Source organism: Coffea arabica, chromosome 6c (assembly GCF_036785885.1).
Source record: "Coffea arabica cultivar ET-39 chromosome 6c, Coffea Arabica ET-39 HiFi, whole genome shotgun sequence".
Lineage (NCBI taxonomy): Eukaryota > Viridiplantae > Streptophyta > Magnoliopsida > Gentianales > Rubiaceae > Coffea > Coffea arabica.
In genome coordinates, this window is record NC_092320.1 from 23,559,247 (window position 1) to 23,631,335 (window position 72,089).

A 72,089-nucleotide genomic window follows, 5' to 3' on the forward strand; every position below is an offset into this window, starting at 1 on the left:
TTTGAAAACTCTTAGAAACAGTTAGTTTAGCATACTGTTATGGTGTGATTGAAGTCTGTTACAAATTAGTTATTGAGAAGTTAGTGTGTTTGAAAATTTATCACAACTGTTTGAAAAGTGTTAGTTACAGTGTGTTTGAAGAGTTGTACAAATAGTTCTTAGGACAGTTACATTGCATTTGAAAAATAATCGATTGGTGTTTGATGACTGCTAATTGCATTGTGTCTGAAGAATGAAGCAAAATACCTTATAATTTGTTAGACGACAACAAATGAATGTCATATGAAATGCATGTTATTTGTCTTTTGTAGGAGGCCTTGACGTTGAGGTGAAGCACAAGTCTACACGTGCAACAAAGAAGAGCACTGTTCTGCGGTCAGCAGAGTTCATTCTACCAGCACCTGTGACAGTTAGCCTATACGAAAAAAATGTGGCTGCATATGCATGGGATCCGGACCAAAATCCCAAGTAAGATTCTTGACAAAACTATTAATTCGATCTTGTGATCCATTCACTACAATAAGTACGCGTGTGGTTCATAAGAAGATGGCATAGAAAAACAGATTGAATATGGATGAGATTGGAGTTCATATACATTAGTCAGATTTTCGTGTTTTGGAGTAGGAGTAATAATTATTAGTAAATCGTTTAATTGTGTCCTGGATGTGATAGGGACATACTTGTTCAAATGTATCAATTTTCGCTGACTCGGCTTGACTTGAAGACAATGGAAAATGGCATGCATGTGTCTAATCGGGTCAGTAGTTCATTACTTTTAGTCAAAAAGTTTGATTATGTATCTATTGATTGGAATAGTCATACGTAAACTCACCCAAGCAACACTCAATTATATGTTTTGATCACCATTTGCCATTGATTAGGTGATTGATATGTTTGCCCGTCTCATGAATTGGGGTGGAAGAACTGCCAAAATTAGGAAGCTTGAACGCTACATCGTAGAACCTGTTGCAGTTGTGAGTTTGAAATTTGGACTGCATCCTACAGTTGTGTTAAAGATGCTCATCATCATATCTGAATTGGTATTACGATCCAACGCACCATTATTAATGTCTTCTATGCACCTTTCACTCGGCTATGTTATTGGTTGCAGGAAGGAATTTTAAAAATGGGAAAATTCGACAAGCTCTCTGATGCCAGCTTATCTGCTAAGCTTCTAAAGCTCTTCAAGGTTCGCAATAACAATACGGGGGTTGATCCTGCAAATTGTGATTGGGTATGCAATTATCAGTTTTAATCCAAAACTTCTTATGTGACTGTTAAACATTCAAAATATAGTCATACTCGGTTATGTAGAATGACCTGTCTGACCTTTTTCATACCTCATTTGGCGCAGATACTTGTGCCAGTATGCATAGAGGGGTCTTGGTTTGTCTACAGCTTTGGTGTCTCAGAGAAAGAAGTGCACGTGCTAGACCCTGATAGCAGTCAAGCAAAGAGCAAAGACATTAGTGTACTGAATCGACTGGTATGTTGGACAAATTGCTAAATGCATTACACGACATGACAGTGACACATTAGTGGATTGTAATCAGTTTTACATAATCTTTGGTGATATAGAAACGTTCACTGGGTTTGGTCGTGGCGGCAAAGTTTGGCAAGGAAATTGACTTCTCCAGTTTCGGATTTTCTGTTGCCGATGTCCCTCATCACTCACCCAACAAAGTGTAAATAGTTTGACTTCTCCCGTCATTATTGTTAGAGCGTGTACTAAGTTTTTTGTCCAACATATATACCATAACTGACTAATGAGAAGACAACGTGACCAGGTGTGACAGTGGTGTTTTCGTTATGACATTCCTAGAGCATTGGAGCGGAAGGTTGGCTGTTCGGCTTACAGAGGTATTACAATTGATATCCCTTTTCTCCCTACAATCCATCTGAAATTGATTTAATGCTTGTTACCTCGGCACTCAACTATGCTAATTCCTACCTCTTGTGCTGATAGGAAAATGTTGGCAAGTATCGAGTGCTGTACACAGCTCGATTGTGTAACTCAGCGGAGAACTCAAAGTTTCCGGACAGCTTCGCAAACCTGCAAGTACCTAAACGGGCGCAGTTGAATGTTGGTAATGCCTGATTTATAAGTATTCATGACTGGGAGAGAAGGAAATTCACAAAATTGCATTTGACGTGCTTTTGTATATTATTACATGTGTATTACAGCTTTTGGATTGCTGTAACTAATTTTATTATGGAGTCTACTCAGAAGGACCTTTCTTTTGAGACAGTAGTTTTGTTTTTCTGGAGACATTAGCATCAATACTGATTAGCAATTTGTATTGTGGTGCTGTTTATTTATCATTTGTGGCCATAAATTCTGAATTTAATTCAGATTTTCTATTGACACTAGAATAATGTCAGTAATAACATTAACGGAGCATTAATTGGTTCAATTGTGTCGTGAATCTATGGTTCAAAGATGCTCGTCGTGACTCTGTGCCAACTATACTAGAACCTACATTGAACAATGTGTAACTATAGAACAAGCGCCCAATTAGTTTGTTGCAAAATTAGTTATTGAAAAGTTACAGTTTGAAAATTAATACAAAACTTCATATATAACTGCTGGTAGTTACAAAGTGTTTGTAGGTTGTTAGTCAAGAATTATTGGGAAGTTACAGTGTTTTGTATGACTGTAACAAAATAGTTATTTGGGAAGTTACAGTTTGAAAATTAATACAAAACTTCATATTTGAAAACTGTTAGTTACGATGTGTTTGTACGTTGTTACAAAATAGTTTTGGGAAAGTTATAGTGTGTTCGTAGAATGTTACAGAATAGTTAGTTGGGAAGTTGCAGTTTGAAAATTAATATAAAACTCCATATTTGAAAACTGTTAATTACAAAGTGTTTGTAGGTTGTTACAAAATAGTTTTTTAAAAGTTACAGTGTGCTCGCTAACTATTACAAAATAGTTAGTTGGAAAGTTGCAGTTTGAAAATTAATACAAAAGTCCATATTTGAAGTCTGTTGGTTACGAAGTGTTTGTAAATTGTTACAAAATAGTTATTGGGAAGTTACAGTATGTTCGAAAACCGTTACAAAACAGTTACTCGCAAGGGAATAGTTTGAAAATTTTTACAAAACTCGCAAGGGGATAGTTTGAAAATTTTTACAAAAGTCCATATTTGAAAATTGTTAGTTACGAAGTATTTGTAGTTACATGGTGTTACAAAATAGTTATTGGGAAGTTGAATGTTATTAAAGACTATTACAAAATGCTTCAATGGGAAGTTAGAGTGTGAAAATTAATACAAACTCCATGTTTGATGATTGCATGCTACAGTGTGCTTATAGGTTGTTACAAAATAGTTATTGTGACAAATGACGAATGGCATGAAAATAAAATAGTTTATTTGAACGGTCATACTGATGACCGTCGCCCCAAATCCTTACAAAATAGTTATTGTAACAAATGACGAATGGCAAATAAAATAGCACTCGAAAATGCATGCATGTGTCGAATCGGGTCAGTAGTTTATTACATTTATTCAAAAAGTTTGATTATCAATTTATTTATTGGATTAGTGATACGTAAACCCAATTGTAACAGTCAATTACATGTTTTGGGTTTTGTGTATGTTTTCAAAAAACATGTTACTTATTCTATACTTACTAATTCTCCAGAATTTAGTTACTAGCTTATATCGTTTCTTGCCACATATTAACTCCCACCTATGTGTTGGTCCGTGTTAGCTCATGATCGACACACAACCATTAATTCAACAGAAGGTTAAAACACTAAAGCTTATGTGACCCAAAAGGAGTTTTAGATCGTTCAAATGTCTTCATCGAGCAATTTTGGTGGCGGATCTACTGAGTTAAGGTACCAATATCGGTACTGCCACTGCGGAAAAAGGGCTGGGCTGAAGATCGTGGAGTCACAGAAACCAACGAAGGGGTTGCTGTACTTCTATTGTGAAGGAAAAACTTGTGCTTTTTTCGCTTGGTGTCATCCAATAGGGAGGAATCATGAGCAAGTTCAGGCTAACTACTGCCCTCCCTCACCGAATCGACAAGCAATAAGTAGAGAAAGCTCCTTCGACAGTCCCGGAACAGTGCAAAATGAACCAAACTCTTTCCCGTATCATGTGCATCGAATCGAACAAGATATTCGACAAATGAAAACCTTCATGATGATATCGGTAGCGGTCGCCTTTCTGTTGCTCCTAATAGCAATTTTTCGCTGACAGCACTTTCAATATTTCGCCCCATATGATATAAACTTCGCCTGTAGTTTGTCGGAGATGTATCCTTCATAGGCAAAGTTACACTGACATCCTTGTACTGTTGACTTTCCATTTTGGCAGGTGATCTAGAAGATAGAGTAAACAGTAGATGCAGTCGTATAGTTGTATGAAACTGGTGAAGTCACACTATTAGTTTTTTGTGGAGTTATATGATTGCTCTTTTATCTGAAATCACCTGTGTTGTTCAATTGTTTTGTGTTAATGACTCCAACTAATTGAAACTATTAATTGTATAATGATGCACAAATGGTTACCTTAATTGTAAATTGTTACAATTCGTACGTTCTTACTTACAGCTTTGTTCGTCCTAAGTTACAACATTCAGTGAATTAGTTGTAAAATTGAAAATCTTTAATAAAGCATCAGGAGCAGAAGGAGGTGCTTATTCAGGTACTATCACATTGTGGGTCATTGAATGACCAAGGCCATTCAGTTTTACACATCTGACTCTGGGCCAAAAAACTGACATTCATTGTGAGATTTTGTGCACAATATTTTGCGTATTACTGTGTATGCACAGTGTCAAAATTAAGGTCACTAATGTGTAACTCAGTATTCACATCGGTACCCTTAATGTTGCAATACAGGTCTTACCATGATAAAAATTGCCCAATTGGTATTTTATTTTCTGATGCTGATTAGTGACACGACGTAACACTTATTATTTTATGTATCGATACTAAAAATATAGTTCAACAAATTTTGTCCATACGATTGACAAACTGTTCATATATTGTTACAATTCGTAAGTTATTATTTACCTCTTTGTTCGTTCTGAGTTACAACATACATAAAATTTCTGGTCGAATTTGAAATCTCCTATAGAGCATTGGAGCAGAAGGAGGTACGAACCGCTCATAGAGGTAGTAAATTTGGGTCATACACTGACCAAGGTCATAGAGTGTTACACATCTGACTCTTGGCCAAGAAACTGTTGCATAATTTGGGCTGTCATACCTCCCTGTGACAGTGTAACTGTGCATGCACACAGTGAAATGTACATGAATCTAAGGTGTAACTCTGTATCCACGTGACTCTTAAAAGTTGGTGGACAGGACCAAAACATGATAAAAGCTGCAAACATGTGTTGAAGTCTGTAAACGATTGGCAACAGCACGTAACACGTATATTCACTGTCGGTACAACAAATCTGGCCTGGAAACGTAACAAAACTTATCCGACATGGTTCAGGCACTGCATGTGGGTCTACAGTCTCTTCTCCCGTGATGTACTAGTTGCCCTCATATGCGTTCGTGAAGATCTCACTATTTTAATGAGATGTTCGAGAAAGTCTCGCTACGCAATGTTTTGGGGTTCGAAACGATCATCGTAACTATTCTCAATACATACTTAATAAAGTGTCTAAGAAATTTAATGTGTCAGTGGGAGGAATTATCGTTTCTGCCACGGGTAATAGCACAAACAAGAGAAGAGGAAAGGTTCATCGAATATTAACTAGTTGTATTATCACTAGTTGTAATATCGGGGAATATCTAGTTGGAATATTATTCAGTTTTAAATAGAGCAGACGAAAAGCTGCTGATTGCAAATTCATTAGTTATAATAAATTGTAACATACACCTAACCGGTTGTAACGCAATCCGTACATAGTGAAACGTACACGTCACTGATGTGTAACTGTTTATCCACATGACCCTTGATATTGGTGTATAGGTCATTTCATGAGCCAGGTGCATAATTTGTTTTAATGTGTGAACAGATTTGACACAATTCAATGGCATGCATCGAACTCTACAGCTTCCACTGCCACGACAAAATTGTTTGGTCTGGAATGCGTTGTCCAGTGATATTTTACTACATTGTGAGGGTCCTGCGGACTATAAAAGGGCGCGGTTGCAGTAGTATATCCCTCAACAACAAAGATTTTTCCGTCCACCTTTCACTACTACACAAACATTTTTCATTTTCAATAACTTCACACTTCCCATTTCATTCTACTGAAGGGTGGCAATGAACCCGTGCATGAAATTTATTATTAGTATTCTTCAACCCTCCTCTAACCTCAATTGCAGTGTCATCAATAGAGGGTTCACACAGAAATCAAGCTCTTGGGTGCCAAATAGCAGCCAGTAGGTTGCATGATGTTCGAGAAGATCTCGCTAATTTAATGAGATGTTCGAGAAGGCCTCGCTACATCAATTGTTTTGGGGTTCGAATCGACCATCTCTATGTTCTCAATAGACACTTACTAAAGTGTCTAAGAAATTATATGTGTTAGAGGGCCGGACTTATTGTTTGTGCCAAGGGCAATTGCGCACACGAGAGAAGAGGAAAGGTTCATCGGATATTAACTAGTTGTAGTATCACTAGTTGTAATATCAGGGAATTTCTAGTTGTAATATCAGTAGTTTTAACTAGATAAGACGAAAAACTGCCGTTTCCATATTCATTAGTTGTAATGAATTGTAACATATACATAACTGGTTGTAACTCAACATGTACATGGAGTAATCAAAATTTGTTGCATTTTAAATATTAGTTACCCTACTTTCAAATTACTTGTCCCAACGAAGTATCATGTTCTTCTGCGAAACTGTTACTTATTATGTGGTCATGTGGAACCAAGCCAAGCCGCCAATTGTAAGTTCGTTTCTGTACTGAAGGAGTAATACCTATTGAAGTGCCTGTAATACTATCTGTAATACTTATCGTTAATACAATTGTAAACAAATTGTCTAAATTTTAACATATAGGCAAATGACAAGGTGCCTGTACAAGAACATCAATAAGCGGTAACAGCTTATTAACGTCCTGTAATTTATGTAAATACTGGTGGTAACTTCTTGTTACACTTGAAAAGTAAGGTGACTGACGAATAATTGGGTATTCACCTGACCCAATTGTTGTTGGAGTACAGGTCATGATCGAATCAAATTAAACAATTATTTCATCCACACACTATACATTTGACTAAATGTTGAGTCTATTGTCTCGTTAATAGGTGGTTGCCATGCCTTCATGTACTCACCCAGGAGTACTATCCCGTGGAGAACAACATGAAATGACATAGGAAGCAGTTGGTCAAGTTGTCAGAAGAAACCATTTACTATGCATGGTCTTAAATAGGTGCTCTGTTAAAAATTTCTACCTCTTTTTTTCTCCCACCTAATTCTTTATCAGTAGATCCTTCCTTTCATCCAACCAAAAAGCAGTAGGTATTAGCATAGTCATGCAATCCACAAACGAAGGATCTCATACAAGCTCACCATCAAATGTTCGGCAAAAAAGACGGAAAGTATCGTTAGATCCAACAAATGCCATAAGCAAGTATGAAACACCAGATGGGAGGATTTTATATGGTACCAAACGCGAGTTCAGGAACGCTCCACTTAACACCAACAACTCTCTGGGACTAGCTGGTCACATTTTTAAAAATACGGTCAACGATCATCTACCGTCTGGCTATTTCGTTATGGACCATGAACCCATATGGGAGCCTGTTCGTGAGCGAAGAATGGAATTAGAGGTATTTTGTCGCTGGCATGGCATCCGCATCCCGAGAACAAGGTCAGCGGATCTTGTTATAGGACCACAAGCCAATGATGCAAGCGTATTACATAGACTACAGCGAGAAGTTATGCAGATGGAGCGTAGGCTTCACAGGTTCCATGAGATCCAGGCCGCAAAAAGACATGGTATGGTTCAACACATTTTAGCAGATCCCATGCTTATATCGGACCCGGACCTATCTGACTTTACTGAATCAAGCGACGATGACTTTCAAAGGTACATACCCCACTGTTTAATGCATGACGGCGTTCCCAGGTGTTGTATGGGATACAACTGATAACAAGGGATGTAGTCCAATGTTCATCAGGGTAGCGATAAAACTATACTCATTATAATCTCTACTCCCACAAATTGCTTACCATATTTGGATATTAGTGATGCCTGTTAAACAGTCGTAACTAGTTGTAACGCAACAGTAACATATCCCTTACTGGTTGTAACCCATTGTGTACTGTTCGTTCTTCCTTTTTGTGACATTGTAAAACTTCGTTTTAACGTTACAAATTAATTCTCCAAGGAATCATTTTCTTATGCGCACCTATTACCAACATGTGGTCGTGACCTGGCTTGACCATAATTCAATTAACCTAAAAACTTGTACCTAATCCTTGTAATACCAATTGATGTGCCTGTGATACATCATGTCAATGGGGCGCTAAATTCGTCAATCGATACAAAACAAATGGCCTAAATGATAATATTTTAATAAAAATAGCCCAATAATAATTCGAATTTAGAATCGTAACAAAATCAAGACAATTTATACTTTAGACTGTGTTATCTTATACATCGTACCTTTGGCGGTGCGATCTATGCCAATAAATATGTTATTAAGGTATGCAATTGAATGTAGTAGAATGGTATACATATCACGACAGCCATTCAACTGTTATGGTCGATTTAGTGAAAAATATCCGATCACAAAAAACACGTTCAATTCTATTGTAAAATTGTTACTTCAATTTTCTACCAACTTTATAATTTCCTAACAATTTTATATAACCCAATACAAACTATTGATGATTACTACCACTAGATGTGATTACAATTGTAATCCACTTGTCTAAATTTGAAAAGAGTGAAATATCAATGGTGCCTGTACAACCTCGTCAATAAGTTGTAACACCCTATTAACTGCTTGTAACACGTACATATGCAGTATTCCTAAGTTGGGACAACCACTTAATGTCTCGTTCAAAAAATATAGTTACACATCATTCATCAATCTCATTCTCGGGGGAGGCGACGTCAACGCGAAGTTGCAATCCCTGGGTGTTATTTCTTCCCTGAAATGCGTAACGATGGTGAATCAGCAATATTATTAATGAAACATACGATTAATGATATACGATATCCAAGTCTCCAATTAACAACAGTACATAAATATGTGCTGTAACGATAAAAGTTTATCACCTGGGGTGAAGGTGCAAATACATGATATGCATCAACATCACAGTGTGTTAAAAGTGCTGCACGCTCCTCCTACATTACATAGTATAAGTAATCGACTGTCAACAAATCATTACCAATGCCTATATTGCTCACTTATAAAGTTAAATTGGACTAGACATTATAATGAAAATGATATATCAGACCATTAAGACATCTCTGACAGAGTTATACTTGAAAAAAATAGAAAATCTGGGATGCATCCATTCTGTAGGGACACTTGTAGGAGGCCCCTGATTAGCCAAACGGTGAACCTTCGAATAATAAAAAATAATATGTTATTAAAGCGAGCATACGTTAACTACATAATTTGCATGATTTGACAGCTTTCGGGTGCCCACCATTACAATACTATAAAAAAAGGGTTAATATCAGAAACCTCCCTTGAGGTTTCTTCTAATCACACCTAGAACCCCTCATGTTTTCGAAATCACACATAGCACCCCTGGAATGACAACTTTGGTATCATTGTCCGCCCCTCATTATTTTTGTTCCACTTTTACCCTCCTTGTGAACTCTATTTATGTAGAGTTAATTTCGGAAACCTCCCTTGAGGTTTTCCCTAAATTATGTAAAACTATTATGTAATTATGTAATATTTTTTGTACAAAGTGTAATTCTAATTGAACTATTTGTAAAATTTATCAACACAAATACGATTATTACATATTGGACTCATATGTACAATAACAACTTATCAGACTTCTATTGTAACGATGTACAAGAAATTTACATAAAATTACAAAATGTTCAAAAAATGTTACACGATTTAGGGATGGTTGATCTAACAATTGTTCCTATCCCACTCCCTAATATTAAATAGCTATAGAGTTTCCAGTGATGTTGACTTTTGGCAATGGACATAGTGCCATTGCCAAAATTGCAATTTCTAAGTGAATAATAACATAATCTAAAAGTAGTTTAAAGATGATGGGAATTCACGAGTATATAGCATTAGCAATCCATTTTTACTTGATAATAGGGTATCGCAATATTAATAACTTACAAACTCCATTCGACTAGGATGCACAAAAAACTATTTATACGACCTCATTTTCATAAAAATGGAAGAGCAAGTTGATTTACAACTACAATCACATATTGAAACTATTGCTGCCATTATGACAATCCATAGTCACATTTTTTTTTATCACCGTTCAGATCAATGTAACATTTTTTAAACAATGTGTAACTTTATGTGAATTATTTGTAAAACTTAATAACAGAAATGCAATCTATTATAAAGATGTACAAGAAGCTTACATAAAATTACAAAATGTTCAAAACATGTTACACTGCTTAAGAACGATTTTGTAGTGTTACCTTTGCGTGGAGGGATGTGAGTTACATAAATAGAGTTCACAAGGAGGGTAAAAGTGGAACAAAAATAATGAGGGGCGGACAATGATACCAAAGTTGTCATTCCAGGGGTGCTAAGTGTGATTTCGAAAACATGAGGGGTTCTAGGTGTGATTAGAAGAAACCTCAAGGGAGGTTTCTGATATTAACCCTAAAAAAAAGGTAGCTCTACTACACGAATAAGAAGGTCTTTATTTTAACTACTGAATATATACATACCGTTTCACTTTCATCGATATTCGGAGCAATAGCGTTTGGAGGGTCATTCACTGTCTGGCTCATTGAATGCGTCTACGAGTTTCGTATGGACCAAATCATTGTATAAGACAAACAAAATAGGTATATCAGGAGGGATGACAGCCGTAACAACATTATCACACAATGTAAGATCAATGTAACTATTTATGCTGTTAGAAACATCCAAATAAAAGCAACAGTCATGTCCGTTTTATACTAACCGAAACAGAGTCAGTAGATGAACGACATCCCATAAACATGTATTCCTCATATGAAATCGATGTCGGCTCCGATTCTGAGGCCTACAGTATTGACACGGCAATAATATTATTTCATAATGAATGATACCTAAACTTTAGTTAATAGCATAACGATAACTTAGTTTTAGCATAAATGTTCCCCGAGTACCAAAATTTGATCCATACCGTAGTCTGTGTAGTCCTTGATAATCTAGATTTTCTTTTTACTCTGTCAAATTTATCGATCCAACTTCGCATCACTCTACTTTTCTTCCCACCACCTCGTTTTTTAATGCCTCTTGCGACTACTGCCTCCCCCATTTCATTCACAATTTCAATTTTATCCCGTTCCTCCATATTCAGATTTTTTTGATTTTGCAAAGGTTGTTCTTCACTTTCTGAGAGGAGGAGCTCAACTCTCTTTGCCAAATCGGATATGACAGTGATTGCTACTTTGCTGGTGTCCTCCGACATTGCTGCTCGAGTTGCGACCTTAATCATGGCTGGAGCGAGCTCCCGATAACGAGTTGAAATCATTATTTTAGGATCAGCCACAACTTCCCGTCTTCGCCGATCAAAACAGTCTCCAGCCCGAGCTCTTTTTGTCCATCGCCTCTTAATGTATTCAGGAGGAATTATTTTTATGCCCACAGTATCAAACACCTTCAACGCGTGCCCACATAAAATGCCTTCATTCTCGTATTTTTTGCAACTACAACGTACACTTAGATCATTTCGATTGAATACCACTATTCTTTCAGGTCCTCCATCATACCTCATGACCGCAAACTCCACAATCATCGCTGCATCTTGCTGTCTCAATATAACCATAGCTGTTGACTCGCCATATTCATTTTGGAATGCAACAAATACGGTTGGTGAATACGTCTCTGATGCATGCACAAGCATAGGTGTTTGCCTTAACCCGACCATGGGGAGCTTTTGCCTCATTTCATATTCTGCGATCAGTTCATTATGTCTCTTTTCATCAACCACCCGATTGAAATGTCTAAAGAACTGCACAAGGTCATGATCCAGTTTCAAATGATTTTTAATTGCTGCATTTAGGCTTTCGCTAAGTTGGGTGCTTCGCATTCCCGCGGTCCATCTTTCTTTCATCATGCACCTTGCCCATTTATCACGAATTCTATACAACCCGGAGAGCCATTCATTATTTTCAAGATTGTGTTTCTTCACCATCGCCTCCCACACCCTATTGAATTGTTCCACTTCTTCAAACTCATACATGCATGCACCAAACATGTATGGAAGATCACTATTTTCCTTGTAGTGATTGCCAAGATGTTTCATAAAATTACGCCTTATGTGAAACGTACATAGACCGTGAAATGTTTCAGGCATAACAACTGAAAGAGCGGCTGCCATGGCATGATCTTGGTCGGTTAGTATGGTACTTGGACGCTTTCCGCACATTGCTTCTAGAAATGTACCAAACACCCATTTGAAAGAATCTATAGTCTCATCATACATAAGGGCAGCACCGAATATCACAATTTGCCTATGTTGGTTAAAACCCACAAACACTCCAAGTGGCCGGTATTCTTTATTTGTTTTGTAGGTTGTGTCGAATGTGACTACGTCTCCAAAAAATTTGTAGTCAATTAACATTCCTGCATCAGCCCAAAAGATATTCGTTATCTGCTCTTCACAGTCCAGCTGTACGGCATGAAAAAACGATGGATTCTCGAGTGTTTGCTCTTGAAAATAATTCAGCATGCTACCTGCTTCTCCATATTTCAAACTCCTTTCCCGTCGAGTACGAAGATATCGTTTCAGGTCTTCCCGAGTATATCCCACATTTCCCATCCCACCTGCCTCCTTTCCCATAAGCTCATGACTCTGTTTCAATGAAAGCCCAGCGTCCTCGCTTATTTCAGCTTGGAATCCTTGAGTCTCGCTCACTTTTCTTTGTGATGGCATCATGTGCGCACATTGAGCAATGTGCAACTCATGGTTATGCTCTAAGACAAGGTCATGCACACGGTACTTCATTGTTCCTCTAAACAACACGATAACCATTTTAGCTCCACACCCTGTTTTCGTCGGCGCTCGTGTCCTCTTTGGCATCACATCACCTTCGTACTTGCGCTTTACACCTTCCTTGCAGCAACTATATCTCCTAGACGTGGTCACGCCGTCTTTGTCTTTATTCAAATAGTCTTTACGTACACTAAAACCCATTTTAAAGGCATATTTGTTGTAAAACTGGTACGCATCCTCTTCGCTGTTGAACTCCATTCCTAACTCAGGGGTCCCATCTTCTGTCAATTTGCTGCAATCCATTACTTCTGATCCTACCAATTATGCATCAAACACCCTAATTTGCAACACTTCATGAATAGTATGTACATAAACGACAACATATATGTATATTACCATTCATAATGTCTTATGAATCATACATTACTCGTATACCAAATTCTATTATTACGCTATCAATATGATCAATGATTCACATCACCTTACTTTTATTCTAAGACAATCTGTGTACAAATACAACTCCATGTACACTAACTTATACGGATTGTAATGTATTGGTCACACGATGTAAGTCTATTTTAACTGTATGTACATCCACGCTGGTCATTATATTTTGATTCTAGATTCTTTAGCTCACTGGATCTTATGTCATTCGTTAATGACAACCGCATAAAATACACTAAATAGTCTTTGTGTTTATTTAAATAGTCTTTGCGTACACTAAATCCCATTTTAAAGGCATATTTGTTGTAAAACTTGTACGCATCCTCTTCCATGTTGAACTCCATTCCTAACTCATGAGTCCCATCTTCTGCCAATTTCTCTACAATTCATTACTTCTGCTCCTACCAATTATGCATCCAACACCATAAGTTACAATAGTTCATGAATAGTATGTATGTAAACGACAACATAAGTGTGTATTACCGTTTATAATATGTTATGTTACACACATTACTCGTATACCAAATTCTATTATTACTCCCATCGATATGATTAATGATTCACATCACTTTACTTTTACACTAATACAATGGCATTATCTATGTACAAATATAACTCCATGTACACTAAGTTATACGGACTGTAATGTGTTTTTCACTCCATGTAAGTCTATTTTAACTATATGTACATCCACTCTGGTGATTATATTTAGGTTCTAGGTACTTTGTTTCATTGGACGTTATGTAATTCGTTACTGACAATCGCCTAAGCCAATTCCTGTGCATTTTCTACTATTTCTATATTTTCAGGGCCAAACAAGCATTTTTTACTCATTCTAATACATTTCTTACATCATGTAATTTACTTACAAAACCAGGTACATCTATTTATTATTCACATATATCTTTTCCTCTGCTTTTCCTAGGTCAAACCCCAGACCTCCATTTTATACACACTGCATACTCAACAGAGGGGCAAACTAAGATTGCGTGATGACCATGGACCAACTAGTGGATGCACAAAGATTGTAATAGGGTGGTTATAACCTGTAACTTATCTACAGCAGCATGTACATTCATTCACTTGTTAAATAGTTCATCACTGCAAAACTGCACGCTCTCACACACACATACAGTACACATTGACTATTCTTCTATTATCTTCATATTATGTCTTTACTGAATCTAACATTCAGAAAAGTTGCTGGTATAAGATTCACAAAGTTGTTGATATGGTTGAATCACGTTACCTTGGCCCGTTGAGAGCTTTTTGTTTCACCCAATGCCCTTATGCACAGTTGCTTCTGCTATTAAGTTGCACAAAAAATGGTGGGCAACGTCAAATAATGAATTTCCTCTTTAATTCGCTTCTACCTTGCCGGCTGTCTTGCCCGTATTGCTCATACAATTTCTGAAGACATCGTTGGCCTTCTTTTACAGCATTCTAGCTGTTTGCCTTCTTCCTTCTTCTTCTGATGCCATAACCCAACTCTCTCCACCTAATTTCACGTCAGCCAAGCAACAATGACATACCCAGCTTGCTTTCTTCTCTCGGTTTTGGTTTGTGCGGCTAATTGAAATTTTGAACTTCGTTTTCAAAATTTCAATTCTTCCGTTTAGAGGAAACGGAGTCCGTCAATCTTATTTTTTTTCCTTTCGTCAAACGGTGACATTTTTTTCCTTCAAAACAACCAGTTGACGTGGTTTATTTCTGGCCTTACCTTTCTTTCTGTGAGGGGACCGTTCAGGAGCGGTCCTTCTGAGGACCGCTCCTGCCCCGTATCCCTCGTCAACCCTGCTCAACCTACTTGATCTGTTATTTTCCAATTAAACAAATTTCCCCTAGTTTTATTAGCTGATTCTTTAGCTAATTTCAGTGTGATGTAGGGTAAACGGTAACTATGGAGAATAGCAACAATCATTATTGTCTCTCAATCACACCTTCAAGCTTAGTACTTTTATCAATTATTGGGTTTATTACCTTGATCTTGATCCGGGCTTTATACATTATACATCGGAGCAGCCAACCTCGTAGTGCCTCGTCACAGCAAAAGCCCCTCAGCACCCTCATTGTTCTGGGTTCGGGTATGCATATCCTTTATTATTTGATCTATTTTTGAGTTTTGGATTGTGGGTTTTGTTGATTTTTCCATTTTTATTAATGGGTTTGTTTATATATTTTTTTCTTGCAATGAATTTGTAACGGTAGGTGGTCATACAGCAGAGATGATTAATTTGTTGAACGTGCTTCAGAAAAATAGTTTTACGCCTAGGTATTATATTGCTGCTGCGACTGATAACATGAGCCTTCAAAAGGCACAAGTTCTTGAAAACTCTTGGCTCAATGAGGTATTTTGTTCCGTTTTGTGCTGTTGAGCTCTTGATTACTGAATTTATCTTTATTAGTAGGACTGTATTCTGTGGATACTCAAGCACAACTAATCTAGGATGTGAATCGTCGTATTGATCTATATTAGATTGAACTATTTATTAGCTTAGAGAATTATTCTTCTATTGTTATTGACAAAAGATAATCGGATGAATCATTAATTTTACATCAGTGATCCAGTAAAGCTTATGAAAAGGAACGGATTGGACATATAAACATCTGTTTGGATCATTCATGTGATAAGTGACAGCCTCTTTTCAGTATTTAACAGTTAGTCATCAGAATCAACCTCCTTACTCCAAAATCCAAGTATAAAGGTTTGGTTTCCACAAGAATTGCAACTATAAATGCAGGTTGCTTTGTTTTAAAATGATTTTCTTATAGCCTTGAAAACTCTGTTTGTCTCAAAGGTCCAAATGCACTATCTTTGTTCCTGTTTCTTAGCAGTTGGGTCAAATCTATCTACATCCAGCTTTTGATATACAACACTTTCTAATGTGCTTAGTTTAGATTCGGTAGTTAATAAGAGAAAATTACATGTTTTTGTTAATTCTTGTGTCTTCATGGGATGAAACATCCAACATATGTTCTTCATTTAATGAACACATTAAGTTTGTACCTGAGAGTTGGGCTCCTTTTGATGGGTCATTTTAGTTTGTTTATGTGCTATGGAGATTTCTTCCCCTACTTAGGCTGTCTAGTAGAAGAAGAACCAACGAAGGCATTCTTAACTGCTTTCTCTTGTTTTAGGGAGGAGATGAAGAGGTTGGATCTGCTAAATTCATGCAGATATACCGAAGCCGAGAGGTCGGTCAATCATATATAACCTCTGTTGGAACCACCTTAATTGCTTTGGCTCATGCATTGTGGCTAATGATAAAGATCAGACCTCATGTGGTATTTCATATACCTTATACACGACACTCTCTCTATAAACTACTGGTGAAGTCCTGGCTTTTTCTCCTCTTACCCTTTTGCTTTGTTGGTTCTGTTATTTGTACTCTCTGCAGATTTTGTGCAATGGACCTGGAACTTGTATACCTCTTTGCGCAATTGCTTTCATCTTCAAGGTTTTATGTCCTTCATCTGCAAGTGTGCCATACCTCAATGTTCTTTTCCAACTTCTTAATAGATCATTAGGTTCCTCTTGTTAATTTACTAGTACAACAATACAGTTATAGTTCAGTAGTTTCCTCTTGTTAATTTACTAATATGATGGCGCAGAGTTGCAAACTCAGAAGGTGGTTAAGGATTTAAGTCTCTCTATCTCTACATTTTCCACTTAACTTTGACTGCTTTGATTGTTGATGGAGTCTGCTTTAATTATGTTCTATGTTACTTTCAGATTCTTGGAATTAGATGGTCATATATATTCTATGTTGAAAGCATTGCAAGAGTGAGGAGGCTTTCTTTAAGCGCACTGCTTCTTTACAAACTACGCATGGCTGATCAGTTATTTGTGCAGTGGCCACAACTAAAATCAAAATATCATCGAGCTCATTATGTTGGGCGTCTTATGTAACTCATTCATTTTTGCAGCTGTTCAAAGGTACTTCAATGTATAAATTTCAAGTTATTGTCATATATGTGTGGTTTATAGTAGCCCTTCTGAGAGGTGTCTCTTTAATTTTATGAAACCATGGTTGTCTTTGGGTGCAATCTATGAAAATTAGTCAGCATTGGCTAATTATTTAGAAATGTTTTCACACCACAAAGGAATAGCATGTTAACATTAGCGTAGAAATTAAGTTCTATCTCAAAGCACATTTTACTATGTGATTATTGCATGGAGAGGCTTGTCTACAATGTTTGATTAGATACTATCCAGATTCTAACTCACCACCCAACAGAAAGAATGACAAACTGCACAGTTTTATATTTGATGGTTCTGACGTTGTAGCATCGAAACATAATGTATATAGACTGGAAAATTGTTAAACTAGTCCTGAATGATGCTTTATAAAACTAGCCGTGTAATTATATATGCTATACTCTGCAGGTTAGTCAGAGCGAAACTGCCTTTTTGACTAATTTCATTTCCATTTTTGGTAGAACATGACTAGCGTCTTGATTCAATCTTCTTAACTTATTTTAGGACTTAATGCATGAACAAAGCCAAGTTTTCCTGGTCACAAGCGCAATAAATTGATGAAAAAGTTGCATAAGATGGTCCATTATCAGTTATAATTAATCTAATGCGATTATTTTGCCTCTTTTTAAATTTTTCTGGGTTCAGGAGTTTTTTTTTTTTTTTGGGGGGGGGGTTAATTTGAAGTTTAAGTTCAAACTTTTTCTGATTTGAAGAGATATCCTGAATGGCTCCCTCCTTTCCTTTTTGTTTACACTATATCCTTTTCCATCTTGTTATTTAATTTCTTTTCTGGGCCACACTTGTTCTGGAATTCATCAGCAAATTGATAAGAATGCTCATCACTCGTGGTCTAATGCATTTCTTTTTTCTGAAATTCAGTTTCATGAAACTTGGGCTATGACTTGCACGCCAATCATCTGGGAGGATGACTTGACTTACCGTGTATTTGATGGAGATGGTTCTATGATAAAATGTACAATTTGCAGGGAGAAAAAAATTAGCTCAGTGTTAGCTGTTCTTTGTACTCAATGGTGAATATTACTTAATGTGGCAGGGGAAGTTGACAGCAACTTCCTTGGGGTTCCATCAACGGACAGCAAGTACACTGACGTATACTTTTTAGCCCTTAGTTCTTCTTTCTACAACTGCTTTATATACCAAAGCATCTTAATTTGGTATAACATTGTAAGAGATGAAGGAAAAGGCAATGTGAGCATGGAAAATAGAAATAGGTTGTAGACATGTATACCACTCTGGGCAAAACTGGTGATTTTTCGAGAAGAAGGGGGCTCTTTGTGCTGATTATAGTGCGGTAAAAATTTTATTTGACACAGCTATTGACACTTCTCTCATCAGTTATTTGTTGAATTTGATGCTCAGGAGTTTTTAAAGGATTTATAATAGAACTTTGACACGCAGCATATATCATTTTCAGTATTGAAAGGGTGGCAGAGAATGTTGATTAATATCTGTGGTGCTGTAAAATATTTATAGAACTGAAAACAGTAAATCTTGTAGTGGTGGAGCTGAAAACTTAGTCATCAAGGTGCTAGTTAAATTCAAGACATTGGGATGTCCTGTGCTTCTTCCTACATTTACTCTTCAGGAGAATGTTAAATGCTTAAGGTAAAGAGTATGCTATAAGGAGATGACAAAATATGGTAGGATAAGTGAATTAGGGATTCATGGCCATTTTGAAAATTTGACTAGAATTTTGATTCATTACTCCAACTTAATTGGTTAAGATCTATTGATTATTCAAAAGGGGTTCTTTGATAAATGTTTGGGACTATCACTTGGACGTACCTGTAATTTTTCCAAACCCTAAGGAAGTAGACATCAGGAACTCAAATTGCATAAGGTACTTGGGAACTTTTAAACATGTATGTAAATAATCTAATTAGAATTCCTCAGATGCAAATGGGATACTTGATACACGGTCTGCTATTCTAATTTCTAAAGATTTTGACTATGATTTGGTCAAATTATAAGTCCATATGATAATTTTGCCAAATTTTAGGGGAGGTAAATGTCATTTAACTCAATTATTAACTATGGCAACCAGTTCAAGAGTTATTTAACCAATTATTACATGGGAACATGTAAGAGTTATTTACAGAGTTTTTAAGAATTGAAACTTATTAGTAATTATGGATATGAAATATATTATATAAAAATGTAGAAGTTATAGATAAAAATGGCACTGTTTTCTTTTCCCATCTATTGGATATATTGTTAAAGGTAAAGTTAGGAGGAGGTCCTAAAAGTGACAAATTATTAAGTGCTAACTTTGCTATAATATGGATATATGCCTTGCTCTCTTTTGGTGTAGATTTTGTAAATGTCAATTTTGGAAAGTAATTACATACAATAATCAGCTATCTAAAAAAGTTACCCTTTGATAGATTTTGGATTTTGCAAATGAGAACGTTACAAAAAAAAAATGGTAATAGCACTCCACTTTTTGTTAATGATACTCTCATTATCATTTTTATCATATAATTATTATTTATTAGAATATATGATTAAAAAAGTGTCATTAATAAAAAATGAAGTGCAATTGTCATTTAAAAAAAATTGATTATTCAAAATCAGAATTTAACATTTGATCAACTGAGAAAGCGAATCCTTATACTATATAAGATTGAGTTTTTGGTCAAAGAGTAGGTTGAATTTCAACCGCATGGGTGGGGGCTTTTTGGGAATGTTAAATATTGTGTATTAGCCTAACAGCTTTAGGTGCAACTTCACAAAGCATGTATTTGGATATGTTTACTGAAATGACCCCATTTTAATACATTTAAAGTTCTCATTGATGAGCCATCTGAGTATTGATGGAATATGTGATGAGTGTGCAACCATTTTTGCCTGTTGTACACCTCATATATGCTTGTGTGTTGATGTAATTACCGAAATACCCCTTAGGCCCAATTATTCCTCTAAACGGACAAGTAAACGTTGCTTCTATGTGGGAGGGGGTGTCGTTGAAATCGTCCGGTACCTGAAACGTTCCAATGGTTGCCTAACCGGTATGGCTGTTAATGGTTTGGTCGGAACCCACTTCCTCATCTTTTAATCTGCATTTATGCCCCACGAACGTAGGTCCGTTACCCCCTTTCAGCTTCAGTTTCCCGTCGCCTCCCTTTACAGTGACCTGCTATGACGTTTCCTCTTCTTGGATTCAATTGCTTAGGTCCGACTTCTGTTAGCTAGATGAGCCACTGGTGTATGAACTCTACTCTGAAATTACCAATCATTTGTCTGTTCTTTTTAGACTTTGGATTGATCGCAAATTCTAGCATGATTGGTATTCAGCCTTTTTCTTTTCTGTGTAAGAGTTTTAATTAATTTGTCGAATGTGATTTGCATTTTTTTGGTTTTCAATTGGTGAAGAAAGAGTAAAGATGCCCATTTTTGTTTCGAATTTAAGCTGCATTTCTGCTGCTTGGTACTTGGGAATAATTGTTTTAGGAATTTAGGAAAATGGAAACTTTTGCAGAACTTTGAATAAGCATAATCCCATTTCAATTTTCGAAGCCTCGTATGGTGCCTCAAAGGTATGATCACAGACTCATAGCAATGTTGGAGGGTATAGTGATTGTGAGTTTGAACTCTAATTTATTCATGATTCTGGGAACTTTTTTCATAATTTTGATTGCCATTAGGAGTTCATGAAAGGTGTGGTTGGTGCAAGGTCATCTTCTGCATTCTTTAGGTTATTTTGCTTTTTGGTAGTATCGAATTTATGGGGTTCAACAGCTGAAGTTTAACAATTGATAAACTTCAGGTTTTCCTTTTTCCTTTGTAGTTCAAGAGTTAATCAGTTATTAGACAGTGAAGTTCTTAGTTCACCACTTTTGCAGTTCAGGGTTTTTTCTATGTTTGCTATGAAGAAATTATTTTATCTCAAGTCATGTTGCAGCGGAAATGGAACTATTTGCTTTGACATTTTTCACTGATCAAACATTTTCTGCATCAAAGTGGTTTGGTAGCTCCTTTTCAGCCTCTTTTCTGCTCAGGAAAGAAAATTTATTAAGGGAAGGGTGGTATTCATTGCATATTAACTGGCTTTCTGTTCGGTGACAGTTGCTCTTCATTTCATCTGGTCTTTGGTAGTAATTTTTAGCACCTTTTCTTGCTTTTTTTGCTTTCTAATGCAAATTTTAATTTTTACAACCGTGGTTTCCATTCATTTTATTTAAATATTGTTGTAAATGTCTTAATGGTGGTGAATGGATTCTTTGTAGGTAATTTTTCCTGAAGTAATAGATGTTGACATGGATGACGACTATGAGGATATTATGCTTTTGGATACAGAAGTGGACACAAAGAGGAAGGGCAAGGTAACTATAAACTTTTGTTCGCAAAATGTTGCTTGGTACAATATTAATTGGATTTGTGAGTCAGCTGACTCCAATATGGTACTTCTTGTTTGTAGACATGACTCTAATATGGTAATTTTGAGAGTTTGATGGCGGTTTTTCCATGACTTGCATTTTAAATTTGAATTCATTATATGGTTGGTATTCCTGTTAGAACTTGGTTGTATTTTATATATCTGCAGATGTCATAGCGAGGGGGGTTGTTTTGGCCAATAATGGGCCAAGCATTAGTTCATGGTAAATTGGTGAAGGTATTATTAATGTTGTTGTACTTATCATAAATATTTGTCCGTACACCCTTTGGGAACTTGCTGCATCTAATTATTTGTTTTCAGGAACTTCCTGATTCTAATATTGGAAGACTCTTATGTTGTTTGTCTTATAATCATACCTGCTTCTAATTATTTATCGCAACCTACTATTCTCGCAATGTATTATTATTTGTCTAACCAAAAAACTTTCTTCAACCACAGGCACCAAACACCCGCGCGATGCGCGGGCACTCCTCCCCTAGTAAAAATAAATAGTTAACAGTATATGGTTAGCCTTCACCTCCTTTAGGGCTGGGCTACTGCAGCTTAGGTTGCCTAACTCTATAGTCATTGGACTGAGCCTTAATTCATCAGAGATCACACGAATTTAGGCCTCAATTTTGGACTCGTTTGCAATGTCAATCGAGTTTGGACTACACCAAGCTCAACCATTATTGCTCGGTTCAGAAATTATGATCTATTTTTTATTTTCTTTGTAAAATAAGATACTAGGGCCTTGCAACAACAAAGGAAAAATCAATGGTCATTTTAGGAGATCATTTCCTCAATTTATATCCCATAATAATAATGGTGCTTTCAAATGATTAAAATTCTAACTTTTTTTTTCGGAGACGACAACTATAGTATATTCTAATCTATCCTACACTATGAGAGGGGTTGGACCTAAGAAGGTCCAGGGGTAATTCAGAGGGGATTGAACCACCACCGGACCAAATAGGTGCATCACCACCGGATTAAAATTGTAACTTGGGTTATAACATTTTGCTCTCATGAGCTTGCGGGTAGTCGCACTTTGTCAGTTTGTCCTCTTGAATAAAACCAAAAAAAAAACACTTTGCACCCTTACCCTAGTAAATAATAGGTCCTCAAAACATGTGAAAATTTTTCTTTTAGTTTTGCTCTTAGTATTACTCACACTTTGTTCCTTTCAGCCAAAACAAATGTACACTTTGCTTTAATAATTAGCAACTCTATATGTAATATATTGAACTAATAAGAAAGTTATAATATAATTTTAATATTTACAACTAACATACTTTATGCTAAAACATTATTAATGAAAAGTATCATATATATAGTTCTTCAAAATAAACTTTCTATAATATTTCTTTATAATGTAACTTTTGTATTTTTTAAGAAAGAATTAAAACCATTTATAGTTAAAAATGTGCTATAAATAATCCCATATGCCATAATATCTTTTGCAATATTTAAAATTAACCTCAAAATCTTTAACCTTAAAGAATAAAAAATGAGTTATGTAAGAATTTAATAAATTTGATATTAACAAAACATGTTGACAAAACATTATCAACAAAAAACTGAAAATCACTTGTGAAAAACTAAGCATCAGAAGATAATGTTTAATATAAGTTTAAATATAAAAATTAACAATTAGGTGTTAATTAACCTACAAACTGTAAATATGTTTTTAAATTACAATATTTGCTCCAAGCGTAACAAAAGGTATGTGTAACAAAACATTATCAACAAAAAACTGAAAATCACTTGTGAAAAACTAATCATCAAAAGATAATGTTTAATATAAGTTTAAATATAAAAATTAACAATTACGTGTTAATTAACCTACAAGCTATAAATATGTTTTTAAATTACAATATTTGCTCCAAGCGTAACAAAAGGTATATGTATTTTGTTGATATCAAATTTATTAAATTATTACATAACTTTTTTTTTCAAGGTTAAAGATTTGAAAGTTTATTTTACATATTTCAAAAGATACTATGGCACATAAAATTATATATAGTACATTTTTCTCTGTGGAAGTTTTTAATTCTATCTTGAAGAAAACTTTAAAAAATACATTGTAGGAAAATGTTAATAGTAAAGTGATTATATAGAAAGTTTATTTTAAAGAACTACATATCGATACACACACACATACATACTTATATACACCTATATATATATATATATATATTTTTCTATGTGTGTCTCTGGTATTAAACTCGATTAAGTATAAATTTATATTTTATATAATTTAAATAAGAGTCAAAATAAACATTTCGTAGTAATAAAAATAAAAAAACATATACATATATGTATATATATGTGAAGCTCGATGAGATCAATTAAGCTCGACAAGCTTTCAAGCTTTAGATGCTAAATTCGAGCTTGACTCGTCAAGTAGGTCGAATTGTTTTGATTCGAATTCAAACTTAGTCAACACAAGTTTTATTTCGAATTTTGACTAAGTAAGCTCGAGCTACTCGATTAATTTCGACTCATTTGCACCCGTAACCCACCATCTTATAAGTTTTAGTTGTTAACCTTGGTATTGATATTAAATATGATAGTTATCAACCTCGGTGTTGATAGATCAAAAATGACTATTGATGAAGAAAATTCAAATTTAAAGCAGTTGATAAATTAAAAGACAACAAAGTGATTTTTTTTAAACTCTTATCCTCCCTCTGTTGACTAGTAATTTAATGCAAGACTACCAACATAAGAAATTTTATGTAAATCAATTCACCAATTGCAATGGTGGCAAGGAAGTTAATACTATAAGTGAAAGGATAATTGATCGAACGCATGAAAAGGAAAAGGGAAAATCTCCAATTTAGTCCTCGAACTATTTCACTAAAGCCGATTTGGTCCCTTAATATTTTATCGCATGCATTAAGTCCTTTAACTAAAATTCTTGTGCCAATTGAGGACCTATACGGTGTCACCACCCAAAACATATGTTTCTGTATCCAAACCAACAGCGAGGCAGGGGCTTTTTTGAAAGTAAAAAATACGATTTTTCTACTGGAAGCAAGATTTTCTGCGGGAGTTTGAGGACTAAATCCAGCCACAACTACCATTGCACTTGATGACCCAAGCTTGCAATCAACTGATCCACCACCAGTACTGAAACCGAGCTCCCCAGTCACAACCACTTCTATGCTCAAAGATCCAATCTTGAAATCAAAATGGTATCACCATGCATGGGTGGCAAGTGGATGCACGAGTGTGCTAGTTTCTCTAGCCAAGTCGGTCACTGGTGCAGCTGATTCGGGCATATGGCTACAGCCCATTTTAGCAGGGCTAGTCGGCTACGTGCTGGCAGACCACTACGACCATGAAAACACCCCGGTTTTTGGTAGTCAAATTGAAGCATTTCAAGGCCATCACAAATGGCCGTGGATCATCACAAGGCGCCAATTTGCTAACAACTTGCATACTCTAGCTCGAGCTGTTAGTTTCACAGTTCTCCCTATAGACCTTATCTTCAATGATCCTGTGCTGCATGGTTTTGTTGGTGTCTGCTTAGGTTGCATCATGTTTAGCCAGCAGTTCCATGCCTGGGCTCACAGTACAAAGAGCAAGCTTCACCCATTGGTGGTGGCACTGCAAGATGCTGGAGTGCTGGTATCTAGATCAATGCACGGAGCTCATCACCGTCCTCTATATGACAGCAATTACTGCATCGTAAGTGGCGTTTGGAATGAGCTTTTGGATACATACAAGGTTTTTGAAGCCCTTGAAATGATCTTGTTCTTCAAGCTGGGAGTAAGACCACGGTCCTGGAGTGAACCTAGTTCCAGCTGGACAGAAGAGACAGATACCTCATCTCTAATTGCAGAGTCATAATTCAATTTTTTTTATTACTTATTCTTTTCTGCATGCTTTGGATGAAAGCATTCTCACAGCAAAATGGCTGCTGTTGATGGATCCTTCTCCACTGTAAAGTAATTATTGATTAACCAGAAAAAATTAATCAAACACAATTCAATTCTCTTGAAACACCATCCCCCTCCCACCCCCCTTCGCGGGGCCTTCTTTCGAGGAAAAAAAAAACTTTTCCAGCTGCATCAAATACCTTGCAATGGTATCTTGCTTTCTGTAGAAAATTGTACTTTTTACTTCCAAAAAAGCCCCTACCTCGCCGTTGGTTTGGGTACAGAAACGTATGTTTTGGGTGGCGACACCGTATAGGTCCTCGATTGGCACAAAAATTTTAGTTAAAGGACTTAATGCGATAAAATATTAAGGGACCAAATCGGCTTTAGTGAAATAGTTTGAGGACTAAATTGGAGATTTTCCCAAAGGAAAAAGAAAAGAAATCTAGACAGTCCATTGACATAACGTGATAACCTTCTCGTTTCTATTTGCATTGAAGGAAAGGAAGGGAAACAAATGAAAAGGCTACAAAAGGTTACCAATAGAAAAGAAGAGGAAATGCCACCAGAGGAAAGTGGTTTCCACTATTTTTCTTTTTTGGTTAAGTATAGAAAGAAAAGTAAGAATAAATTAGATTTGTTGTTTGGTTTAGGGAAGGAAAAGAAAGGAAAGAAAAGCATCAGCAGGAAAGTGGTGGGAATTAAGAAGGGAGAAGGGGCAGGGGAAATTTGAACAGAGGAACTCTAATTATTGGGATCTCAATTTTAATTACTAAATAAAGGCCTCCTCAATAAGCATTAGTTACTAGATAGAACTTAAAAAAACGAAAATTTAAATTATTTCATTTAATTTGGTTCCTTCGCTATCCGTTTCTGGTCATAAAAATAACCATTTTCATTTCCTTTCCTTGCTCAAAATTCAGTCCAGACAAGAAATATTAAAGCTCTCCAATTCTTCTCATTTCCTTTCCCTCACATTCCTTCAATTCCCTAATATTCATTATATACAATTATATCTAATTGTAAGTTTGAGCTGAACTGAATTTGGCCCAAAATTCCACTATATGTGTGAGTTAGGCATGAGTCTCATAATCTGAAACCCGAAAATCTTATTTGTTTAGGACAATCCTAGAAATGGAGAATTGGAGAAATGTGAATACAATGAAGTTGTGTATAATATATTGGATTAATCTTATATATACTGTCAGTGTATACACTATCACAATTAGATATCTGACACATGTATACAATTTGAATTTGAAATTTAAAATTTGTTCATGTGTCATGTATCCAACTGTGATAGCGTATACATTAATAGTGTATATAAAAATTATTCTAATATATTAGTTGGAGAAGTTTAAATGGCATAGGTTCATAATTAATTTATAGCTATGTGGATAAGATTGATATGTTTTCTTCTTTTTTTTTAAATCATTGCATTCGAACTATTTTATCCTTTTTAATATGAGTACTAAAGAAAATATTTAGAAATCCAACAAAATTGAGTGCAAAATAGGTTCAAATTCAAACCAACAAATATTAAAAAAAATTAAGATAAAATAAGAGCAAAATTGAAAAAGAACAAAATGCCAACAAAAATACGTACAACCGTCATTATCCTACTAAGAAACTCGGTGAAGTCATGGTCGTATAAATCCAACTGGGTCCATCTACCATTAACTCCCATACGGACAAGATTTTCATGCCAACTGTGCCCTTCCATCTGCCTATAATCACAACAGTGCCCTTCCATCTACCAATAATCACAACAGTGCCACTGATGCTTACTTCTTACTTCCTCTGCATGCAGACAGCCGCTCTGTCCTCTCCCGAAAAACTCTCCCCTTCCTCGTTGCTGTCACCATCAATCGCTCCCAAATTTCAGTGCATGATTGTGTGTGAGGTCTTCCGTCGTCTTTTCGATCATTTTCAGGTACAATGCTTTGGTCTTCTTCGCAAAATTTCAACTTTTTACTGTTGCTAGTAATTCATTAGAGCTCTGTTGTTGGAGTGGGTGAGGAAAGATGGGATTTTTTTGGATTGTTTTTTTTGGCCGTGTGAGTGAAATATGAAATTTTTTGAACTAGCGAATTCTTTTGTTGTTTTCTTTAGTTTGGAATGAGTAATCATAGTTCTGCATTGCTGAATTGTTTGATGTTGCGTTTATGGGGAAAATTCTAAAATGGTGATGGAAAAAATAAGTTATTCTACAAGGGGGGCAATTTTTGAGTTTGGTTCTAGCATTAGGGTCTTCGCATTTGTGAAATGCGAGTTCACTGACATCGCATTTCACAAATGCGAGGTTAGTGTACCGGAAAAAAGATGAGAAATGATGTGCGGAAAAGAAAACAGCCAACAGGTAGCTCGCATTTGTGAAATGCGAGGTAAGGTACCTCGCATTCGACAAATGCAAGATACTCAGTCTTGTTCTTCCCAATTCAAATGTCTCGTAGCCGGCAAAAATTGGAGGTCACTTTCTCATCTCCTTTGCTGAGGTAGTCAGTGCTCCAAGCATCTCAGTTCTCCGCCATTGCCATTGTAGACGAAATCGCTCACATCTCGGCAGACGAAATCTTCCCGTTCATCTTTGTCGTCGGAAGCTGTCCGCTGAAACCAAGCTGTCTCATTTCTGCCAAGCTGTCTGGAATTCGTGCATCTCCCCCCCTCCCTCCCAATTTGCCATAAGAGGTATGAATTTATGTTTTTTTTTGTTTGTCAGTTTGTTTGTTGTTTCAACAGGATTTTTGGTTTTGCTGAATTGAGCTGGCTGTTCTGTTTTGGCAATTTTTTAATCCTTCTTGTTCTTTCGGTTTGGCTCGCATTAGCTTGCCATGCTTAGTCTGACAATTAGTTTGGAAAAGGGACAAAAAGTTTGGAAAATCGCAGTTTCTGCAATTAGTGCAGAGGAAGAATGATCAGAGGTCGGATCGAAATCAATCCAGACGAATCCGACCCCGGATCCATAAGATACGAGCTCGGATTCAAGTAAACCCGCCCGGATCCGAGGGATCGTCTGTGTTCCTGGTGAGACGGATCCGAGGCTTGTCGGATCCGAGGACTATTGCGAACCGATCCGAGGCTTGTCGTTTCAGACTTTCCAGATTTCCTCTTCCCTCTTCTCACCAAAACCCTAATTTTCCATTTCATCCATAAAACTTCCAATTTTTCACAATAAAAACCTTCCCTAAGCTCTTGTGAGCATTAAAAAAAGTAATTAGACTTTTAAGGGGAGATTCTATCAAATTTTTTTTTAAAAAAAGTAATGACAATGTGTATTTGTTAATCATAATAAATATATATATTTTTCAAAATATATATATTAAAAATTAATTTTTTCAAAATATATATATATCTATTATGAATAATAAATTACAATAAACAAATAAAATTTGGAAATGATTATTATGCTGGATCTTTATTTTTGCATTTATCGCAAATTATATCTTGTACTCTATAAGAAAAATAATCACGAAATAATTGTTTGATAAAGGGTTAAATGCAAAAAACCCCTATAAACTATTTACCCAGTTACAGTTTATCCCCTAAACTATAATGATAGGCATTTTGCCCTCTTGAATGATATGTTTGGAAAAATTTTCCCCTTTTAATGTATCATATTTGTTAATTTTCTTTTTAAATTCTTCCTTTTTTTCTTTAAACAATTGTGTAAATAAGTAGACTAGATTAGTCAAAATAAGGTGGATATCTTAATTTCGTAGGTCAATATTTTATACAAAAAAAATGTATGTGAGTAAAAGATTTTTTTCCCAAATGTTGAATTCAATGTCATTTAAGAAATTTAACTTTTCAAATATATAATAACAAAATAGAGAAATTGATTAATCAATTATTAGTAGTATCAATAACAAAAAAAAAATAAACTACTATTGTTGTTCATTCTTATTTTGTATTTCACTACAAATAATAATTGTTAACTTTTCTTTCTTATGTGGTATATAATATGTTGGTTTTATTATAAGTAGTTGAGTAACTACGAATTCTTAATTAGTTTATAGGTATTTAAATTATTGAATTACTAGATTAATACACTTTGCAAAAATTGTTGACGTACTAGATTAATACACTTTACATAGTTTTGTACTACTAATGATATTTTATTTTTTCCAACATAGGAATTGTTTTCTTTGATATGTCTATAGAAAGACCTCTGCGATTATCTCTTTATTGGAGAGGTAAAATACACTATGAAGATGGGTCAATTTGTTATTTGCCTCGTACCTCCAACCGTACATTCTCATTACGGCATAGAATTGGATATGATGAACTGGTGGATAGAATTTATCAATACATGGGGGTCGATAGGGGGCTGTTCAAGTTGAATTTATTTCTCCGCCAACCTTGTGGCCGTACTTCTTATAATGTCTCTCCAGTGGTGGATGATGAAACTCTGGAGATAATGTATGATGTCTGGAACGAAATTGTCCCATACATCGCTGAACTTTATATCGAGAAGGAGGAAATAGTCCAAAATCCTCGAGTTAGTAGCACATTCATTCCACCAACTACCAATATTGGTCCGATGATGTCGCTTGTCCATGCATGCATGGATCCAACTAGGTATCGATCATACTCTAGTACATTGGTACCAGAGACAGCATCGGCATCACAACGACCACATGAGGATTGTGTTAGGGACTTGGTAGAGCCACGGTTCACGTCAGGCTTAAGGATGGATGTTGAATATGTTCAAGGCCTTGACTCGATTCAAAGTTTTACACACCCCGTATCGCCGAATCATGTGCCTTCTTATGGCTTCGATTCGACTGCCGGTCCAAGTCATTGTAACACATTGGTAGATGATGATTTGGAAAATGATGTAGAAGATGTGGAAGAATCTGAGTCGGTAGATGTGTCAGACAGTGACTCAAATGGCGAAAATGAAAGACGTGGAGTTCACCAGGATCTTGGGAACCAACAGGCCTTTGCTGCATCTGCCAACCTTTCGTATGTTCCACGAGGATTCGAATTCTTCTCCAACCTTGGAAACATAGATGATAACGACCAACTCACTGATGAAAGTGAGTTGGAGCGTATTGTGACATTTAGTGAGGATAATAATCACATATGTTTACATATGAGATTTGAGAGCAAACAACAGCTGAGCAGGGCTATTAGAATGTGGTCTATCAATCATAATAGGGAGTTTAGGGTTGTTGAGAGTAAGAGTAATACTTGGGTTGCCAAATGTAAATCTGCATTTGAAAGGAGCACCACCACTGCGGCCGACGTATCGTATCCTCCATGCGACTGGTGTGTCCGAGCAGTGAAAAAAAAAACTCATGGATTGTGGCAAATAACCAAATGGGTCAACGACCATAATTGTGTTGGTGATTTGATGAGTAATAGCAATGCTAGTCTTACATCTTCGGTTATTGCTAGACACATAGTTCGTAGCATTGAAGATGATCCTGGGTTTAAAGTAAAATATATAGTAAGCCATGTTAAGGAAGTTTTGAAGGTGGATGTCTCTTATAAAAAGGTTTGGTACGGTAGACGCAAAACTATTGAACTTATATTCGGTTCTTGGGATGCCAATTTTGCTGAACTACCGAAATATCTTGATGCACTTATGCAGTCAAATCAAGGATCTGTGATCAGGTGGTTGCACCATTCTGATAGTACGGATCGCGTGAAGACATTTAAGTATGTCTTCTGGGCTTTTGGACCGGCTATTAATGCATTTCACATGTGTCGACCGGTTATATGTGTTGATGGCACTCATTTGCGGGGCGAATATAAAGGCAAACTACTTGTTGCAGTTACGCAAGATGCCAACAACCAGATTATTCCGCTAGCCTATGCCATTGTCGACGAAGAAACTATTTGTAGTTGGTCTTGGTTCATGGAACAACTAAGATACAATGTGGCCCGTGATCGGTGTCGCGCCCCACTTTTTGATGGTGTGTGTGAAAGTAGTGTGTATGTGAACGTGTGTGAAAAATGAAAATAAAAGACCATGGGACTTGAAAATGCGACGATTTGGCCAAACAGAGTTCAAAAAAGGGTTTTTTGTATGAAAATGGAGTCGCCACTTGGTATGGAGTTAGGGTGTACCAAGTCACCCAAAAAATGATTTTTGTTTTTGAACGAAAAAGTAAATAAACCCTTTTAAAGAACTTTTAGGTCTACGCAACCAAAGAAAGGGATCGGGAGTCACATTTGATAAGGGAGAAGGCAAAGGCAAAGCCTAAGGCACTCCCTTACCCTAGCAAGAGCTAGTTGCGTGACTTAGCCCCACTTTTCCTAATTTTTCTACCCAAGGTATGTATCGCATGTTGGATATGACTAATGGATGCGAAAAAAAAAGAAAAATGCAATCCTAAACCTAAGATATTTCTCATGAGGCTTTTAGGTCCCAACCACATGAATTGTGGTGGCCAATAAGGAAAGCTCTCATGAAAGTCGTGATTAATGCAAGTGAGGACTCAAGTGCAAGTGTGCAAGTGTGAGAAAATAAAGGTGTTTGTGTGTGCAAATGAATGAAAATAGGATAGTAAATGCATATAAGTGCAATTGGGTGCCATTTGTGAGATAGAAAAATAAATAAGTGATAGGAAGAAAGTGGTGAGAAAGTGTAAATTGAGAAAAAGTCTAAGTAGTGAGAAAATGTGGCTAAAAGAGTGTGGATGTGGTATAAAAAGAATGCAAGTGTATGACCTTAAGGGAATGCATCAGGTCGAGCACGGGAAGGACTCCTAACTTTAAAACTTTGATTTTCCCTTGGATTAGAAGGAAGAACTAGCGTGCTAAGGTTATTTTGTAGCCAAACTCGCTCGTTTCCCTTATCGAAAGGGAACTCTCAAGCAAATGTACCCTATAACTAGCATGAGGATGCAAAAAGCCTAAAATGAAAGGGGAAAGGGTAGGAGGGGCATGCCAAATGATAAAAACGAAGAAAAATGCATGAAATGTAGTGAACATGCAAGTATGCACTAATGAAAGGGGGACGGCCTATCGGGTCTAGCGTTGGACTAGCCCTTTCTAGGAATTCCTAATGGAATAATGAGCCACAACTAGCATTGGACTAGTGTGGTGACGTACATTCATCCATCACATTCATCTACGACTATAGAAAGTAAGTAGACATGCCAAACACTCATAAACACATAGCACATAACACTTAGCATACTCGACTAGATACAAGAACCTAATAAAGCAAATTAACACATAGCAACAAAACAAGCAATCAAGCTAATGAACCTATTACATTTGCTAGCTAGGCACACGTCTTCAATAGGTCTTCATCAAGTGCTTTCCAAGCCCTATCTATTACAAACCAAGAGGTGTACACATACCCCATAAAGAATAACTTAAATAAAAAGCAAAAGTAAATGAAATAAATGAACTAAAGAAAGGTAAGGAAAGCAAATTAGATATGCAATTCTCACTTAGCACGTTGGATCACATAGGAGAGACAAAAAAGATAAAAGAAATTATACCTCCCCCTTTTGTGGTAATCAAATGAAGTAAAAATGGCTTCAAAACAATAAAAAGGTCAAGGTACCACTTTATTTAAGAAAAATTAAAAGAAATGTGCAAAACAAAGCTCACTTGATCATAAAGTCCCTAAAGTCATGACTTAAGCGCAATTGAAACAAAGCATGGTAGTTAATTGAAGCAAACAAGCAATGAAGTTGCACAAATTAAAATTACCAAGGACCAAATGGATGAAATTATTTAATTGATTGGGTCATAGTGAAATGAAGGGAGACTTGGGGGGTCAAAATGCTAAATTCAGAAGTATTTGCATGCATGCATACGTAGGAAACAAAATTTTCTGCAATGAACATCTTCTTGAAATTAAAACAATCGCTGGCTGCATTTCCATCTCATACACAAATTCTAAGCAGCTTGGACTAACCCTTTCATCTATCCAAACTTTGGATTAAGCAACAAAACAAACAAACTCCACATCTAACAAGCAAAACATAGAAGGAAATTATACAAACACTTATGAAACCTTTATGCAAGATGGAAGAAGATTGCTGCAATTTGGAAGCTTTGGCAAAGGGTGGAATCTTTTGGCAACAAAACTAGTTGTGACTTTCATTTGCAAATGCAAATTTCAGACCCAAAGGATAGCTTTGTTCAAAAACAGAAAATGTTAACCAAAATCATAGTGTGGAACTAAACCACAAGGCCCGAAACTTTGACAGCAAACAAGCAAAAACATAACAAAAACTGATGCAAATTTCTTGGAAACTTTCATGCAAAATGATCCAGCTACCTATTGTCTATGTGGCCAGCAAGCATTCAATTCCAACTCAAGTATGTTTAGAGCCAAACACCCAAAACCAATCTAAGCATCATAACAACCATTTCAACATTCAAACAAACCAGAACATAGAAGAAAAATCATGCAAAGGCTGGAAAATTCTAGGCAAAAGGTTCGGCAATCCTGACTTGTTCATTTTCAGCAAACATTCGACCATAACTCAAGTGTTTTTGACTTCAAAACATACAAACTCAAACCAAACCTTCCACTTCCTTCCCTTCAACATCAGAATGCAGCAAAAGAAGCTCAGCCGCAACATGTGTTCATGCCACTTTCACTCGACCGAAGCATATTTACGCAAATAAAGCCTATCGATTTCACCTTCCCAATTCCAATTTTACAGCTTCTAATCCATTGTTAGCACATACATAATTACCCACATCGATTAAGTTCAAATAATGCCACTTAAGCATGAAGAGTGCAGCAAAGGGAACGAAAGAGGACTGCAAATGAATAAACCAACAAAGACAAAGAGAGGGACTATAAGACTAGTTCAGAAGAGTACCTGATGAAGCCTTTTGGATCAAAATCAGGTCAGGAATTTCCGTGAAAAGCTGCTGGATTGGCTTCATGGCGATTTCGAACCCGCACCCACGAAGCCAAGCTGATGATTTGGGAGCCAGATTCAAGGGCATTCCAGATGCTTTCTGTGAACCATTTCTGAACAAGAATTCTTCCCCTGACTTCGTAGTTGATGCAGAAACCAAAATCCAATCGAATTAAACAACTGTAAAGGAGATAATCATGCCGCAAGGGGTGCCGAAAACCAGCCTGTTCTGCCGAAATTTTTTGCAGAAAATCATTTCTGGTGCTAGCTCTCTTTACTGCCGCCACTTTTTGCTTGGCTTTTCTTTCCTTCTAGCCGAAACCTCCCTTTCTTTCCTCAGCCGTCATTCACTTCTCGGTCTCCCTTTTCTTTTCCTTTCTTTCAGCTCTGAAGCCGTCACTCGAAGCTCTTCCCGTCACCTCTTGTTGGTTTCCTTTTCCTTAGCCTAAAGTTCCCTCCTTTCTCGTTGTTTTTTGCCTAAGCTCTCCCCTTTTTTCAGATCTTCATCCTCCCAAAGCTTTTTCCTTTATCGTTGTTTCTTTGCTCTCGGTCCCCTCAAACCCTAGCCGTCATCTCCTCCCTCTTAGCTCACTCCCCCCTCAAACTCTCTCTCTCTGTTCTATTCTCAGCCGTCCCTCTCTTATTCTCTCAAACTTTCCAACCGTCACTTTGTTCCCCCCTGGCTCTCTCTTCAGCCTTCAGCTGTAACTCCCCCCAGTTCCCTTTCAGTCGTAGCTCTCTCTTTCACTCTTTCTCAGCCCTGGTTTTTCTTTCCTCTGTCACCCCTTCTGTTTTTCCTCTCCCTTTTGTTGCCTCAGCCGTGAACAACCCCCATGAAGCTCTCCGCCGTTTCTTGGCTTTCTCAGCTTTGCTGTTTTCCTCCCGTAGCCTCACTCTTCTTATCAGCCGTAGCCTCTCAACTCTCTATCGATTTTTTTTTCTTTTCGGCCACCAACCAAGTTCTTTTTCTTTCGTTTCTTTTTTCGTCCGATCCTCCTAGCCCCCTCTTGTTTGCGGCTCCTTCACTTTCACTTTCCCCTCAGCCTTTCTTTCACTCAGCCGCCCCCTCTAGCTCTCTGGTTTTCTCTCTTTTCATCCGTTCTTCCCTCCGCTGTTTTTCTTTTCTTTTGCTTTCGTTTTGCAGCCGTCAATCCTTACCTCCCCGTATGCTCTGGTTTCTCGTCCCTTTTATATGGAAATCCCAACCCCTAAACCCTCACCTCAAAGGTGAGGATAAGGGTGGGCTTCCAACCAAAATTTGCAGCCATCCGATCCAGCCAAAACTCCCATGACAAAGGACCATTTTATGTCACTGCATACGGCTTCATCTCTCTTTTTTTTTTAATTAATTAAAACAAAATTGATAATAATAAAAAACAAAAACAACTTAATTAACATTGGATTAAATAAATAAACTAGAAACAACAAAGTGCAATTTTCATTTTCCTTTTTTTTTATTTTCCATTTTCATCATTTTTTTTACTTTTCTTTTCTTTTTCACTTTCAAGAAAGCATTGAATTTAAGTTACAAACGACTAAGTCATATTTTTTGAATGCTTTTTCTTTTTCTTTTTCCTTTTTTCAAGAAATTCTATGCTAAAACTTAAAAATAAAAATAAAACTAAAAACTAAAAACTAAAAAACGAACACGACAAATAAAAAACTAAAAATGAAATTACACCAAAAATTTGGTGTCTACAATCGGTATCCTATTTGTGTCATTTCGGATCGGTATCATGGTATCATCCATGCCATGACACATTATGACTATTGGCAAGAACCATTGGCCTTTCATAGATTTTGTCTACGACACGTTAGGAGTAACCTAATGACTCACTTCAAAGGCTTGCACCTTAGAAAGTTATGTTGGGCAATGGGAAAAGCCAGACAATTGCGCAAGTGGCGGGCATTCAGACGAGAATTGAGGAACATGTTTCCAGATGCATGGACATATCTGTCTAACATTGGAGCTGAGAAGTGGTGTCTAACACATGACGGTGAGAACCGTTGGGGTATTCTTACAACCAACATTTCCGAAAGTTATAATAATGTACTTAGAGGAGCACGTCATTTGCCTATCCGGGCTTGTATTGATATGACATTTCATCGGACAGTTGAGTTGTTTAAAACAAGAAGAGAGGATGCAAGTCGATGCCATAATCCATTTCCTCCAAAGATATGACGGTGGTTTAAGAAATCGGACCTGAAAGCGGGAATCCACAGGGTTGTTGAGTTCGATGGCTCATCGGGGGTGTATAAAGTTGTGACTGGCAGACGTGTGTATGGCAAAGGGGGTAATACACAAACGGTCAAGTATTTTAATAAAATATGCTCTTGTGGTAAGTGGCAGTGCTACAGACTTCCCTGTTCGCACGTGATGGCCGTGTGCAGGCACCGAGGTCATAATCCTGGAGCACTTGTAGATCCCCAATTTACAAAAAGGCGGTGGGCGGTGCAGTATTCAGGAAAGTTTAGCCCTTTGCCACATCCGGATACTTGACTCCAACCAGATTGGGAGGTACGGGCAGATAGTAATAAATATGTTGCACGTCGGGCTGGAAGGGTAAGAGCTAGAAGAATTCGGAATGAGATGGATGAGAGAGACCCAGAGGAGCCAAGAAGATGTACAAATTGTCATCAATCGGGTTATAATAGAAGAAATTGTCCAAATTATAGAGCTTGATGTCATCCGTTTTACGGATAGGAACCAGTGTACTATGATATCTGTAATTTTGTGATTGTATGTGAATTAATATGATTTATGAGATACATGTTGTTGATCAATGTTTTACTCGTTATATTTGTTCAGGTATTTTTAGCAGCTATGTATTTAAAGCGTTGCATTAGTTTTAGAAACTCCTATTCCACTATTCAAATGTGTATAGGCTTACATGTTACATAATATATTTGCAGCTATTCTCGTCAGTGGTATGGCCGACATTCCTACGGGGGCAGCCCTGCATCCGGGCCCATTCGTGTATGATATTATCTCAGCAGGCACTGCACACCGGACACGTTCTATATTTGACGGGCACATTCTAGGTGATCAGCTTGATGTCAGACGATGTGATAGGCATTTTTGGGATCATACACCTATCCCTGAGACTGTTCGCCATTATATTCGATTGGCTGGCTTTGAAGGGGTGCTTGACTGTGGATATATGATGCTCGATCATGCTTTGATCACTAGTTTAGTGGAGCGATGGCGGCCCGAGACTCATACATTTCATCTTCCCGTTGGAGAGACTACAGTTACCTTACAGGATGTGGAGGTTCTGTGGGGTCTACCCATAGATGGTCCTTCAGTTATTGGGATAGATACATCTCATACTGTTCAGGAGTGGATGAATTTATGTGACGAGTTGCTTGGTTTTTCTCCAACGATGTCAGATTTTGATGGGCAACGGCTCAAATCGGGATGTTTATCTAGAGTATTAGATGCAGGGTTGGCACCCGATGCTTCGGATGTCTAATGTAGACAGCGGGCCCGCGTATACCTGCTCCTGATATTAGGCGGTCATTTATTATCAGATAAATCCGGTAATAAAGTCCCGCTGTTGTATATGTCATTACTACGAGATTTGGAAACTGTTGGGCAATATAGCTGGGGTAGTGCGATATTAGCAACTCTGTATCGATCATTGTGTAGCGCCACATCTCCCCCTAGATCGTCCATTGCGGGACCATTAATGTTACTTCAGGTACATTTGTCTCATTCAACGTGTCTACGTTTAACTATAGAATTATTACATGGTCAATTAATATATTCAAATACAATTTAATTACAGCTATGGGCGTGGGAACATATACCAACAATGCGCCCGGATCGAGTGCACCCGTTAGAGCACTATTCTGGTCCATATGGAGCTCGGTATGTATATGAAATATACGTCTATAATACTAATACACATCAATTCACGCCTTTATGACACAGGCTCAAATTCGTTCCCGCAGGTGGAATGTTCAATTTGATGTACACAGAGTGGCAAGACATGTTGTATCTATTTTTCGAGATCAGTTGACGGGCTTACGTTCCCGAGAGGTACACTAACATCCTTTGATGCTTTTGTGATTGGACTTTGCCGTTATATCTGAGTATTTTTCCATTAAAATTAGGGTCATATGTTAGTTGAAGGTTATGTCATTGAATAATTATTGGTCTTGCAGTTCATATGGCAGCCATACTCGGATGATATTCTCGCTTCTCTGCCTGCATATTGTACTGCAGGACGCCGCATTTGGAGATCTGTCACGTATCTCATATGTTGGGAAGTTGTCGAGCCACATCTTCCGAATCGGGTAATGAGACAGTTCGGATATCATCAGCCCGTGCCTGATCTAAGATTGACCGAAAATCAACAGGCACTGCATTCTCTTGATCGTCGTGGCAAGGGGAACCAAGACTGGATAACTTCACATGGAGCATATGTTGAGGTGTGGACTGATCGTCATTCACATGTAGAAGATGGTGTTGTAGCTGACGATCCTATATATCCATCCGATGAGTACCGTCAGTGGTATCGCGAGCGGACAGTGCTATATATTTCAAATCCTACTAGGCAGCTCATTTTTCCGGAGGGCTTTCAGGGTGATAGCGCCAGAACCCAATATCTGGTAAGTTTTCCTTACATCTAGTGAAATGGATCCACCGACAAGTTGTCGATATAGATTTAACTCTATTAATCAATATTTGCACTCCAGATGGATGCTATGACTCAGGTGTATTACATGGCAGAAACCTCTATAACACAGAGTGACGAACAGCATGCGAATTATTTTAATGCAATAAAGGATTTTGCATCCATGACATTGGAAACTATAGGGGAGTCATCCCGACTCGCATTTCGCTCTCCACGAGTGCCACAGCAAATTCCACAACCACCCGACCCCCGTCGCATTGAAAGAGCTCCTAGGGGTGTTCACGGAGGTCAGCATGGCGGTGGACGCCGTCGTAGATTCCGATCACCAGAACCTACCGTCCAAACTGAATTTGATGGAAGGTCACAGGCTACTGAGCACCAGGGCACCTCAACGGGACTTATTGGTCATTCCAGGTCCCCAGTACTTATGGAGGAGTTTACGCCCAATACAGACGAGCATCATGGCAGTGGTGAACAACATGTGGGAGGTACAGATATAGGCCAAAGTACCCAAGCACTTAGTCAAAGACTTGAGTCACAGATTACGCAAGTCGATATAGTGATGCCAACCCAGCCACGTCGCACACAAAGAGTACACAAACCCAAAGGATGTGGCACTCATGAAAAACTTGGACATCATTGATGTTCAAAACTCTAATTGTGTGCTCGTGTTATGAATATTATTTTAAGTGTAGGGGAGAAAAATGTGTGGGACTTGTAGTAGTTTTATGTTCTGTATTTGGACATCTGATCGGAAATATTGTTTAGATTAAATGTTGTCTATTTTGGAAATGCTGGCAGGGAGTTTAGTCCACTTTTAAGGGGAGATTCTGCCAAATTTTTTCCAAAATATAGTAGATGTATATATATAAACATATATATCCATATATTTATAAAAATATATATATATATTTATGGAGGAGCATATACAATGTGCATTTCATAAATGTTCAAGTGAGTTTCAGTGATAACATGTTTATAATTGGTCATGGACTCATTCAATGTGCATACGGGACCTAAAGGTGTCATTTTGGTGTAAATGTGTAAAAATGATCAAAGAACGTCACCCCTTGATTTGCAATGTGGATATGTTTGATGTGTTTTGATAGGTTGGACATTGTGTTTTTGGTATATTACACTTGCGTGGGGGGTTAGATTTGATGAACAGGTTGTCAATTGTGTATTTCGGAATTTGGGGACAATGCATGAAAAAGTTTGGAAAAATTGCAGTTTCTGCAAATGATGAAGAAACGAAACGATCCGAGCTCGGATCGTTTAACCCAGAAAGGATCCGCACTTGGATCTTTGGAACCCATAGCTGAACATTGTGAATACGACCTCGGATCCAACAAAACTGAGATAGATCCGAGGGCTCGTCTGAACTACCGGAATAGATGATCCGAGCCCCTTCGGATCCGAGGGATGATATTACAGATCCGACCTCGGATCTGTAGAACTTAAAATCTGAACATTGTGAATACGACCTCGGATCCAACAAATGTGTGATAGATCCGAGGGCTCGTCTGAACTACCGGAATAGATGATCCGAGCTCCTTCCGATCCGAGGGATGATATAACATATCCGAGGCCGGATCTGTCGAACTTAAAATCTGTACATTGTGAATACGATCTCGGATCCAACAAATGTGTGATAGATCCGAGATCCAACAAAACTGGGATAGATCCGAGGGCTCGTCTGAACTACCGGAATAGATGATCCGAACCCCTTCGGATCCGAGGGATGATATAACAGATCCGACCTCGGATTGTTCGAACTCATTAGCTGAAAATTGTCAATCCGACCTCGGATCCAACAAAACTCACTTAGATCCGTCCTCGGATTTGTTCGCGATATGGATCCACCCGCGGGCTCGGTTCCTCATTTTTTCACTTTTCTCTCATCTCTCTCACCGAAACCCTTCCCCACCCTCACCAATCTTCCATTTCGACCAATTATCATCTGCTCTTTCATCATAAAACCATCTATCAACCTCTTTTGAGCTTAAACCCTAAGTTTTCTAGAATCAAAAACATAAATTTGAGGTGTTTTGATCTTCAACAAATACTTAGGGCCTCGGATCCATTTCTTCAATTTGGGGACTAATTTGGGTTGTTTATGTCATCACTTTTTGCATCTTTATCATCTTCCTCAATCATTGAACACAGTTAAGGTAACAATTTGCAACTTTATTTGCAGTTTAAGAACTACCAGTTTTCATTATTTTTTAATTTTTGTGAATTTTTTGGTAATTGTTTAATTGTTGCAATTTTTATTTAGAATTGTGCTACATTATGCTTAAATAGATTGTTACAACTATTTTAATCCTTGGTTTTTTGGATTTGTGGCTTTGGTATAATATGTGTAGCTTTTCCTTCTTAATTTTTAGCTTTATGCACATGTACTCTTAAGTGCATGAACTTACTTCTCTATGTCAACTACTTGTAAGCTTACAATTTTTCAAAATTGTTACTATAGTCATCAGTTTGTTTATTTTTCTAAACTTTTAAGCTTAAGCATGTGAAATTTTTTATGAACATTCCTCGTTCTTAGAGATAATTGGCACTCATAAAGAAGAATGCTAGCTCATTAGTTATTAATTTGGTATTAATTAATAGGCCATACTCACTTGAAGATTATACTCTATTGTTGAAATATGGATCAATTCTCATGAGATTGGACTTTTAAATGAGCTTCTAATTGAAAGATGAGGTTCACAAATTCGGAAAGTGGATTGTTCAAAACATGTGTTGACAATGGGGATTCAACTTCATATTATACATGCCCACCACTGTATGTAAAATGATTTAAGCAGGTTCTGTGCTTGTTTTTGGGTTTTGCTGGTAGGAAGTTTAGCCCTTTTTCAAGGAAAAACTCTGCCGAAATTTTCTTAACTCATTAAGACAATTGTGTTTGTTATGTTTTGTATTGCTTCTAATTTGTGTTGAGTAAATGTTTGTAATCCAGGCATCATGGCTCGCACACGAAGGGCAGTGATTCGCACTCCTACACCTTCATCGAGTGAGGAACATACACCCTCTTTACAAGAGGGGTCGCCTGAAGAGGAATCTCCTTCTCCTCAGTCCCCACCTCGTTCTAGGCGTAAGACGGCATCTACCAGTCGTGACGAGCCACCTCCGAACTACGATACCACACGTTTCACATCAATCGAGAATCAGCAGTGGTACGAAACCGGTTTAGACAAAGAAATAATAGTTGAGAAGCACTTGGCGCCGGAGGTGGATGACCATTACAAGATCTCCACGGCCTTCAAGCGACTTGGTTGGGAGGACATACTCAATTTGCCCAAGCATTACTATCCTAACCTGATTCGAGAGTTTTATGCCAATGTGGAAGACAAACAGAGCCATAGTGGCAATCTGATTGAATCCTGGGTCCGAGGCAAACGAGTGGCTCTCACTCGAGACAAAGTTGCCAGGTGGGCCAAACTCAAAGACTCAGGAGAAGATATCAAATTGACTAAGGAGTTCAAGGCACGTGACCCATGGCAAGTGGGAGAAACTGTGGCACGTCTTAAGGGTCAATACCGTGAGCGAAGAACTTCGAAAAAAGCTCACCGTATATGCCGATTCCTTCGAGCATAGGTACCACCTGATTTTTTATCTTTTTGCCTTCAATGTGGTACCAAAACGGAGTGAAAAACGGGAGCTCCGCAACAGTGACCTATACTTCCTCGACAAAATGATGCATGGTATAGGTAATCATATGACTGGAATTCCTCTGCCCAGCATCATTATCAGTTACATGAGGACCACAGCTCGCATGAGGGCCGGTGATACATGTTTCGGGTTCCCCCGTCTCCTCTCCCTTATTTTTGAGAAGCTCAAGGTTCCTCTTGGAACCGAACGAGCAGTGGTGACTCGGTCTGCTGAAGAGGTCAATGCCTCTATACTCAAGGCTTTAGGCATTCCTACGGATTTTGGAGCTGCTCTAGTTCGGCACACAGGAGAAGCTTCGACCTCCACTCAGCCTCCACCTCACACTGAACCACAAGAGCAAGCTCAACAGACGGAGGCACAGCAGACCCTTCCTCCTCCCACTCCACGGCCACCGCCTCCGCCGCGATCCAAGTTGCAAGACATCCTCAATGCCATCTGCTGCATGGAGACACGTGTCATGGAGCGCATTGACCAGACCGAGCGGATGATGACTGAGCGACTAGACAGGCAGGATCGTCGTCTTCGAGCGATGGAAGATCATTTTCACATTCACCGCTCACCTACTCCTACCCCTCATCAAGAGGAGGGGCCTAGTGGTACATCTCTTGGAGATGAGGAGGCAGTGGACCCTCGTTCTGCGCAGTCATGAAGACCTTTCGAGGATTCCATCTTTTATTGCTTTATTTTTCTTTTATTGTGTTCGGTTCAAACTTTGTAGTTTTCTTATTGGATTTTCTTGTACTACTTACACTGTTTAGTACCCTTGATGTTTCAAGCATGACAGAATTTGGATGGTCGTGAGGATTAAGGGCTTGAAACTGCATCACCACTTACCAAGTGGGAAGTTTTGTTTTCTTGTACCTTCCTCTACAATGAGGACATTGTAGATTTTAAGTGTGGGGGAGGGATTACTTTATTGTGTTCTGATTGTGTCTTGAAATGCATGAATTTGATTGTCTATGGCTTAAACTTTTATTTGGAAATATTGTCTTGAGGTTGTTGGCAAGGAGTTTTGTCCATTTTTATGGGGAACTCTGTCAAAATTTTTCTAAAAATATTTTCCAATATTAATGGCCAAAATGTTCACATTTTAAGTGCTCAAACTCTTCCATTGGATAGAATGCTACATGTACTGTGATCAGGTTTAGTCCTTATTATGTTTGGAAAGAATTATTATGCTTAGAAAGTATATTCGGTTAAATAAGAAAAATTATGCTTACAAATTTGCAAGGTTAATGATATTTCTCATTTTGACTTAATTTTATAAGTAAGTGATTGATATAGTCAAAACAAGGCCAAATTCTTCCTTTAATGATGTTAGAGGGAAAAGAAATCATTTCAAAAAAAAAAAAGACAGAAAAAATATGCATATTAATCTTCTACTCCAATGATTCACATAACGAGTAACCGGAGGTTGGCATCTACAAATGTCGACATTCGCGTAAAAGTGTCGGAATTAAGAGTATGCTTAGCAATTTGAATAAGTGAAATGTTGAGTAACCGGGAATTTTCACTTAAAAGTGTCGATTTTGGCGTAAAAAGACATTTTCACTATTAAAATAAAATGGAGTATGAATAAATCCCTCTCATTAGTTAAGTTTTTATGCTATAAATGCATAAATGTATATAAATATTTAAACAATAAAAATTATAAATTACAAATAATATTAATTATACATTTATACATAATATTAATATATATTTATAAATTATAATTTATAGATTTATATAATATTCATTTATAATTTATACATTTATATTAATTATACATTTATAAATATATTTATATTACGTATTATATCTAATATAATACATTTATACATTTACAGATTTTTTTATCAATACATAAATACATTTATTTACAACTATTTATAAATGTATTATAAATGTCATTTAAGAAATTTAACTTTTCCACTACATAATAGCAAATTAGAGAAATTGATTAATCAATTATTAGTAGTATCAATAACAAAAAAATAAAATACTATTCTTGTTCATTCTTTTTTTTTATTTCACTATAAATAATAATTGCTAACTTTTCTTTTTTATGTGGTATATAATATGTTACTTTTAATATAAGTAGTTGAGTAACTACGAATTCTCAATTAGTTTATAAATACTTAAATTATTGAATAACTAGATTAATACACTTTGCAAAAATTGTTGACGTACTAGATTAATACACTTTACAACATCAGCTACATATATTTTTTAACAACAAAGAGTTTATGGTAAATTATTAAGAATGAATTTAACAAATAAACAAATTTAAAAAGTAATTTGAAAATTATTAGAATTTTTTTATGCAATTTTCTAGGAATTCGTATTTATCGGATGCAAGATAAAGTCCAACCAAAAAGCTTGCTAGATTGGTTAAGATTTATTCCCCCAAATTATTATCAACTATTGATGTCAATATTATGGGATCTTTTTTTTTTCCAGTTGTGATGAATTTAGAGCCTTAAGTAGTAAAATTTGTAGAAATTTGCATTTTACAATTTGCAATGAATTCATAAAGCAACAGAAAATGGCATTACGGAAATGCGAGGTACATATAACTCGCATTTGTGAAATGCGAGGTCATCTTTTTTTTTTTTTTTTTTCGGTTGTAGAAAAATTAAGGAGAGTTCGCATTCATCAAATGCGAGCTCAAGGAACTCGCATTTGATGAATGTGAACACCCCAAAAACAGAAACCAGTACACAAAATACCCCCTTTGTAGAATTTTTTTAAAAATCATAACAATTTAGAAATTTTTCTGCGTTTATGCTATCAAGGCTGCCTCGATGATTGATATAATTGGGGATTTTTCTGCCTTTTTTTTTTGCCTTTACCGTTTGCTTTTTTGGATTTTGATTTTTTCCAGCAGTTAAATTTGTGCATGCTTGTGAATTATGTGCAAATGTATAAGTGCACGTGTAAAATTATCTTTTTTTTTTTATCTTTAATTTTGTTTTTCTATGTCTATTTTAGATACAAATGTTTTTACGTGTGCGTGTGTATGAAAGATGGTGGGAATTTTTTGCCATGTATTCTTATCATATGTGTGGGTATCAATTATCAAAGTTGGTTGGGTCCTTGGAAAAATGTAAATGTGTGCTTCTGTTCTTGCATTAGAGATGGTGGTGAGGCACATCTTATTATATGGAGAGAGTGTGTGTGTGGGCTTGGAAGATTGCTGAGTTCTTGAAGAGATACAAGTGTATGTCTCTCTACGTGTAATTAAATAGGTGACAAAATTTTTAAATATGCATATTTGTAATGTGTCTGCCCATGCGCGCATGTTTATGTGCTTCAGAGATGGTGGAGAATTTTCGCATATATATTGGCAATGCATATGCAAGAAGATGTATCATATGCATATAATGTATCACTTGTGTGCGCACCTTTATACTTGCTACAAATGAATTAACTTATCTGGCTTAAATTATTCAATTTTCTGATATTTTAGGGATGAGATTTGTTATAAAAAAATTAGATCGGGGTAATATTGATTTCAAATGTGGGGATGCTTCAATTGACTGTCGAATTTTTCCACTCATCCATGGCCTTATTCTAGTAAAAGTCAAACAAATTTCTTTCTTATTTCTGTTGATATTCTTCTGGTATCTTTTGTCATGTAACTGTTGTCATCTTTTCTTATTTTTTGTTTCTAATTTTTGCATCCTTAATAGACAAAGGTCTAGTTAGAACATTTGCTGTGGCTATGGATGAATTAGTTCTTCTTTTGTACGTTTTGTCTGTTTTCCTCTTTTTTGTGTAATTCCCATCTATTCTTGTTAAGGGAATGATTTTTCTAATGACAGCCGCCTTATTTGATTATTTATGTACATGTCTTCTTTGTTCCCTTATACAATGCTACATGTACGTAACATATTTACCATTCAATCTAATGTGAAAAAAGTTGAAAGCTGATGCGCAAAAGTCAATTTCATTTGCCATGTTTTAATATTTCATCTTTGCATATGCAACCCAGTATTGAGCTCGCTAATTAGATTCTTAAGGAGAATAATTTTGGGATGGTTTATAGGCCAAAATTCCTAATGGAACAAGTCTGGGGAAAGTGTATAACTTACAAGGATCTTCTTCCCTAATGCTACAGAGCAATGGTACCATTGGGGTGGGTAGACACTTCTTGCAGTTGATCAACACCTTCTCCGTTACTGTTAACAACTCATCCATTTTGTGCCCCATATCCTTTCTTGCTAGATGATATTTCTGCCTAAATATTCAGTATTTGTTTTAAACATATGGGAATTAGAGGTGTTCTTCAATTAGTAGCTCTTCCAATTACAGTATGGTACTACTAGTTTCCATTTAGTACTAAATGAAAAAGTTGAAATGATACCTGGGGAATTCATTCCAGTAAACTAATATGTAAGATGGAGGAAATGAAAGCTATGTTCAGAGTAAACAGGTCACCAAATCTAAGATGCTGTTGTTTCACATGATTTCTTCTGGACCTTCAACACTGTATGCAACTGAAAAAAACATTCAAACACAAAAACAAACGAAGCATTCTAGAAAACTGAAACTCCTAACATGCTACATAAACCAGGACATACTGCTGGATTTAGACAACTTTATTCCAACTTTTAGCTGTGAGACCTGCTTTTGTTTTATCTTTGCTGTTTTCAGAAGATAACTTGAGGTTGCCCACCATATCTGAATATTTGGATGAGACTTGCCTTATATATCTATTGTTTCCAAACTGCTGCATGAGATGGTAAACTAGCCCTCACGACCCAGAGGACAAAGCTTTTCTCAGTATATGCTGAGTATCATAATTAATGGTGGAAACACTATAAGAGAATTCATGAAATGACTGCAATGTTTCAGAAATGTTCCATCTAGAAGAACTCAGAATGAGACAATGGAAAGCATGAAAGTTTGCTTTTAACCAAAGACTCAGTTTTAGATTAGACTCTGCAACTGTGAAAATTAGACAGGAGGGGAATGCCGGCCAATGACTTGGATGTATAATCTTCATGCTATCAAGGTATTATATAATCTGCATGCTAGCAGGATCACTGTTGCGTGGGATGAACTAGCTTGTCCTAAGTTAATGCTGAGATGGCTTTTTAATCATCTTTCTTCTTTGAAAAATCTGGATGTGTATACTACTGATATTTCTTTATTTACAGATTCAACAACAGATATCTGTTGGAAACATTTTCTCTGTATCACCAAAATATTTTATCATCATATTTTCGTACTCATATTGCAGGTCGAAATTGACTAAGACTATGGATTCTTCTCTCTGGGATCCACCAATTTGTGAAGGTTGCTCTGCCTTGTTATTTTTTTAGCTAAATGATTCAAGTTACTACTGGTGGTTGTTTAGACTGAAAAAATTACTGGAACTCTGTATAGATTCGAATTTTGCAAGATGGAAATTTTCTATTTCACTAAAGCTGACTTCTTATTTTTGTTTGTGTAATTTTTGGTTACAGATGACAGTGCTGATTTTAAAGGAAATTGGCAGTCTGATTTCTCCTCTGGTGTGGGGTGCGGTAAGTTTATCCCCTTTACAATGTTTGCTAATCAGTTTCTTTAGGGACTTTTTTTAGACTGACTTAAGGTCCCCTCTTTTCCATTATATGTGTGTCATAGATGTCATGGAAGAAGATGCCATAAATGAAAGGTGTTGTATCGAAGTGCTGAAAAAATTGATACCTAAGGCTGATGCCGAGATAAAGGAACTTGAGGAAGAAATTATATTTCTTCAGGCCCAAGTGGCTTTGGAAGATGATGCTTGGGCTAAGATATGCTTTGATACTTTGACAGAGAGGACCAAGGTGCTAGATATCTCGATTCAGAGATTGAAGAATGAAAAAGTGCAACAGCAACAAGGACAGGCGTCTAGTTCCCAAACACATGGAGATCCTGCTCAGAATGAAAAACAACAAACAGAAAATGAACTAAACTTTTGTTTCCAAACAGATGGAGATCCTGCTCAGAATAAAAAACAACAAACAGAAGATGAATTGGATGTTTGTTTTCAAACAGATGGAGATGCTGCGAAAATTGAAAGCCCACAAACAGAGAAGGACCTTGATTCTCACATCCAAACATGTAAGGAACCTTCTCAGAACCAAAAAATACAATTGGAACATGAGATGCGTGTTCTTTGCCAAACACATCTAGAACCTGCTCAGATTGAAAACCTGCAAGCGGAACATGAGCGGGATTTTAATTTCCAAACAAATGGAGATCCTGGTCAGGATGAAACACTACAAATGGAACATGAAATGGGTGTCCCTCACCATAAACATGGAGAACCTGCTCCGAAACTGAGTGAAATACTAAAAGCTCTTCTGGAAAAGTACTACTTTCCAAACAGAGATAAGCAGGTTTGTGTAATACCTCAATTTTATTCTGTTGCTCTGCTGCCCCACTAAGCAAGTTGGCATGGTTAATTGATTAGACATAGTTTTTCATATTACCCTCTACTATCCCCTGGTTTTTCTTGTTTGTAAATAAGTGCAATAGTTGATGTGAAATGAAGCGGCTGAAAACCTGTTCTGGATTATTTCTGGTCATGTCACTTTTCAGAATATGTATAAATTTCCTATCCAATACCTGAAGATATTTGAGACCTTAGCTGCTAAATGCTTCCTACCATGTTCACTGGTATTAAGCATCTCAAAAGCCAGATAGATGTATGACTGAAAGAGTATTATCGGGTGAGGTATTTGAGAACTTATTCAAAGTAACTTTCAGGGAAAGAAAGCCTTTTCTTTTGCTCTAGGACCAATCAACATTTTTTTAAGAAGTAAGGAAGTAAAACAGCTTCATCGATTACATGAATTAGATCAGGTGAACAAATCACTTTTCGCTTCCTCTTGTTCATCACGTTTTCTGGGGAATAATGGTATGGGCTATTGCGGATTTAAATTATAATCATGACTTTGCATGCCAACGTGATGTACGCTAGTTGAATTGTAGTTTGTTCTTTTAATTTAACATCTTCTGCACTATTTGTATATGGTATTGCTGGCAAATGTGATGTCAAATACACCATCTTTGCCGATATGTATCACTGGACATTTGATGTCGACTTGGTGCTTGGAATTTGTTGTGTGTATTATTTGTTTCTTTTAAGACCTCATTTAAGTAACAATCACTTTTCGCTTCCTCTTGTGAGAAGCTCACCGCTCTCCAGTCCACAGATGAGACCGGCTTGAGCAATGCTGAAGCAATAGCCTGTGTTGCTAAATCCTTGGAAGAGATTGCTGAACCTTTTAATCCGGAAGTTTCAGAGGATGCGGAAGAGAAAGACCAGGTAAAGACAACCTCTTTGCATTATTTTGCAGTTCCTAGCATGGCTGCCCTGCGAAATCTGTCAAGTGCTAGATTTGAATTCGCAATTCTAACTTGTGACTCGTGTAGACTACAAGATATCCTTTCTCTTTGTTACATTTTCATATTGGTTTTCTCCAAACAATGATCAGAATGGAGATACCACAATCATCAACTCATTCCCAAATCTTTCTGAACATGCAAGTGAAGCATCCACCAAGAGAAAAATGATGGAGATTGATTCAAGCGGAATACATGATTCAACGACCGAGGCGGAGAAGAGGATGTATACCCCAGACATTCAGAAGGTACCTATCAATCGGTCGTCAAATTAGGAATCAATTATTATAAATGTACAAATTTCTTTTGACTTTACTGCTCTCATACAACAAACAGGAAGCAACTGCTATGATGATGGATACCAGTGCGAATGCCTTGAGCTACATAGCTGGTTCAAGCAGTGGAACAGTGGGCTGCAATCTTTCTGAAGAAACAAGCGGGGCTGTCACAGTACAGAATTTCAGAATTGAAAGCACTAAGTTGAAGCCATCTCCAAATCCCGCCGAAACCACCATTACAGAAACTGATGTGGTATGAGATGTTTCTTATGTACTCGTACTGATAAACAAGTTAGGCCTAATCATTTGTGAGACTCTTGGTTTCTGGTTTCTTTAGTTTGATGTAAGCATGTACTAAACCTTTTTTCAAGCTGAGGAGGCGACAGTAATGTATCCCTTTCGAGCACCCTCATATCGTTTAACTCACTGAGACGTGACTTATCAGTTGTACCTGTTATTATATTGTGAATAAACATATCTTATAATTACTATATTAATACTAATTCTTCTGAATTCTATTAGTTACTCTGCTTGAGAATTGAAATTCTCAGTGTAGGTCGAAATATCGATATATCACATTTAAATATCTAAACGAGGATGTAGAATATCTGCACCATTTGCAGAATGAAATTATGTGCGTTAATGTATTTTTTTCTTTATCTTTTCTTGATTTTTTTTGTCTATTGCTTTTGTATTCTGATTCAATAAAGAAATAATTTTTTTCCATAAAATTACTTGTTAAAATCCCAACCAATAAAGACTTTTGGCAAAAATGGGATTTTGGGTTTTCACAAATTTTTCCCCCTACAAAGTATGAGGAGGATTCAATATCTACATGGTAAATTTTCATTTCGGAGATGATTCTTATATGACTAAGAAACCGTGTTGCATCTTCTTTTCTTTTCTTCTTCTTTTTTTTTTTTCAGAGCATGTTCCAGCTTTCAGATATCACTTCAGTTTGCATGACAGATCCTGTAGAACGGAAGGTTAAAGAGGTTGATATAACCAACTCGAAAGAAGCCGAATTTCCCCTCCTAATGAAGCAAGAAGATTGGTGGCTTTTTGATTTCGAATGGGCACTTGGAGAATCATCTTCAGAGGTGTTCAATAGCACGACCAAAGAGCCATTGCTGAAGGAGAGACAGAAGCCACAACTGTTGAATCAAACACATCATATTGAAGGAGTTGGAGCAGAATCATTCACCTCAAACTCCTTGAAGTCAGGGATTCCCGAACACAGAGACAGGCCCTTCCCCATGTTTGAGTTGGGACTACTTCCAGAATCGTCCCTTGGTATGGAAATGGAGTACAAACCCTCCACTATGAAGAGTTTCAAGAGGATCCTTGATGAGAATAATTCTATGAACGAAAAAATAAAAGAGGAGACTCGTATAGACTTCAGTGGAGAGAAAAGTTGCAATGTTGTTTCGGCTTGTCAGTCACCAGGGACAAGGCAGAAATCTGTGCTCCCCCCATTGATCAAGAAAGGCGAAGAGTTGGGCAATCTCCAAGTCACTCGGACGATGCAAGAGGGAAGGCTGAAAGGTTTGGTCAAGGAGGAAGTCGATCGGATCTCCAACTTTCATGCAGCGAATGAATTTGGAGTTAAGAAGCCTCTCAAGTTACTCTCTTGTACAACATCCGTGGCCGCAATGAATCTCGAGTTTTTGTCGATCGCTCGACTCAGAGCCATGGCAAAGGAACGCAACCTCCAAAGGTACTCTAAACTCAACAAAAGTGACTTGATCAAGCTTCTTAATTTCCCACCTCCAGCCCTTTAATTTCCCTTGTGATTGCAAACATACTCGGTTATTATAGAAGCCGCCTGAACTTATTTTTGCTTCGATTTTTTAGCCATTTTACAGAAAATGCCATTATAAACTTTAAGAATGTGTAAGCGTGACTCATCTGGATAGAATTTTGATGACTTTGAGTACTCTGTTGGTTTCTTTTCTCCGTGGAGCTTGACATTTGACCGGCCCATAATGTTGCTGGTGATTTAACTGCATATGGATATTATTATTCACGACAGTGCACTCTTGATAGCAGTATTCTGTGAAATTGCACACTTTCTGTGGTTATAATTGAACTGCACGCAGGAGGCAATTCAGCAGATTATGTGGTGGCAACTCCCCCAACTGTTATCAGCAAATCTATTGAGTTGGCTTATGATAAGTAGCAGTTGCAAAAGCAACTCTTTTCGTGTTTGATAAATCACCAGCAGCTACAGAAAAACCAGGGGCACCACCTTTTTCTCTCAGACCGATCTTCTAAATTGTTTAGCAGTATCAAAGCCATCACCGTTTTCCCTCAAGGATTGATACACAGTCAGCACTTGCCCTCCTTTAGCTTTCAGAAGGTATCTGATTCTGGATGAATTCCATGTTACAGCTTAAAAGACAAATTTACTGAATGAGGGTATTGTCAGGATTGGGAGTTTTCTACTGAGTGATGAATTGGGTGTTTACCTTATCATTTTGAAATCAAAGGCCAAAACAATCCGAGACTTGCCTCCATTTAGTAGTCCAAACAGAGACCATTCGCAGGTACACAAATTTGAAGAAAGCTAAAAAAATAAACCATTGGAGTTTATCTGCTGCTTTTGATCATGGTACACTTTCAGGCCACAAAATGGTATATCATTCTTCCCTGCAAACAACAATAAAACACAAGAAATCAAACAAACAATTCTTAGAAAGAAAAATAAAACACAACAAAGTTTAGAAAAAGAAAAGGGTAAAAAAAAAAAAAGCAGTTTTCAAGTTTTGGCACTTAAATATTTTCCTAATCTCTCAACCTATCCCCTATCTAGACTTATCCAGAACTAAGAAAAGTATCTCTCTTCAGAGGCAGAATCTAAAACTCGCCTTTCTGAAAGATTATGGGCAATGCCAGAACTTTACAACGCACAACGGTCAAAAGTAACAAGATAGAAATAGAAAGTTGGTGATTCTCTTCTCTTTTTCCTTCTCTCTCTCTCTCTCTCGATCTCCCCCCACAGCCCACCCCCTCCCTCCTCCTTCCCCCAACCCCCCCCCCACCCAAAAAAAACCCTCCACTTCCCACCAAAAGAGAAATATCCCAAAAAGAATTCTATATTCAGATGCTGAACCTGGACATATATCATATCAAAATTTGAAGTACTCTATATAAGATCTACTTACCAATGAAACAGGGCATTATAACCACATTGTCTCAACATTAATAATGTGTCACAAAGCATAGAAGTTTGTCTATATGCCCAATATCAGAATAACTAAACCAAAGAGATCCATGTAGGAATGCACTAAATTACCCAAGGCACAAATTCCAAGTGATATTACAATGAGTGCTACAATTAGAAAGAAAATTGCACACGACAACTTCAAGAATTATCTAATGAGACAAAAGAGAGAGCAGACAACACTCATTTCAGTCATCTTCCTCCATGATAATGGCTCCAAACAAACAGTGAGTCCATCTGTCACTGACCTGGAACCAGACTTGCTTTGGAAAGGTCTACATTTACTATATCCATTCCCGACAGATAAACTAATTTCTTACCTGCGTTACTTTTCCTTAATTTTCTCTGATCTATCATTTAGAACTAATTCGAATTCGATTTTAGCCATTGGTTAAAATCGAAAGAGTCAAACATCCACCTTTATAAACCAGGCTAGAGTCATAGGCTGACATTCAGAGCATTACTCTACTCAAATCCCTATTTACGGAAAATCTACAAGTGTTGCACTGAAAAATTAACATCTTCTCCACAAACCTTATTAAATCAACCCCAAACTTTAATAAATTAATAAATCAACCCCAAATTTTAGCTGTCATTCAGACACATGCAAATCAGAAAGTAGACTCAAGAACTCCAAGTTATCATGATTCATGTATATATATTAGAATTTAAAATTTATATAATTACAGGTTACTGAAAACTCTGTGCTTGGTGGTCCTGCCACTGCAGAATTTAAGGACCACATGGATGCAACCTTGAGAGCCAATTCCCATCCTTGAACATCTAACACTCCATTTCTTGATATCAAATAAGTAGCTAGGAGGTGATAAATGTCTATTTGTACAAACAAAGATGTTTCTGTGCTTGTGAAGCACACCAGAGATTTCAAACTATCTACTACTCTTTTCTAACAAGAAGTTAACTGTACTATAATCGAAATGATTATCAATTCATTTATACCACATCAAAATACTATTGTTGAATGCGATTGGAAAGAATAAATGGCATAATTGAAATGGAGAGAGAACCAGTCAAAGAGTTAAAGACTACTAAGCTGAAATGTGAAACATGCTGTTAACGTCACATAATGTCAAAAATCTACTGAGCTGACTGAGCAGGTAAGGCAATTACTTTGCTTCCCTAGAAGCATGACAAGAGGAGGTCATTCAAGCAGTTTTATGCTTTGTGAGTGACAAAAGACAGAAGGCAACAGTCAACTAGGGCATATAAAGAAAAAAGGTGGCAGAGATTACTTTGAAAATTCAAGCTTTAACATGGCATCTCTTAACTTGTAAGAAGCCATTTTAGTAGTTAGGATAGGCTTAACCTAGGGCCTACATTTACAAATTTTATGTTGAACCTTCTTGGCACTTAGTTTTTAAGTTTGGCATGATATTCAGTCAGAAAGAATATTTATGAACTTTGCTATCTTAACAAGAATTGTGTGGTTTTGGTATCTAGGGACCAAGGTTCTAAATTAGGAATCGGTTTCTACAGTGAAAATGCCCCAGTCAAAACTCAGGTTGGAGAAAATATCTAGCCAAGTAGGAAAATGCTTAGAAGCCTGTGACAAGGTAATTCTCATCCAAAGAAATTGCAGATTTCAATCTAACAAATGGTCCAAACTGGAGATGCTGCAGACATTTAGTGTATTACAGAGTAGGTGATACGATTTAGTCTTAGGTCCAATACTGGACGCTTTCTCAGAATAGTTTCTAGAACTTCCTTATTCCTCCATATTCTTGTGAATTCTATGCAGTTTCATCATTTTCTGAGCCCTTGAATAGAGGTTTACAATGAACGTGCATGCAATCAAGAATCAGGTGCGATGCTGGATGGTTTCTAGGAAAAATCTCTAGAAATTCCTTGTTCCTCAAATTTATTACATTTATATCCCTTTTGAGAACTTGACAACATTCTATTGCCATTTTTTGCATGATCTAAACACGAACCAGTTTTATGAGACACCTTTTGGAGTGCCAACAAATTTCTGCTGCATCAAAAAATGTTCCTATTAGGCACACCCTTCTTAAATCCTACTTCCCCCAGGGGAGTTTGTGCTTGAAGGCTTGCAAGGATCTTTCTGATGAAGCTTATTTGAGGTTTTTCAATAAACTTCTCATTTGCAGGGGTAAAGACTTTTAACCCACTAACTAAATTAAAATAATCAAACTGGAAGTGTAGAAATTCAAAAGTATCCTGGAAATGTAATATATTCCAATTCAAGAAATCTAAGATATTTAATTTGCAATATAAGACTTTTCAAAGTACACAACTCCCCCAAATTAACTTTTTATGCCATTTTGGCAATTGTATATATTCCATTTCAAGAAAGTGGGTATAATCTAGCAATAAAGAAATAGCTCGATTTGAAAGTGAAGTTATTTAAAAGAATAACTAATTAATCATGTAAGTAGAAGGGACAAAACAAGAGTGGGGCTGCATGGGACCAACCAAGTTCCCTCCATTCCAAGTAAATAGGTTAATATCCAGATAAAACTTGAGAAACTAAACTCCAACACTACTCATCAGCATGAGCTACACATCATTCTCCCCCATCACCACAGTACAACCACCCAGAAGCAAAAAGTTCAGCTTTTCACCCCAAAGGGATGTTTACAGCTGGTTAAGTGCAGTCCCCAGGCATGCAGTTCTATTCTCCATATAAATGATAAAAAGGACACTGCTAATCTAGTAAATAAATGGTGTAGGTAGCATCCACCTTTACATGAGAACGCCTAGCCACGTATTAACATCAAGACAAAATGATCATGTTACATATGTATACTAATAATTGTCAGCTCTCACTTGGTGACTATAGAATCATTTGTATAATTCTGAGTAAAAAAATTCTTTCTTCAGTAAGTTAACAGCATATTTACCCTTCTCGCTTTTTCTTATCCATGTTTGTCCTTTTGTAGTTTAAAGGTGACTGAGAAGACAAAAGGTCAGATGCCTGAAGAATCTAACATGTGGATTGTCAATCGAGAGTAATAGAGGTCTGAGATGAAGATCAAATCACTCATTTATTTCTTCTAAAAACGCACTTCCTTTTTATGTAGGTTCCCAAAAAAAGAATCCCTAAAGTTTAATCTCCACTTTCTAAATTTTTTGACACAATACAGTATGATGAAAGAAATACTGGTGAACTAAAATATCAATGGAAAACCTATTCAACTTCATCCAATGGGTGATAGTGACTCTGACATGCTTTATCACAATGATCATTCTCCAAATATGGCCCTGCATTTAGATTTTTGAGTTTTTCATTTGACGTGTAACCCTGACTACCATATCGCGTTTCTTCGTTTAAATACTTCCCATTTTTCTTACCAAAGCATATTCTTCTACATCCCCCTAGGTCTTGTGATAAAGTGACAAAGATTGGAGGTGATATCACGAGTCAGAAGATTCAACCTCCTAGTACTCACTTTAATTCTCTGTAGCCAAGTTCTAAAGTGGATTCAATATCTCGCTCAAGTAAACTTGAAGAATGTTCTCCTCAACCATTTCAGAAGCAAGTACAATTCATGAAATGACAAAGTCATCCAAACTCATCAAAGTTCTCAAACTTTGAAGACAATAGTAAACTAGTGTGTATATTCTCCTTAGAGTAACCTTCAAAATGTTCTCCTCAACCATTTCCGGAGCACGTATTATTGGTAAAATATCTAAAGCATCTGAGGTCATAAAAGTTCTTAAACGTTGAAGATGGTGCTTGGCACATGCACTATAAAACTACTCTACCTACTTTGCAGTATAAATGCTAACTTAACCTTATCCATATTAGAAATCAGATCTACTTTTAACCAGCAGAACAATTGCACCAAGTGCCAAACTGCAATTGGACTTCCCCAAGTTGATATGCCAAATATGACAACTGAAGGTGCTGTACTTCCTATGGACAACCTTAGCCTCCTTTCGCTTGCCAATTCTCATTGAACTAACCAATCTACGACAGGGCAAGACTGAAGAGTTCAAAGACCTATCAATTAAAATTACTGATCAATCCACTTATGAATAACCTAACTGCAAGAAAATCCAAATAGGAGACTGCAGAGTTTACTCGGTGAAAGGTAAGAATGCCAAACTTAAATGTATCTGCTTGATTATAAAATAAGCCTAGAGAAAGCCATCAAAACTATTGCTTGTTCTACACGTCTTAAGCTGTGCCAGAATGATGAATATAAAACCTTTTATGGCATCTATAAACAGCAGTCAATGAACATAAATTAGTATTAAATGACTATCCAAATGCTTCGCAAAAAGATAATCTTGAACGTGCAAACTAAGTTGTCACAGAGATAGAAAGCTATTTACCAACTTGCATATTCCAACTTGATAGAGATAAATGGAGCTAAGTCCCAAAAGTCCCTGAAAAGTAGCATGTACAAAATAATGCAAGAGTACTAGAAAAATTATCGATTCAATACAGAAAATTAAATAAAATAAAAAAGAAGGTTGTAAAACTCCTCAGAGATGACATGTACTGTTCTATATGTAAGATGAAAAGGCCATTCAGATAAAACATGTAAGATTCATGTCAAGCGTAACTTTGTCTGAGCTCCGCATGAATTGTTCAGAAGTCTTTCAAATCAGGGACGTAGTGATGACAAATATTAAAAACACTTGCCAAATGGAGAAAAAAAAATTAAAAGAAAGCTAGCACTTGTTTTGAGGGCAATGAAATTCTTCAGGACTTTGCTTCAAATTCCAAGGTCAAGCTGAATCTCAAAACCTTACCGTATAACATGAATGAGTAAATTTCTCAAGAAATAATAAGCAGTGTAGGAATATAGTGTTACCTCACTTAGATTGTAACATACAATCAGCATCCTTTAGTGCTCAAACAAGATGTGTTATACGATATTGGAGCTTGGCATTTTCTGCATTTAGCTGCTTTAGCTCTTTCTGAGCCTAAAAGGGACATAAAACAAGACTGGGTTACCTTTTTAGCACTATTTAACATGCAAAAATTAAAAAAACTGCACAAAGCACACCTTTTCTCTTTCTAAAGCTTGTTCCGCTTTCACATTTTCTAGCTTTGACTAAAGCTCAAGGACCTTATTCAATAATTTCTCATTCCCAGCATCTGAAGAAGCATATCCACATGAAGAAAAGGATAAGGATGAGTTAATTAGTAGATGTCACAAAATTCAAAATGAATCCGTTGAAATGCATTGATGGTCAAACCTACTTCTGTCACTAGCAATAGCAGCTTCACGTCTTTCCAATCGAGTCTACATGACAAAGAAGGAACTTTCAATCAGTAAAACCCCTATCGTCAACAAAAACGAGGACAGATCTCCCAAACTGTCATTTGATTAATATATTACCCCTAAAAGCTTACGGCACGCTACAATTATTAATAAAGCAAAGCGTAAAAAGTAGTATTCGAATACATGAAAATAGTATTCTACAATTCTGTAACTTCATTTACATGCCAAACACAAAAGAATCCACTACACAAGGGTGTGTTTGATTCCTCAAAGAGAGTTGAATTGTATACCATAGGATTTAAGTAAAATTTCTATAGACAAGTCCAATTCTAGTGCAACTCCGATTCTCACAAGGAACCAAACAAAAGCATCAAACAGAAGAATCCGAAGCTCCCAATTTAGATTCCTGGACTAATTTAATATCTGATTCACGTGTTTATAATTCGTAAACATGATTGATGCATCAGTAGAAGAAACGTCAAAATAAATTCATCAAACTAGTCTAAGAACTCCTGGTAAAGCCCTTCAATGATTGGATTAATCATGAGAATTGATACAAGAAAAATTAAAGCATAACATATCAATGACAAGTAATTAAAAAAGAAAAGAAAAGAAGAGAAAAGCACCAAGATTTAGACCCATAATGTGGGCGTTAACGAGCTAAAAAGAGATCAGAAACCTCAGCCTCAGATGCTCGCTGGTGAAAGGATTTTCAGATTGCGGGCAGATTGTTTTCTGCCATTGGAGTAGATGAAGGCAGCTGCCCGCCTGCCAAGAGACGAAAGTGTCCGGTTTTCGGAGAGTTCGAGGTTGGGAACGAGGATAACCAAAACTTTTTTTTCTTTTTTGGGTTGTCTTATTTGGGTAGGGGATTGTACCAAAAAGTACTACACAATCGGAGTATTTGATCATCATGCCACCATAAAAAAATTGAAAAAATAAAATTAAAAACAGATGCACAATAGGAGTAATTGGAACAAGTCAGTAATTTTACAGTACAAGTGCACACAAATGGAATTTTGGATGCAACTTGGAAATCTATCTACACATTTACACAAATGATGCATAAATTATAGTCAATCTATATACAAAGCATGATATGTTATGAAACAACTAAAATGTGGATGTCCCTTTGTATTTTCAAGAGGATTAATTTTTGATTTATGGCCACATTATGTATAGAAGTTACAATCCATAAATCTAATCATGTAGCGGAGAAACCGTTTCATAGGTTTCTTCATATTCTTGTAGTAGTGGGTGTTTAAAAGGATTAATGTACCTTTAATCTTGTAGTATCTATATATAGAGGTACATTGACACCTTTTGTAAGGACTTTTGTATTAGTTGGAATAATAAGAATATCACTCTCCATTTCTCTACATCTTTCTCTAATATCTCCATTTATACTATAGTAATTTATTAGTTTTACAACACGTTATCAGCACGAGTCTCTACTTTTGAGCAAAAGGTGAAAACGGAGCCTCTACCGTGAACAAAAGTGAAACACAAAATTCTGCCCGTATTTCTTGAAGTAACTTCTGAGGTAAATCTCTGACCCATAAACTTATTTCAATTTTTTATGACTAACATTTGAATGATTGAAAAATACAAGTGTCTAATGCTGAGCAACCATTAACCACAACAATATACTGTTTGACATCTTTGAGGTAATATTTTTCCATTTAATTCTACTCATTTATCTTTAGAATTATTTGTTATAAATACTTATATTCTGATGCATTGAGTTTTGGAGATGCTATTATAGAAAATCAATTATATTTGAGGATCTACTTGTCCTTTGAAATACTTAAAGAAAAAAATTCGATCACCTGAAGATGGTCGTTCTTTAACGAAAATATTTGGCCACTAGAAGATGGTCATTATTTTAAAAGCCTGGTATGATAAATTTACCTGTGGCTACAAGAACATAATTATGCAATTTTCAGAATTACTTCTCAGTTGAAATTGTGTCGAGAAAATTTTACTCATAAGATATATTGAAAATGATACTCTCCACAATTGATTTCTCGAATATGCTCCTGTAGTAGCAATATTAAGAGAAATTTTGAGAAGTATTTTGTACTTATTGCATGCTAATTCTAGTCCATTCCCAGAAGTGAATGCGACTACATTTCAATTTACTAATTATGGTTGCTGCCATGACTATGATTTTGGTATATATATACCAAAATTACCACGACAAGAAAAAAAATTACCACTTGAAGTGGGATAATAATGATAAGGACAAGAAAGTAAAGATCCTAAGGATAAATGTCCCGAAGTACATTTGACGAATCAAAATTATAATATCATCTTTACATGGCCAATTTCTTTAAACACCCTAAAGGTGTATGATGATTAATTTAATTAGCTTTTCTTCCTGAAGAAGAAATAGATGTTAAATATTTGGGATCAAAGGAATATGGTGATGATATTTGTCCTATAAAAATTATGGTAACAATAATATGTGTCTCATTAATAAATGCTAGTATATATACTATTTTCCAACAAAAGAGACAAACACAATCAATTGTAGTGTTTAAGTGATTGAACGCTCAAGAAGAGCCATCGCTATGTTTCTCCCTGTAGGAGAAAAGTTTATCATGAATAAAGCACTATTTTTTACCATGTCTCGAAGAATTATTGAATTTGAATATCCGTCGAAATGGATATCAAATTGAGATACTAAATGAGACAATAATAGAGATCATGTTTAGAAATCAAGTGAGATAAAGGTTAATTATATCATAATAATCATTCGAGAGAGAAATGATTATCGATATAGTTGTCTTCATTTTCATTTGATTTATAATCATCACTTGCAGTAAGTCAGAAGTTTAATGATCCCAATGAATAGCAAAAGTGATAATGTTTGAGATCCGACAAGTATTTATACATACACTCTTTATACTATATATGGTTTCGAAAGAAATTTAAAATTTATGTCGGGTATGAATCATCTTTTACGATTAAATTTCGTAAAATATTGATGAGTAATCTATTGAATGATTTATTTATTCTGATGAGCTACGATTTCCGATATTAGGGGGAGAAAAAATCAACCGAAAGAAAATCACCTGAAAATTTGAATTTCCTTGATCCTCATACAAAATAATATGAACTACAAATTCAAGAAATTCTTCATTTGTAGAAAGTTATATTTATCAACTCCAGAAGAGTCATTAAATCAACTATTCCTGCAGGAAATATTCTGATTAAAATTAATGTCCGTGAAGAACATGCACAAGTGCTACAAATAAATTTAAGGCCGGCCTACTTAAATAAGGTATAAATTGATTTCAAATATCTCCGAAGATTAAATAAATGTCATGACAAAATTCAACCTCTTGAAGAGACTGCTCCTGAAGAGAATGAAATCATAGAAAATTTAATTGGAGCCTAATGAAATGTAGCACTTAATATTATAGAAATTGATGAGAATCATGAATCTAGATCGGTTGATGAATGTCGCTACAGAAATGATTGTTCAAAATGGAAAGATACGATCCAATCTGAATTGGATTTATTGGTTAAAAGAAAAGTTTTTGGACTTGTAGTCCAAACACCTGAAGGTGTAAAGCAAGTAGCCCAAGATTTTTCACAAATATTTGGATACCAATGATCAATATGTCCATGTGTTTTTATCAAGAAAAATGGATCAAATTTTGTGATAATTGCTGTATATGTTGATGATCTAAATTTGATTGGAACTCCTGAAGAGATTCAAAATAATGTTGAATATTTGAAGAAGGATTTTGAGATCAAGAATTTTGGAAAGACAAAATTCTGCTTTGGTTTACAAATTGAGCATTTGAAAGGTGAAATTTTTGGCCACCAAACTGCTTATACTCGGAAGGTATTAAAGCGATTTTATATGTATAAGTCACATACATTAAGTACTCTAATGATTGTCAGATCATTAGATTCTAATAAGGATACTTTTAGATTGTGAGAGGAAGATGAAGAGATACTTGGTCCTGAAATACCATATCTCAGTGTAATTGGTGAAGAGTATTGGAATGCGACGATTAAAAGATCTCAAATGATGTTTACATCAGGGGGAGAAATTAATATACAAGAATAGTGTACTCTTTTTCTTTCAATAGGGTTTTTGGTCCCACTGGATTTTTCCCTAATAAGGTTTTAACGAGGCATATTCTTTGTGTAATGGACATCCAAGAGAGAGTGTTATGAAACAACTAAAATGTGGATGTCCCTTTGTATTCTCAAAAGGATTAATTTTCGATTTATGGCTACATTATGTATAGAAGTTACAATCCATAAATATAATCATGTAGTGGGAAACCGTTTCATAGGTTTTTTCATATTCTTGTAGTAGTGGGTGTTTAATAGGATTAATGTACCTTTAATCTTGTAGTACCTATATATAGAGGTACATTGACACCCTTTGTAAGGACTTTTGTATTATTTGGAATAATAAGAATATCACTCTCCATTTCTCTACATCTTTCTCTAATATCTCCATTTATACTATAGTAGTTTATTAGTTTTACAACATGATATACTTTTTTAGTGTTAAAATGGGAGTGTTTTGATGTCAATTATATGAAACAATTATTTAATTTTTATCATTAATACATTTTCTCATCTATTTATCTTTCTAATCATCTGTTTATCTCACGTCACGAAAAGGTACTACAATGTCAAAATAAATAATTTTTTTTTCAAATAATGGATATCTCAATACCTCGATTTGTTGATTTACTTATTATTATTGGTGCCTGTGATTAAAAAGAATTTTAAGATAGTTGTTTGTTGGTGGTTATGTTGTTATTTTGTGAAGTTTCAAAAATATTTAAATTGGTAGAAGAATAAGTGAATGAAGATAAAAATGGGATATCATATTAAGCGATAATATTTCATAGCATAGGTTTCAATAATAGATTGTCTGCAAAGGCTATTTAAGTCTCCCGTTTTTTAGATTATTATTCTACTTGCATTTTACAGATTACAGGTAATTCCATTAGCTATATGTCTATTCTTGGGGTTAAAATGCTAATCAACCTGTTGATTAATAAGGATTATAGTATCTGTAAAAAAGTCATTTAAGTTTTCCTTTTTTCTGATTATTATTCAATTTACATTTCATGGATTACAAGTAATTTCATAAGTTATATGTTCATTCTTGGGATTAAAATTAAAATCCACGCTCATTCTTGTAGAGTATGAGGTTTTGTTTCGCATCTTTTGGTTTCTTTTTTGTTCATCTTTTTAGTTTTTCGTAGCAATTTTAGTTTTTGTTTACCTGTATAAGAAAGCATTCATTATTCTATAATTTAAGAAAACACCCATTGAAGTTGTTTGTTTGAAGGGGTTTCTATAAATTCATCACTGCCTAAAGAAATCGAACCATTTCTATTACTTCTGCTTAATTAGAAGGTACATGTGAAACACTATTAATATGAGTGGCTTAGAAGGTGTTTATTCTATTAATTCATCAATGACTAAACAATTCAAACTCAAATCCACAGCATACCATGTAACCTACCAATTCACAATGCTTTGCTATCAAATTACTATCAAAATGAATTTCATATGCGAATCACTTACTACATGCAATAGAAAACAAACCATAGCTGAATTAATTAAAGTAATTTTTTTGGCTTACCTTATTGCAGATACTCCTCGGAAAACTTTTTCTTGCAGTTGTTCCAAACCTATTGTGGCAGCCCCACCTCCCCCTAGGGCGTACCCAAGAGTTTGGCAGACTGTCTGCCTAGTTCTCGTCAGGATTCAGTCATGTATCATGAAAATTTATAAATAAAACCTTAATAATTACAACCTTCAATATATACACTCATAGACCTCCAATATCCACATAACCTATAATACAGCTAAAGAGTCGAACTTACAAAAATCAAACCAAACAAGTCGGTTAGACATCTATGAAGTACTCACGCGAGCAGCTAACAAAACTTAGACAAAATCTATGTCTTCTCCACTCCCATTCTCACGTTCTTACTCCTATAAGAAAAACAAATTTCATGGAATGAGATAGAAACCCAATGAGGTTCCAACTAACCAAGCAGGTAAAATAAGAGACAAGATACCATACCCAAATATCAAGAAACAAGTCATAATCAAATAGATCATAATCCAGTCTATAGTTAAACAAATAGTCAGATAGATCATGTAAAAGTGTACAGTAAAGAACATATTCATGGCAAAATATATAGATTGCTTTCAGGAGCAAGTTCCACCGCAGCTTGATCAAGATCCGTTGACTCTCCGTCAACCACGAAATTATAATGTTCGTACATCACCACTTTACACCAATTTCGATCCACCAAACATATCCCTTACCGGGCCCGAACGTCAAAGAAGTACCCAAGGTTCGTCGATCTCCTCGACTAAACCCTTGCAGGCTCGATTCGCCCAACTAGCCCTGGATTGGAGTTATAGTCCCAGATATACAGTAATTCAGAATCTGGTTTATAGCCCCTAAGTATTCAGATATTCAAGAGTGAAGTCATTGGCTGTTATCCAACGCTCACGCAGTAAATGATTGGAGACGTTAGTTGTCACTTAACGCTCCGGATTCAGTAATATCAGTGTTCAAGTGATGAATTTCAATCAAGAGTAAACAGGTTAGGAACTTTATCCTTTACCCAAGATTTTCCAACTTACCCGACCGCTCTGAGGCTGGTCTAAAGCAAGAGGTCCAACGAGAGCTCAATTCACCCATTACCGACTTACATTCACGCATACGCATGAGTAACCCTAGATTCCACTTACCCGACATCTCGGATAAGGTCCAAGACCCAGTTCAACCACTACAAGAGAAATGTGGCTGGTCTACAATTCAACCGCTACAAGAAGGATGTAGCCGGTTTACTATTCAACCATCACAAGAGAAATGTAGCGGGTCTACAGTTCAACCGCTACAAGAGAAATGTAGCCGGTCTACAACCATGCACATAAACATGCGGATCCACATACAAGATCAATTACTCAAGTTCATGAAGGTCGAACGCAAATAAGGACATACTTGTCTAGTCATAATCAAGTCACAAGTAATACCCAACAAGTCACATTTTCAAGCATTCCAAGAACTTCAAGTCATTTTACAGGTCACATGTAAATCAAGTTACTTGTTCATGTATGAATGAGATATCAAGTGTTTAGTCAATCAGGTCAATTGAGTGTACATAAGAGCATACTTGCCTAAACAGACTCAAATCACAATTAACCTCAGCAAATCATTTTTCAAGCATTTCAAGTCCAAACAGTTGAAAACTGGGTGAGTTCGAAACCTAATCAAACAAGAAAACTGGAGGAAAACTGCAAAAAATCAGAAATTCCTTCAGCAAATCTGGCTAAATATTGACCGGATTCAAGGCCGGATTGACAGGAAAGGCAGAAAACAATTTGCTTACCTACTACCTCGAATTCGGCTGATAATCCAACCAGAAAGTGGCCGGATTCTAGCCACCATTCAGTTATAACAAAATGGCCAACACATGCTTTAATAGAATATCACAAGTTTAGTCGATTTAGGTCAAGTGCGATAAAGTACACACTTGCCGATGAGATGATAAATCAAGTACCTAGCAATTTCTAACAACAATGAGCACGAAACATGTAGTTGGAGCACTCACCAATCAATTGCAATCCTTCATTTTAATCCTGGTTCGTCCTTTTGAACTCTCTCGAATCCTGTGGTTACATACTATATTAAAAGACTAGCAATACTAAGCCAAAATTCATGAAAAAATTAAAGTTTCCAAAACTTCATTTCCTTTCATTTAAACCTCAATTCTACTCATAAACCCAACTCAATATAGTTTACCAACTCCAATTCTAAAGTTGGAAATGAAAGTAAGAACGGTTCTAGGAAAGCAGAATTTTTTTAGTTTGGCGCGATACTATTTGAAAAATCATATCTTAAGTTTTTTAAGTAAAAAATTTATAAACTTTATACCGTCGGAAAATAGACTCAAAGGTTTACAATTTCTCAGAAGACACATTTGTAAAATTCTGTCCACAAGTCAGTCAAAGTCTAACCTCAAGTTGTTGCTTCATCCAGTCAAAAGACAAAACAGGTATGAAAATTCAGTCAATTTTGAAAAATCACAGATATTCATAGAAATTGAGAAAAATTATGAAATTCTCACGGTTGAAAGTACCCTGAATCTAGTTTCAAACACAATAAATAGAACTCCATTCTGACTTTTCTACACCAAATATAACAGATTTTCCAAGCCTACTCAAGGTTCCCTGCGGACAAATTTTCAGCAGCACCTCCCCTGGTTTTCTTTACTTTTCCATCCAAACTCAACACCAAATTTCATCTCAATTCAAATGCAATCGCAACCACAAATGATAAGCTATCAAATACACATAATTAAGGCCACAACACCCTCCAATTATAGCTAATTTATACTAAAAAACCAACCATAAGCAAGCTGAATTTGGAAACCCTAAACTGAAATTTTTCTTAGGCAAATCAACTAGCATATAAAAACTAGATTTTTTACATAGCAAAACTATCAAACCATGGCCAACCCTTAAGCATCATATATAGGCAGAAATTTCACTATAAAAACTGAAAATTTCCATATCCCCACTTCAAACCATGAAATTTCTCATTAAACTACCAAAATTGCAACCCTAAACTAGAGGAAAGTTTTTTGCCATAAATACCTTAAAATCGTATGCAAAGAGGCTGGGAAGACCTTTCTCTTCCCAAATCACTCTACCAAAACCCTTAATCTTTCTTAGTGATCAACTTTTATGGAGTAGTTTGCAAGATTATCAGTTGAAACTCAAGATTCAAGCTAGAAATTGAGGTTGAAGATGAAGTTCCTTTCCTTGTTTTGTCTCTCTAATTTTCGGCCAAGCTAGGAAGAAAATGGGAAGAAATTTTGGTCAAAATTTGGTTTAGTAAAGTTAAGAAGGTCTTGGTCAAAGTCCAACTCCCAACGGTTTCGCGATAAATGGCGCCTTAGGGTTTATGCTCATCTCTTTGTTTTCCAGAACTAATCTATTTAACTAACCTCTAATTATCCCTGAACACCTTATAAAATAACATCCCTTTATGCAAAACTTCACCTAGTCGTTACAAATTTAACGCACTTACCGCACTAACGGGTCCCACTTCCATAATGTACTTCAAACTCAACATGTACTAATTTATACCAAGAAAATGATTTAAAAACCTGACTCACTTATAAAAATATTAGGGAAATTAAGGGAATAATTTAAAGTAAAAAAAATATATTCAAAAAAATAAATAAAATATAAATAATTTCCCAGGTCCTCACATCTATTGCATCATAACTACACAATTCAAATTACACAGACCAGCCAAATTTGTGACAAAAAAAACATACTATTATAGTTAAATTACGCAACTAGATTTTCAAATTTTGTGATAGAAGTAGTCATTGATATGACACACCACCAAAACCTCCCATATAAACAATAAAAGTAAGAAACAAAACTCACCTCAAATTGAACGACCAAGAATAGTTTCGCTTGAAAACCATTTTGGAATACAGAGTATAAAGGCAGCAAAAATATCCCAATCTCGAAAGTCGAAAGAAAAAAAACTGAAGAATGTGAAGGAAAAGGCATTTGAACAACTATAACCGATACTCAGGTATAAATTCATTAACATACCCACATTTTCTTCAGTTTAATTAAGATGTAAATTACAATGACAATTGAATATATTTCAAGCAATTGAACATCCTCAAGCGGTAAGATTATTGCAACATGCCTTTATTTCAATTGCACAATAAATACCACACTTCAAGTAGATGTGATTGTAACACCATTTGAATAATTACACCAATACATAAGCTTGTATGACTTGTACATGATGCCAAAATGATTATAAAATAATCCCATATTCCAAAAGTACCCAAATGTCTCCATAAATAAACGCTTTAAATGTGCAAATATGAGGAGGTTTCCATTAACATACCAAAACACATGCTACCATCACTTGTATCCAGAGCTAAAAATAAACTCCACATCATTCCATATTTAAAAAATGCCCATATCCATGCGTTTGAAATTCAAAACCCTCTTTGATCACAACTCATTCTTATGCTATAACAACATGTATTTATTTCAATTGCTCAATAAATACTACATTTCAAGTAAATGTGCCTGTAACACTATTTAAGTAATTACACCAATATATAAGATTGTATGACTTGTACATGATACAAAAACGATTATAAAATAATGTCACATTCCAAAAATGCCCAAATGTCTCCATCAATAAACACTTTAAATGTGCAAATATGAGGAGATTTCTGTAAACATACCAAAACACATGCTACCATCACTTGAATCCAAAATTAAAAATAAACTCCGTATCATTTCACATTTAAAAATTACCCTTATCCATGAGGTTGAAATTCAAAACCCTTTTTTACCACAACTCATTCTTATATAGTATAAGAATGTTTACTCCCTCATATTATAGCACTTCAAAAAACAAAAAAAGAATAAGAAAAAAGGAAACTAAACTTAGGTCATGTTTGGATTGCATTTTTCTGAATTTTTTGTAGAAAAATTACCGTAACGATTTGATATATGTGAGATAAAAAATGATTGAAAAATATGTCCACAAAAAACGTAGCAATTGAACACAATAACTTTCCCCAAACAAAAAAAATTGCTTTCCAAACAAGTAAGTTTGTAATTTCCCCCGTCTCTTCCTTCTTATTACATTGAACACAATAACTTTCTCCAATCTTCACCAACTAATGAATACTTCTTTGAAATCAAGTACTCATAAAGAGTTTGCAAAACCTAGTTTGGTATAATGTATAGAATTTCTTTTATACCTACACTACAAAGGGTAAAATGGTGCCAAATCACAAAACCCCCATCAAGAATTTGATAATCTTAGTAATCCCGTAAAAAGAAAAAAACACTAACAATAAGTATAATTATCGTGGTCTTAGATTTTCCAAAGGCATAATTTAACAAGATAGCTTAAAATTTTTTTTTATCAATTTGCAAGAGAGTAAAATTAAGTAGTTTATAAATTTTTAAGTGCAAAAAAATAATTTCTAAAATCCTAGGGGCTATCTAGTTAAAACTCAAACTTTGGGTATTAATGAGATAGTTTGGATTGCACTTTTTGAAAAGTTTTTTTTTTACAAAAAATTACTTAGCACTTTTTTCGGATATGATGTGTGTAAGGTAAAATTAAAAAATATGTAAAAAAAATCACCAAAAACCATAAAAATTTTCTTAAAAAAATTAATAATCTAGACAGGGTCTAAGTATTTTGGAGGTCATGGTAAGGAAAGGCTCATTGACTCTTAAGGGCAATATACAGTCATCTTAATATAGTCATCCTTAAGAGTGCAACTCCTTTAAATTATCCAAAGGGCAATATATATTTCACCCCCCTGTGGTTGAGCGCTTTTTCAAATAACTCTCTTGTGGATTGAAAAATTATATATAACTTCCTCATAATTTGGATTTAAAAGTCAAAGTTACAGAATTTGCATTCTTTAATGAAGTCAATTAAAATGTCAAAAGTACCCTTTTGTGAAGTTGAAAATTATTAATTAACCTCAAAAGGGTTATGTAAATATTTTGAAAATCATAAGGGGGTTATATAATAAAATATAAAATCATAAAAGGTTAAAGTGCCATACATATTAAGTTTATATATTTTGGTCAGTTTAATCATTTTGAGGTAAGTTCTGGACCTAGACTAGTTAATTATAGGTAGATGATATTGTTTATGAGCATGCATGTGATGGTTGTGCGGTTGGATGAAGAATTAAGACATAGGAAAATCTGATTTTTGAGGGAAGTTGGATTGCCGAGAGTTTGAGCTGGAAATTGCAGCTTTAATTTGTTAATTTGAGATAATCTGAGCCTAGATGTGTGTTTAGCTAACTAAAAACTGGATAATTAAGCTTTGCATGAGGTTAATCAGCCTTGATTAAGCAAGAAAATTGAAGGGTTACAGAATCTGCTTGCATGCAAGCCAACCGAGAAGACTTGGATGAATTTCTGGTTGGATGGTGACTTTTGATGATGTCCGAACTTGGTTTTGGGTCAAAACTGATAGATAGCTGATTATTTAGTCATGCATGTAGCTGAAATGAGCCGTGGATGAAGAAAAAAAAAAGAAAAAAAATCTGAATTTCTAGAGTGTTTATGAGTTAAGCTGGCCGTAACTTTCTTTTATGCTTTGGGTTGAATTTCTGGTTGATTTGTTGGAAGAAGTGATGGTTTGATGCCAAGAGCTAATGATTGATGAAGCTCTTGGCCATTCGAGTGTCGGGACTTTTGAAACCTTGCCAACTATCTAATTCTTTTCTTTGCTTAAACTAGCCTTATTACTTTTTGGAAATAATTGCACTAACTTCCAAACTCTAGATTTTTCGTAGGGTTGCTCTGGTTAGTTGTTTAGAGGAAAATTGTTAAGAACATGAGATTTTACTAATTTAAAAAAAAATGACATAGAAAACTTGTTCGGCAAGAAACCTTATTTGAAGTGAGTGGGTTCTAGTTTGCACCTCTAGAAAGGAAGTTCCTTTAAAGAAACCATACGAAATATTTTATCACTTTTACTAGTTTTAATTTTAAGAGAATTGTTGATTTATTTCGAGAAAATAAACTAGTTATATACCAGATAATCTTTTATATATAAATCAAGAACTTGTATAGTAAAACTTATAGTTTTAAAACTTGGTCTTTTAGGGTTTAGCGAGGACGTGGACTTCGATTCCCAGTTTGACTTTTGAGATTCACTTTTGGTGAGTGTCCTTGGTTGTTCTATGTTTTATCTTGTTAAAGTCCTTTCTTGACTGTTATGTGATAATTGGAATGTGGTTTTTCTGATCCATCGAAGAGGGCAGTGTGTACTTTATCGCACTAGCTCTTTCGAGTGGTGAATTGCTTGAAATGTTTTCTCAAATATCTTGCTTGCACTAGTTAAGTACTGAGTGGGGGAATGTACCACACTTGAGGGTGGGAGGGCCTCTTATCCTAACTCAAGTACCAAAACCTTGCAATTGTTGATTGGAGCGTGGACTCGTCAACTCAACT

At 36.0% G+C, this 72,089-nt stretch overlaps 4 protein-coding genes and 2 long non-coding RNA genes across 14 annotated transcripts; 4 read left to right on the plus strand and 2 right to left on the minus strand.

Annotated features, from left to right (window-relative positions):
- The first annotated feature begins 1,587 nt into the window (after window positions 1-1,587).
- On the plus strand, window positions 1,588-2,114 carry LOC113692690 (uncharacterized). The gene is made up of 3 exons (XR_003449019.2): window positions 1,588-1,685; window positions 1,788-1,860; window positions 1,967-2,114. It is a non-coding gene; the product is annotated as an uncharacterized lncRNA (long non-coding RNA).
- A 6,902-nt stretch (window positions 2,115-9,016) lies between these two features.
- Window positions 9,017-13,390, minus strand: LOC113693170 (protein FAR1-RELATED SEQUENCE 5-like). The gene is made up of 5 exons (XM_072053544.1): window positions 11,273-13,390; window positions 11,069-11,149; window positions 10,830-10,901; window positions 9,216-9,284; window positions 9,017-9,088 (listed from the first exon to the last, which is right to left on the minus strand). The coding sequence occupies exons 1-5, from the start codon at window positions 13,388-13,390 to the stop codon at window positions 9,017-9,019; spliced, it is 2,412 nt and encodes an 803-aa protein (XP_071909645.1).
- Window positions 13,391-15,431: 2,041 nt separating this feature from the next.
- Window positions 15,432-17,319, plus strand: LOC113694212 (UDP-N-acetylglucosamine transferase subunit ALG14-like). The gene is made up of 6 exons (XM_072053545.1): window positions 15,432-15,615; window positions 15,740-15,879; window positions 16,670-16,816; window positions 16,930-17,028; window positions 17,144-17,160; window positions 17,265-17,319. The coding sequence occupies exons 1-6, from the start codon at window positions 15,432-15,434 to the stop codon at window positions 17,317-17,319; spliced, it is 642 nt and encodes a 213-aa protein (XP_071909646.1).
- LOC113692873 (uncharacterized) lies at window positions 16,702-52,491 on the plus strand. 6 transcript variants are annotated; one of them, XM_072053326.1, is made up of 9 exons: window positions 16,702-16,726; window positions 17,265-17,468; window positions 48,182-48,237; window positions 48,408-48,467; window positions 48,568-49,307; window positions 50,105-50,239; window positions 50,409-50,564; window positions 50,653-50,847; window positions 51,521-52,491. In XM_072053326.1, the coding sequence occupies exons 2-9, from the start codon at window positions 17,422-17,424 to the stop codon at window positions 52,373-52,375; spliced, it is 2,244 nt and encodes a 747-aa protein (XP_071909427.1). In that variant the 5' UTR covers window positions 16,702-16,726; window positions 17,265-17,421; the 3' UTR covers window positions 52,376-52,491. The 6 variants fall into 6 exon arrangements, with proteins under 6 accessions (XP_071909427.1, XP_071909426.1, XP_071909429.1 ...); XM_072053325.1 differs by lacking the exon at window positions 16,702-16,726 and adding an exon at window positions 16,757-16,861; XM_072053328.1 differs by lacking the exons at window positions 16,702-16,726; window positions 17,265-17,468 and adding an exon at window positions 27,461-27,726.
- LOC113693171 (fatty acid desaturase 4, chloroplastic-like) lies at window positions 25,075-25,901 on the plus strand. The gene has a single exon (XM_027211746.2). The coding sequence runs from the start codon at window positions 25,075-25,077 to the stop codon at window positions 25,762-25,764; it is 690 nt and encodes a 229-aa protein (XP_027067547.1). The 3' UTR covers window positions 25,765-25,901.
- Window positions 51,356-59,894, minus strand: LOC113692874 (uncharacterized). Of its 4 annotated transcripts, none has more exons than XR_011816057.1 (7): window positions 59,716-59,894; window positions 59,015-59,057; window positions 58,818-58,909; window positions 58,623-58,734; window positions 58,138-58,191; window positions 53,063-53,243; window positions 51,356-52,963 (listed from the first exon to the last, which is right to left on the minus strand). It is a non-coding gene; the product is annotated as an uncharacterized lncRNA (long non-coding RNA). The 4 variants fall into 4 exon arrangements; XR_011816056.1 differs by having other exon boundaries at window positions 59,663-59,894; XR_011816058.1 differs by having other exon boundaries at window positions 51,356-52,985; window positions 59,663-59,894.
- Window positions 59,895-72,089: the final 12,195 nt, after the last annotated feature.

Excerpts from the sequence above, each read along its gene's own strand:
- LOC113693170 (XM_072053544.1), bottom strand. The coding sequence starts at position 13,390 with ATGGATTGCAGCAAATTGACAGAAGATGGGACCCCTGAGTTAGGAATG. Across the intron at positions 10,902-11,068 it reads CATCTACTGACTCTGTTTCG|ACGCATTCAATGAGCCAGAC; the intron begins GTTAGTATAAAA and ends CGAAACTCGTAG. Across the intron at positions 9,089-9,215 it reads TATTTGCACCTTCACCCCAG|GGAAGAAATAACACCCAGGG; the intron begins GTGATAAACTTT and ends TACGCATTTCAG.
- LOC113694212 (XM_072053545.1), top strand. The coding sequence starts at position 15,432 with ATGGAGAATAGCAACAATCATTATTGTCTCTCAATCACACCTTCAAGC. Across the intron at positions 15,616-15,739 it reads CCTCATTGTTCTGGGTTCGG|GTGGTCATACAGCAGAGATG; the intron begins GTATGCATATCC and ends TTGTAACGGTAG. Across the intron at positions 16,817-16,929 it reads TAAAGATCAGACCTCATGTG|ATTTTGTGCAATGGACCTGG; the intron begins GTATTTCATATA and ends TACTCTCTGCAG.
- LOC113693171 (XM_027211746.2), top strand. The coding sequence starts at position 25,075 with ATGCTCAAAGATCCAATCTTGAAATCAAAATGGTATCACCATGCATGG.
- LOC113692873 (XM_027211477.2), top strand. The coding sequence starts at position 48,066 with ATGTGTATACTACTGATATTTCTTTATTTACAGATTCAACAACAGATA. Across the intron at positions 50,565-50,652 it reads ATACCCCAGACATTCAGAAG|GAAGCAACTGCTATGATGAT; the intron begins GTACCTATCAAT and ends TACAACAAACAG. Across the intron at positions 50,848-51,520 it reads CCATTACAGAAACTGATGTG|AGCATGTTCCAGCTTTCAGA; the intron begins GTATGAGATGTT and ends TTTTTTTTTCAG.